We start from the raw sequence: 72089 nt of genomic DNA, 5'->3' as shown, positions 1-72089 counted from the left end.
ACAGTCAGAACGGACGATTCAGACATTGGAAGATATGCTGAGAGCTGTAGTGCTTGATTTTAGCACTAATTGGCAAGATGCATTGCCACTTTGTGAATTTTCGTACAACAACAGCTATCAAACGAGTATTGAGATGGCACCATTCGAAGCGTTGTACGGAAAGAAATGTCGATCCCCTCTTTATTGGGATGATATCTCTGAAGTTCCTGAGACTGGACCTGATATGATCAGAGATATGACAGAAAAAGTGAAGTTGATCCAGAAGAAAATGAAGGCAGACAGGACAGACAAGCCAAATATGCCAACCTTCGACGACGACCATTGGTATTTGAGGCAGGAGACCGAGTGTTCCTGAAGATTTCTCCTTTCAGGGTTATTGTCCGATTATGGAAGAAAGGGAAGTTGTCTCCACGATATGTCGGTCCTTATGAGATTCTTGAAAAGATAGGAGATCGTGCCTATCGACTAGCATTGCCGCCTTCATTATCTGGAATACATGATGTCTTTCATGTATCAATGCTGCGGAAGTATCTCCCTGATGATTCACATGTTATTCAACCCGACGAGACCGAGCTGGATGAGACATTGAGTTATGTTGAGAAACCGATCCGGATTATCGATCGTAAGGAAAAACAGCTCGGAACGAAGATGATTCCGTTGGTGAAAGTACAATGGACTCGTCATGGCATTGAAGAAGCCACTTGGGAGACTGAATCAGATATGAGACAAGAATTCCCAGCATTATTTCACTAATGTAAATTTCTGTTCAGTTTTATTACATACCTTCTTATTGATATGATGGATTGCTTGTGATTTCGGGGACGAAATCATATCTTAGGGGGGGAGAAATGTAATGCCCGGAAATTTAATCCTAGTAATCTGTAATTATTGATTTATAATTTGATATGATTATGAAAGGATTAACCGAGACACGATTTGAAGTAACGTGTGAAAATGTATGTGCGAGGACAGTACCATCGGCGCACATGCGCGACATGAGACGCGCACATGCGCGAATTGGACAGAAGGTCTCGCGCATATGCGCGACAGGAAGGCGCGCATATGCGCGAGCTGTGTGAAGGTTCGATCACAACTCCAGAGAGTCTCGCGCATATGCACGGAAGGTGTCGCGCATATGCGCGAGCTGCCGAAAAGAAATGTGCGAAGACCAGAAGGTCTCGCGCATATGCGCCGATTTAGGTCGCGCATATGCGCAAGACGTGTTGCGCGTATAAGTCAATGTGGTATTGGGAGATCGACTTGAGTCGGTTTAGACTTGAGTTTCCTTAAATCACATACTTTACTTTATTGCATCGATATTTGCATTGGTTTGATTGAGGTACTTGTTCTCTTGATTTATAGATAACAGGTATTAAACGAGTAATCTTGTGACAGAAGTACCTGATAATGGCGGGATCGTCACGGGCACATTGCACGATGTCACAAGATAGTGTATTGGCGATAGTGCCAAAGTCTGTCACCGGGTGATTGGCTATCGATGTGGATAGAATTTGGATTTCTTCTATTACTGTTGATCGATGTCGTATCGGTGTTGATAGAATTGGAGCTTCTTCTATTACTGGTGATCGATATTATATCGGTGTGAATAGAATTAGAGTTCCTTCTATTACTGGTGATCGATACCATATCGGTGTGGATAGAATCAGACCTTTTTCTATTTCTGGTGATCGATACCTTATCGACGTGGATAGAACTGGAGTCTTTTCTATTACTGTTGGTCGATATAGGAATGCCAACTTCTAGAAACCGGGATCCCTAGACTAGGATTGAGTCTAGTCTGAATTGTGTAGCTACGAGTATTGTCGACAGTCTGATATTGATTATGTTTCAGATTTTGATACATATTGCTGTTATCTGTTCCTATGCTTTATATTGGTTTATATGATTGCATGTTTCGTTGATTTATACTGGGATTATATTCTCACGGGAATTATCCGGCTGTTGTCTATGTGTACATGACAACAGGTGGGACATGATCAGGGTCCAGGAGATGAGGAGAGATCGTGATAGAGTGGAGACTTCGGACTTTGATGTATATAGGGTTTTGGCACTTGATAATTAGATGTTGAACCTTAGTTTTTACTGATTTGTAGACGGTACAGGACTTGTACTTTATTTTATACTGAGTTGTATATTAGTTTGATTTCACTACATTCCGCATTAAAAAAAAAAGAAAAAAATTTTATGACCCTAATTACTTGATTAGTAAATTGATCCTGATGACGATTAAGAACTGATTAGCATCCGGGTCCCCACAAGATTAGTATTTAATTCTGAAGATTTTGATAATCTTCAAGATATATCATTTCCTGATCCAAATCAAAAACATTTATCTGTTTTAAGCGTGATTATATCTCAAAAATAGTATACTAATATTACTTTATTAATTGATAATTCTTATATGAAAATTTTTATTGTTATGATTGATAGTGGTGCAGATTTAAATGTTATACAAAAATGATTAATTCCTACTAAATATTTTCATAAAACTACTCATTATCTTTCTCATGCTGGAGGAAAACCTTTAGAAATACATTATAAATTACCAAAAACATATATTTATAAAGATAAAAACTGTATTTTAACAAGTTTTTTATTGACAAAAGATATTTCTAGTCAACTTATACTCGAACTTCCTTTTATTTATCAAATATATCCCTTAACATATGACGATCAAACATGTATTATATGAACTTTCAAGGTTATCCAATTTCTTTTAAGTTTATAAGTAAACATGTTCATTGAATTTTAAATGAATTACAAGAACAGATTAAAAGAAAAACTTTTCATATTAATTCTTTAAAAAAAATAAAATTTTAAACTATTGATAATATATTACAAAATCCTAAATTACAGGAAAAAAATTAAAGTTATTTATAATAAATTCTCTTTAGAAACATGTAATGACCTTCCAAATGTTTTTTAGGATCTAAAAAACATATTATTTCTCCTCCATATGAAGATAATTTTGAGGAAAGAAATATTTCTACTAAGGCTCGTCCTTTTCAAATGAATTCTGAATATTTAGAATTATGTAAAAAAAATCATTCTTTATTGAATAAAGGATTAATAACACCTTCTCAATCTCCTTGTTCATGTACTGTTTTTTATGTTAATAAACATTCTGAACAAGAAAGATGTGTTCCCAGATTAAGTATAAATTATAAACCTCTTAATAAGGTTTTAAAATGGAAAAGACATCATATTCCTAATAAAAAGATTTATTAGATAGACTTGTCCATGCAATTATATTTTCAAAATTTGCTTTAAAATCAGGATTTTGACATTTTCAAATAAAAAAATATGATATATATAAAATTGTTTTCAATTTACTAATAGATCATCATTATGAATGGACAATTATACCGCTTGGATTAAAGAATACTCATTCTGAACTTCAATAAATTATGAATAATTTTTTTTATTCTTATAGTAATTTTATCATTGTTAATATTCATGATATTTTAGTATTTTCAAATGATATTGAAACACATTTTAAACAGTTTAGATATATTTAGAAAAATTGTTAGTCAAAATGGTTTTATTATATCAAAATCTAAAATGACTTTATTTCAAATTAATATTAGATTTCTTGGTCATATGATTGAAAAGGGAAAAATAATTCCTATTCAAATAAGTATTGAATTTAGTTCAGATTTTTCTTATATTATAATTGATAAAACTCAACTACAAAGATTTTTGAGAAGTTTAAATTATATATCTTATTATATAAAAAAATCTTACTAAAGATTCTGCTATCTTATGTGATATACTTAAAAAAAAATCCGTTACCATGGACTGATAAACATACCGAAGCTATTAAAAAAATCAATGATAAAGTTAAAAATCTTCATTGTCTTATGCTTACTAATCATCAATGGGATAAGGTTGTTGAAACATATGCTTCTGATATAGGTTTTGGAGGAATTCTAAAACTAGTAGATTCTGAAAAAAAAAAAACAAGAATATCTTATTAGATTTTATTCTGAAAAATGGAATAATTCTTAGAAAAATTATTCTACAATAACAAAACGAATTTTAACTATTGTTAGATATTTTTTAAAATTCAAGATGATTTATATAATTAAACTTTATTATAAAAAATGATTGCAAATCTGCAAAATTTATGTTTATGAAAGATTTTAAACACGATGTATCCAAACAAATGTTTGCAAGATGGCAAGCATATTTAGCTATTTTTGATTTTGAAATTATTTACAAAAAAGGTTAAGATAATCATCTACCTGATTTTTTAACTCGCGAATACTTATCATGATTTCAGGTATGAATCAAAGGGGTAGAGGTGGTAGGGGAAAAACTCCTAATGTTATTGCTCAACATGAGAAACAAATACTTATAGCTCAAAACATTTCTAGCTCATCAGCTAGTAATATTATTGATCAAAATGATCCATTATATAATGGAAAAATAATTTTATTCCCAAAATCATCAAATAAATTTTAAATTCAATTTTTGGGATTATATTGAGAGTTTAAATAAAACCTTATTTTATGTAAGACAATTTTTTTTGAAATCTAACTGATACCAAGATCTCCCGAACTGATAGCTGAATACCAGCTAGGCTAAAAGATAGTTGAGTAAATATTCAAGCTTTCAATAGCACAACAACTTTCAAGATTTCTTAGTACGTACTTAAGTATTATATTAGATCAATGAGGATTAAATTGTGCTTAGTATTTTCATTTTGAAATACTTGTAAATTGACAGTTAGTGTACTGTTCAGTTTTGTTTAAGTAAGTAAACTACACTAGGAGTTTCAATTAAACAGTGATAAAAGCCCTATAGAATCATATCGTTGCAAAAATTGTAATCTCCAAAAACCTTCTAATGAACATCATTCCCACAATAGAGAAGGGGTGACGTATGAATTATTCAAATATCTGAACATCCAGAAACATCTTTTTGTTGTTTACATTTCAGTTGATTTACCATTGATAACCGAACTTTTTTTCTTACTAAGTATTTTTTAGTGTTCGATGTGTCATTTTAGCTTCTTTCCACGTATAACTATTCAATTCAAAATTGTTAACCTAACCAAATTGTTGGACAAACTAGTGTAATAATTTATTCAACCCCGTTCTAGCCAATCATCGGATCCTAACAACATAATTATGTCTAACGTTAGATGAGCATATAAAAAAATTAGATGAAGTCTAACGTTAAACAAAAAAATATTTAAAAAAATGTTGATGAATGATTATAATTTTTTTGGAACTTATAATTAGCTCCATGCATTTAAAAACATCATTAAAATATTTCTTTAATAATATTTAAATTATAAAATTATGGTATATACTTCAATAACTAGAAAATTGTGGATTTTTTCTTCACCGCGACCAAACCTATAATTTCTCGTCAAATCTATCGATGAAAAAAAAATTGAAACTGATTTGTATGAAAAACATTTTTGAGTTGCTTGCAATTTAGCAAAAATAAGTCATAATATATGTTCCAAAAATATTTATAATCATTTATTAACAATTTATTTATATTTGTTTGCTTAATATAATGTTCAACTCCATTCAAGAAAAAATCACACTTTTATTTATTTATAATAAGATATTTTCAAATTTTAATTGAAAATGTTAAATTTATAAAGTAATCTTAATTATAAAAAAACATTGGTTGCTCATATAATTTATTTATATTATTTTATGCTCATGTTATATATAATTTAAAAAAATTTAATAGATTAAATTGTTATTTTGCTTTAATGATTGAAATTGAATTTTATTTTTTTGAATAAATTAGAGTTTGAATTCATATTTGAAAATAAATAGTTTTTATCAGCTCAAATTTGAACTATCTATATAACATAAGATTTTTTTATAAATCATGAGAAATAATAATATTTTAATAAATTATTTTTACAAAAATACTGTAATCTAATTTAAAAAAACCAGCAAAAATGGCCGATAGGACTGACAAGAATTATTTTAGTCAGTGTTTGTTAAGTTAAATATGAAGCTATGATTGCGTCCTAGTTAATTATTACGAGGTTTCATTCAAAAAAAATAAAAATAAAATAAAATTGTTAAGGTCACCCACATTGGGTGTTAAAGGTTGTTATAAACACCCCTTTAACAACCACTCTCCAATGTGAGTGGACGTTATAACGCCCACTCACATGAGAGAGAGTATGAACGCCTCTGTGTCAGTTTATTTTTTAAAAAAAATTGCATACTTAGCGACGATTTTTGAAAAAACCGTCGCTATTAGCGACTGTTTTATAGAAACCGTCGCCGATTTGCTGACACGCGGACCCCACGTGTTTTGAATTATTTTAACGCCCAAAGAAATTGGACATTTAGCGACGGTTTTGAAAAAAACCGTCGCTAATTGCGACGGATTTTCAAAAACCGTCGCCAAACGTTGTTACTTATTTTATGTATTTGTTTAAAGTATCCGTTGGTTAATATAACCGTTGCAAAATAGCCGTTGCAAAGTAGCCGTTGGAATATAGCCGTTGCAAATTTTAATATAAATAGACACCTTGTACTATACAATTCTTTATTCTACAAACATACAATTTGGCAAACAGATACACTTGAATTTGTTTACTCCAAAATGTCTCAATATTCCAGTAGTTCAACCTCTAGCTCGACAAGTGAAAACGAAGTCCAAGTTGAAGTTGATGACGAAGATTATGATCCGGGGAAAGAGCTAATGTCATTGATACTTCAACAAAGTCGACAAATAGTTGAATCATGTCAAAGTAATAACGTGATGCGGCGAAGAAGAAGGTTCATCCAAAGAAATCGTGAAGCCGGGCACGCGAGGCTCTTCAACGATTATTTCTCCACAAACCCGGTGTATCCAAAGAGGAGGCTTTTTAAGGAAAGACAAGAGTCTGCAAGAAAAGATGTTGAACGAGCATTTGGGGTGCTCCAAGCTCGATGGGCAATTGTCAGAGGTCCAGCTCGTTATTGGTACAGAAAAAAGTTAAAATATATCATGTTAGCATGCATTATTTTACATAACATGATTGTCGAAGATGAGGGGGTTCACGTGACAAATTGGTACAACGATGAAGGTGACGAATCCGCACAACCCGTCCAGGGCTTAAACCGAGGATTTCATGAATATCTCCGAACAAATTCCGAAATACGTGACACTCATGTGCATCACCAACTTCGTGCCGACTTAGTTGAACATATTTGGTCACAATACAAAAACAATCCTTGAATTAGTATTTTGCATCTTCTGTTAAATTTAATTTATTTTCTTTTATTTTTATGCAAGTGTTATTTATTATTATATGTTGTACCGTTTTATTTTAGGTTTATAATAAATTTTTAATTTTAAGTAAATGACACTCATAAAATTAAATTATTTTACGTATTGAATATATAAAAACAAATTATTATTAATATAAAATAATAATAATTTAAATTTCTTAAAAAATTTGAAATTAAATTTATTTAATGTAAAATAAGAGTAAGATTAATGAGTGAACAGCGGGACCCACAAATAATGAGTGTGAATGTTAAAATGAATGTGGGAGAATAGATGTGTTAATGTAATGTGCATGTGGCATGTGGACCCTGCGATTTTTGATGAGGTGGTGGGTATTATAACACCCACCAATGCGGATGCTCTAAGGGGTAATAATTTAAATCACGAATTATATGTGTGAAAACGACAGCGTATAGTATATTCTTCGAAGTTATCCAAAAATTCAATTTAAATAAATAATATATGATATATATAATGTAGAGATACACACTACTACGTGGCCAACCAGCGTGCTAACTTGTAAAGTTGCATAATTTAAGGTATAAACCATGCCATTTACTAGTTTAACACAAACTTATTTATGATTAGTTTAATCATTATGAAAATTATTATGTTAAATTTTTTTGCTATATTTGACCACTAAGGACGATATTTTGTTGGTAAAAACTTATGTAAGATGGTTTCACAGGTCGTATTTTGTGAGACAGATCTCTTATTTGGGTCATCCATGAAAAAATATTACTTTTTATTGTGAATATCGGTAGGGTTGACCCGTCTTACAGATAAAGATTCGTGAGACCGTTTCACAAGAGACCTACTCTATTTTATTATAATTAGATCTCGAATATGAGATTTTATATAAAATTCGACACTTTAATATCAGATTGGTTATAGATCGTAGCTACAAAGACGTGTTTTCAGATAAAAAAATGGATATCATTTAGAGATAGATGGTAATTGTTATTTTTTTTATGGGATTCAAAACTGGACATGAAGGTGAGGAAGCAAGGTGGACGGATGTCGGCAAAAATTGTCTCTTAGGTTTCTCCAAAAGCCATTCAATCCTATTCTAAAAGTCAATTAAATATTGAATTTATTGGGTCTTTGGGTGACGAACTATATATGTATATATCCATATTGGATAATTTAATAGTCGGCGGCAGCCTGCGCGGCGGCTCGATGCCGCGCAGTATTTGACGCCGTAGTTTGAGATACCTACACTGGTCTGAACCTCCCTAGTAAGTAATTATATAAAATAATATTATACATTAAAAATAAGAATATTCAACATTAAAAAATCTTGAAATAATATTAAAATTAAGCATGTGGCATTGCACTGAGGTTTTTTAAGATATATTTTCACTTCATTTAGTTTTTTACATACCATCTAAAATGCATGCAGCTTGAGTTTATCTGATTTTTGCAGAAAAATTTATTCAAATTCAGTTCAATTATTTTAATTAAAAATTTGAACATGTGTTAGACTTAAATTTGTTGTGGAGATGCTAGTAAAAATCAGTAGATGCTGACTTAGTACAAAATCAGTAGATGTAAAATAGCAGAAAAACAGAAGCACTTGTAGCACTTGTCAAGTACTGTTTCTTAGCTAAAATCAGAACTAGAAGGAATACAAAATTCGAAATATATACTAACAGAATCTTGCGTATCTCAAAGTCTCTAAATATTACTGTTGATCTATTAACGTGACACCAACATTTATTGCTTCATTAAATGCCATTAAATACTATACAAGAACATTTAAGACGGTATACCATTTTTGGTATGAACTGCGACTGATTACTTTTGATGTATTCTGCAGGGTCCATTTTAAGCAATAAAGCTGAACCACCAAAAAGAAAAGAACCGTTCAGTTTTTGAACGGTGAATAGAGCCTATATATGGAGATGAAGGATTTCGTGAAGTAGTACGTAGCATTGAACAAAAATCTGAATTGAAAAACATCATTCGAGCATTGTTAGAACTTTCAGTTATCTAAAGAGCTCAAACACTGAAAAAGCAGCACACGCTTCATTGCATACTCTTGATCATTGATATCATATTGTGGTAGCTATTTTTCGTTATATCTTCTCAAGCTATTCACTTCACTATTTCATTGATAGAAGAATTTGTAACTGGAAAAGAGTCTTTTCCAGAACTTAAGATCATTCAAGAAATTGAGTTGTAAAGCTAAGAGTTTTAATAGGCGAAGGGTAAGTCCTGTTGAAGTGGGTGTGTACAATTGTTGTGCTGTATTCACCAAAGTCTTTTAGTGATACCTTCTGGAAACAGAAGAAGGGGAGACGTAGAAGATTCATCTTCGAACTTCCAGAAACAAACCTTGTGCTATCTACTGCTTTTCGGCTTTATTATTTTTCACCCACTAACCAACAGATCGTTTTTCCGCACATTATCTTGTGATCTGCTGGTCTTTATACTTGAACAAGAATCGTTAAAATTTCTAACAGGATTTTAGCACATCATTCGAAAGAATTTAATAAGTTGGCCATTGAGTTTATTCAACCCCCTTCTAAACTCAACCTGATCCTTAACAACATGTATTTTTGATTTATCTTATTACATTATTAAATTTTAGACAACAAATATTTTATATATAAGCGATAATGTCTGTGTTGTCAATAGTTGCATTCTCTATGTATGGTAGACAAGATCTTATCCATATACATATATATATATATGTTCAAAAAGAGGCAAATTCACACAAGTATGTTTAAGGTTCAAAAAATCACACTAAAAATCTGAATACACATGGTGTGTGTGATACTATTGTGAGACGATCTCGTATATTTTTATCCATGAGACGGGTTAAAATTGACTCATGAGATCGTATCACATATTTTTTCGTGATGATATTATAATGTATGATTAAATTACAATTAAGCAGTAAACAACAAATGAAAATTTTATTAAAATTAATTCGAATAGAGTTATTTTTTAATTAAGCTGAAAATTAATAATATTGGTAATCTTTTTGTTCAATTAATTATGGAAGAACATCCATAATAATCATTATTTTTTTCCTTTGAAACTCTATTTCATAATTCTTTTGTCAACGCTAATTGGTTCACCCCTCCTAGCTGGGGGAAGCTGTTTTTCTAATGGTCAAACATACAAGAATAGGTGGAACAAGAGGTTACATTTAAATTTAGGCAAAAACTTGTGTGAGACGGAACAAGAAGGTACATTTAAAGTTTGGCAAAAACTTGTGTGAGACGATCTCACAGGTCGTATTTTGTGAGACGGATCTCTTATTTGGGTCATTCATGAAAAATTATTACTTTTTATTGTGAATATCGGTAGAGTTGACCCGTCTCACAGATAAAGATTCGTGAGATCGTCTCACAAAAGACCTACTCTTAAAGTTATTGATTTTTATTACTAAAAGAGGCAAAAAGAGTAGTTAAATATATATACAAATAATTATTATGCAATAATAATATGTAAATTTTAATAATAATTTTCATTTGAGTTAATAATTTATTGACATTGAAAACGGTGAAGGGGGCCAAATTGTCCTCGTTGGCACTACGTTCTCTACGTGAATAATCACAAACAAACCTAAACCACCCAAGTCCATTATTAATGTGGACAACATGTATTATCAATGAGCTCCAACATGTGAGGGGCACCTGGCCGATTATTTGCGAAAGAAAATGTTGATGTCCAAATAATTTATAGATAGTGACATATATCTTACACACAAGCTGCTTGTATATAGTCTAATATTTCAAAAAAATTTCTCTAGTAACAACTCTAAATTGAGTTATTGTTGATTCTATGAAAATCTAAGAGAGATCCACAATTTTCATGTTCATCACTTTGCTTAGAAATCGACGAATCTAGAGTTATAATCAAGAGAAATGACATCCAACCGGACCGGCTAGACGCCATCCAACCTGACCAGCCAAACATTCAGCCGGACCAGCTAGCAGTGGCGGAGTCAGGAATACGACTCTACCAAAGCTAGAATTTTAAAATCTAAAATCTTTTAATATTTTAAATTGATTACCCGGGCTAATATCATATTTATTCAAAATTATACAAAAATTTACATACAAATTTTTTAAAAAAATTTGGGACCAACCGTGCTTAGGACTGTGGCTTTGCCACTGCCAGCTAGACACCATCCAGTCGCATCCAGCTTAAACCAGCTTGATCTCAGAAAATGGTTAGCAATGTGAGTATGACTGTTTTAACGTCAAAAATCATACAGAACATTTCCAAATAGTCATATTCTTATTTCTAACGTTCATATCATTTTTAAGGCCATAAATAAAACTCTTTGAAGAACATATCAAGGGAAAGCAGATCAGATTTAAGGGTTTGGAGCTTTGGGTATAATAGAAGAAAAAATACAAAGAAAAATAACCGACAAGAAGAGTTCTTTTCAAGAAGCAAAGTTTAAATAGATAGATTTGCGTAGTGAGAGCTTTTCCACTGTGTGTGAGGAAACATTTGAGAAACATACAATGCAAATGTTTAAATCCTCATACACAATCACTCACACATATACATAAGATATGAGTTTGGAATAACAGATGAGTGATAGTCTTTGCACAAAGACGTTAAAAATTGTGTTTATGGTCTTGATATAAGAGACATTAATAAATATTATGATAATTGTGATCAGGTTGCAGCCTATAATTGAAAGTATCATATGAGTTTAATTTAGGCAATGGATAAGTCCTAAATTGAAGTCAGTTTGTCAAATTGTTGTAAAACAAAAGTCTTCTAGTGTACCTTATGACAACAGAAGAAAGAAGTGACATAAAAGTACCAGTTAATTGTAGAGCCCAAATTCAGTACACGTAAAACCCATGCACTTATTTAATGGTTAAATTATTTATTTAAGTTTAAATGATTTTAGAGATGCATGATTTATTTAAATGTATTATTTTAAATTATTTATGTTTATGTGATGCATGTTAAAATGTTTCCTTGAGTTTCATCCTTCAGGTGATTATTCGATGCGGAATCGAGGAAAAGAGACCGACGATGATTTTGACAATTTTTAAAATAGGGTATTTTATTTTAAGTTAGGATTGAGGCATTTTAAATGATTTATTAAATTTTAAACATTTTAAAGCCTAAATTATTTATTTAGTGATTTTAGAATTTTAAAACTTTTAAAGTCAGCATTTGTGTGTTTTATTTTGTTAAGTAGGGGATTTTGTAAAAATAGGGAGGATTAACTTTTTAATTAACACTTTTAATTTTAATTAATTATTTTATTACCCCTAATTTAATCTAAACACACACACACACTTTAACACACACACACTTACATGAAAACACACAACACACACATACAAATTTTAGGGTTCTAAGAACCAAGAGCAGCCGCCCCTCTCCTCTGTATTTTCCAGCAATTTTCCTAGGGTTTTATTCAAGAAAAATCGTGTCACGTTCGTTCCGGATCAACCCTCGCATCTTTCCCGCTTCGATGTCGTTGTTAGATAACGTTAAAAATCAAAAGGCATATATAATCTTTTGTTTCTGCATTGATCTTGTTATATTATATGTTTTTATATTTATTATGCGTAAAAATCCATGTATGTTGTAAAAAGTTTGAGCAAAAATTTGTTGGATCGGTTTTGAAACGATTTTAGATCTGAAAACTCAAAATTTGCTGTCATTTTAAATACTGCGACTTTTCGGTCGATTTTCTAGAAACACTTTCAACATATAAAACGTAGAACTTTTCGATACCTTCGATTTGACAGTAAATTCAAAATATATAGATAAGAAATGAGTGTGCTATGATTGTTTTCGTGGGACTGCTCAAACTGCGATTGTCTGAAAATGCGTTCTTGATGTGTTCTTGAAGTTTTATTGTTGCAGGCTTCGTTGGGGATCGACGGGTGATCGCTGCTGCGTTTAAGTATATTGAGTATGATGTTGGGATGGTTTTTGGTGTGTCGGATCACATCGATAGGCACTTGTTTGCATTAGAAGTCGTAGGATACGTTTTGGTGTCAAATGTCGAGTTCACGGATTGGGCGTTTGTTTGAGTTTGAATAAGTGTCATAGCATCCTAGGATGGGCCTCGAGGCATTGGTTCACGGTCCGTATGATCAGTTAGGAGGAATAAGCCATAAGTGTAGTGTTTCTTCCTTGGTTTACAATTCCAGCACCTACACGGACCCTTAGCCGGACCCTGACACGGGGTCCGTGCCCTTTTTTCTTCAAAATACGAATTTCCAGCACCTACCCGGACCCCTGCCCAAACCATTACACGGGGTCCGTGTACCCATTTTAAAAAAATAATAATTAATTTTTTTTAAGGATTGTTTTGAGATTTTATGTAATGATTTAGTACGATGATTAAATGAGGTCAAGTTTCGAGAGATTTAGAACGTCATAAGGAAATTTGTCATTTTGGGTGTGAGCATGACCAATACGTAAGTTATGAAAGATAAGTGTTTGAACTGAGGTTAGTACGTGCAGCAGTGGTCCCAAGCGAGATCCATCGAATCCCTCAACGCCAAGTAAGTATGTTCCACGTGCAAAGGAAAATACTTTTAAGTTTTTGAGGTATGCTAAATGTCTTGTGACCAAATTATGAACGGATTTGGAAGTCGGGGAACGTGGCCGATGACCTCTCCACCCCGGTGAAGCATGACCGGGTTTAGATTAGGATTGGAAAGCGGTAAAGCATGACCAGGGACCAATCCACTCGGTAAAGCATGACCGGGGATCTCATGTATGTGGCAGTGGATTTTCTCTGTCAGTCCAGTACTGTGGTTTAGTCTGATCAGACACATTTATGTATGTGTCACTTGCTTTGAAACATATGTCTATGCAAAATGATGAATTTTATGTATGTTCAAGTATGTATGAAGCAAACATGTTTATGAAAAGTTTTATAATGATGACATGTCTATGTTTAAGCTACTACGTTCAAATTTCAAGTATGTTTATGTTATTACGTTCAAGTTTCAAGTATGTACGCTCTACTTTAAAGATGCATGTGGTTTTATTACGTATTACTTGTTATATCCAGTTTATACGTGTTGAGTCTTTAGAGTCACTAGACTTGATCGATGCAGGTGAGGATGAATTTGAGGAGACGAGGGGTGGGGACCAATGAGCCGGCTTGGACTGCGCAGGAGGCTAAACCCAATGACCGCCCATGTTTTAAGATTTTATGCATGACGATTTTTAATACTGTGATTTTCATGAAGTGGTTTATGATGTTTAAACAATTATTACTTTTGGCAAACTTGGTTTTGGTTGTTTTTATTGCAAATGTTTTTAGACGAGCAAGTTATTTTAATGCAAATTTGAAAGTTTATTTTGTATTTAAGAAAAATTTTATTTTTCCGCAAATTTTAAATAGTTTAAAAGTACGGTACGTTACATTAATATTCGAACATTCAAAGATTCATGATGCACTTATTTTATCTCATTTAATTATTGTTCTTGTTCTGTTAGGTATTGTTGAAGCATTCTATGTATTATTTTAAATACCAAAATGTTGAATACAAAGTGTTTGATAAAATTATTTAAACAATTTTTTTTTTTATTTCAACTTGCATTATTTAAAATCATTTGCAAAATGTTTAACCAGCTTTTAAAAAATTATGTTGAGTTTCTTCCGCTCGGTTTATAATCGAACTCAGTATAATATCTCGATGCTCAGTCATTTTTGAACATTTCAAGAACAAGCTATTATAGCTCTTTTAGAAGCAAAATATTTTAAAGTATATTTATTCACCCTCTCTAAACTCATTTCGGATCCTAACAATATTTGAAAAAGAATTTTACATTTGTTTTTATTACATTTTTTTTCTGTTCCTTGGGTTCTAATCCAAGCATTTTCCGCATTAAAAGATATATGTGACATATGCACCATAATGAGGTGACAAAAGAATTTTTGACATTTTTATTTGGCTCTGAGATGGCTTTGAGATTTTGACATTTAGATCGCAAAGTCAAGTGTGAAAATCACCCAAAACAATGCAAATGACTGACATCACAAGTCGATGACTTATAGTCTACCTGATATTAAAAATCTAAATTTATAATAAAGTATCTGATTCGAGATTGAATTTTAACAATCTCCCTAAAAAAGCTCTACAATTTGAGGTATCCATGCATGGGATAGAAGTGGCTCTTTAACATGTGTATACCAACGCTACTTTTGTTTCACTTGTTTCCTGTGAGGCAGCCTATTTAATTAGGTTTCAAGAATTTTTTCTATATATGTAAATAAGAAATTATTTATTTTTCATAAGTCTCTTCAATTTAAAATACAAATAAACTTTTGTATGGATGAACTTATTTAATGAACTTGGACGTGATTGGAAATTCATTGAAGCTAGACATTTTAGATAACTGATTTTTTTTTTATTATTATTTAAAAAGACATAATAACTTAGTGTTAGAAACTGTATGTTTTAAAGAGTTGAGACAACTATAGGTTTGACCATCTCAATAACATAAATCTTTCTTCTGAGATTTTATTTTATTTTTTTGAAAAAACTGAAATAGGATTATCAAACAACATACAATATAATAGGAAACTAAACACTTGTATTTATTCTACAATTCTATCTAGGTTCAATCCCATCTCTGAAAATTTATTGGTTTCATGAAATGTATGTGTAATCTTAATTCGCAAAAAAAAAAAAGTGTGTAATCTTAATTAGCAAAAAAAAAAAAATTTTGACTCTTCAAAAAAATAAAAATTTGACTCGGAATATATATGTTAGATGTTTTCAGTTGGTTTTATTTCTAGATATTGGATGATATTATCTTGAAAACTATAGAACAAGATTAGAAAAAATAATCTCTATTTTTGCATATGATAGGTTCTACTATATAAAGTTAGTAGGTCTCGTGTGAGACGGTCTCACGAATCTTTATCTGTGAGACGGGTCAATGCTACCGATATTCACAATAAAAAATAATACTCTTATCTTAAAAAGTAATACTTTTTCATGGATGACCCAAATAAGAGATTCGTCTCACAAAATACGACCCGTGAGATCGTCTCACACAAGTTTTTTCTTTTTATAAATATATATTCAATTTTTTTAATACTAATTCAAGTATATGATACATTAGTGAACCAAAAATTTATCATATATATATATATAAAATATTCCAAAGCTTTAAACTATTTTAAAAAATTACTCCAAGAAAAAATGGAATAATTCAAAACTAAATTAAACGAATTATAATGAATCCTACAGATTACAAGGACTACGGGAACCCTAATCCTAAAAAAAGTGTGGGCTAAGACAATATTATATGGTCATTTAACTATTGAATATACAAATTTAAGTGGCCCATAAACAACTATAGCTACAAAGGCTCCAAAACATAATGATCATTAACTAGCACATATTGTACACACGTTGAGTGCATCTTCCATCGAAATAAGATTTAAACTTCTCTGATTTTTAATAATTTTTTAAATTTTTTTTACATAAGTTAATTTACAGTTTTAAAATAATTATTCATATTTACTTATTTAAAATATAAATAAATAAGAAATTGAATAAATAAAATTCATTCATTTTTGCTTGTTAGAATGATTCAAATCCAAAAATATAATTAAATATATTTGTTGAGATCAGATTAAAGTTTAGAGTATGATGATTAAACTCTTTTAAAATTTTCGAAACTTTGAAGAGCTCATAAGATCTTTTATACTGTTAAGAAAATATTCTCGAAAAGCTAGTTTTTGCTGGACCACTGAAAAGTGAATAAGTCAAACGGCTATACAGTTCAAAGATATCACGTCTATTGTCAACCAGTGAATTAATCTCCTAGCAAGGCTATGCCACCTTTCAAAGTTTTTTCCCTTGGAACAAACCTTCCACATGCCCTGTGAGACCTTTTACATGCCTTACTGTTGGTGCTCCATTTGACCGGCTGTGGGTGCTTCGGCTGCCTATTGATGAAAACTTTTGTCCTTTCGTATGGATGCTATCAGCTTGTATAAATAAAAAATGTGCCAAGATTGAAAACACACGAGAAAACATCCACTTTCTCCCAAGTTCCTGCATGCAACCTCTTGTTTGCTCCATGCGCATACTGCTTGTGTTCCTGCGTGTTCTGCTAATAAGTTCAGGTACTCTTTCGTTCGTCAGTGTGATGATTTGTGCAACATCACTGCAAGTAAACCCGTTGTATCCTGAGAAACAATCATCCGGTTAAATCCTCGAAGCACATACCGGAGGGGACAAATCTTGTTTAAAGAAACTGTATATATTCCGTTTACTGCTTTGTCTTTACAAATTTGCTTCTATAATTCTCAAATTGCCTTATGATTTTTCGTATTTTTGTGATTTATGTGTTTCAATTTTGAGTTTACAGAATGAATAAAACTTGGAGAACATTGTGTTGGCTTTGATTTGGATGTGAAATCACTCAATTTCGTAAAGAAATTAATGAGATATATGAATTTTACAGAAACAGGTTCAGAGATGCGATTCAATATACTTTCAAGTCCAAGTTTTCTATTATTGGAATTCTGGTACCAATAGATCCATAGCCTGGATTTCAGATAAAAGTTATAGATAATCAAGTTATCGTCCATTTGGGTTAGTATAAAGTTAGTTGTGCAATTTTTTTTTACACACTGCACAATCTATCAAATACAGGATATGAGAAAATAACTCGTAATATCCAGATAGTTTTTGGGTCACTAAATAATTTATTTGACAAAATTGATGAATAAGAATTGCTGGGATTTGTTTATCTTGCATCTCCAACTAGTGATACTCGATTTGAATCAATATCAGTATGGAATCTTTATGCGAGTGTCATGTTCATGCCCGAGATTCATCTCTATCTTAGCTTATGTTACTTGACGAATTTGAAATATGTTCAACGTATGAAATGATCCAAATTGAGTTAGATTCCGTTTCCAACTAAAATCATGTCAATTTACTAAGTATTTTGTGAGTTTTGACCTTTAAACCAAACTTTGCTTAATTCGAAGTGGATTTTAACCATTGAATTGAATGAGCTATATATTATGCGAAAAAATGCATGTTTTTTTAAGAACTTTTATGATATTCTGAGATTAAAATAAGTGTTATTAAACATTTTCAGATTTTGGAGTATTTAATGTCATTTTACATCAGACACTCATTTTATTGAAAATGTATGAAAAGAAAATATGACTCGTGTGAGGTAATTAAATTATTGATTGTCTTGAGTTTGGCTATAGGACTGCTCGAGCTACTAGTGACACAAATATGTGATTTTGATTATGTAAGAATGCATATTATATGTTTATTTGAGATATTAATGTTGTTCGAGGCTTCTTCGATTGATTACTAAGGCCACATATTTCTGTATTGAGCATGTCATTGCATATTGAGCCTCTTCCTTCGAGATTTTTGACTGATTAGCATAATATTAGAGAACGTAATAAGCAATAGAGGGGTCACGTCACTGCTATTAGAGATTTGGTCACTATGGGTCGACATCCACTATAGGCGAACCATTTTTCGGGAGAGCTGTGTCACACAGAGCCACCCCAAGAGGAGGATGTCGATTAGACCTGTGATGAATCACGTACCTCCCTCGAGTTTGGGTACTCTATTATATACGGAGATATAGAGACTGATCTAGATTTATTTGATCACAATATTTTAAAATCGTGCATTTCATTTAATGTTCACTCAGTAGATATTTATATCATTTCATGTTTTCTTTTATTGTTTGTCATTCATACTGGGATTTTATACTCACCAGTTTTCTGGTTGTTGTCTTGTTTTGTACGTGGGCATGACATTAGGTGATACAAGATCAGAGTTACCAGAGAGAAACATGAAAGGATAAGAGAAATGTTGGGCCAATTAAAAAAAATAAGATTAAGACATAAATGTTTTAAAAAACAAGGACTCTGACTTTTTTTTTTTTAAAAAAAAGGAGTTGACTCTTGATTATTACATTACATTAAACCTTAATTAAACTTCTAACTTAATAAATTAATTGTTCTGTTCTCTTTCTTCTCATTCGACGCACATCTTTCCCAATTAAAAAAGGGATTGGGTTACCAGCTTCCTAAATTTAAAGAACTAATCTACCACATCTACTGCTTCCGCATTTCATTAAATCGAAATTGACCACCTGTTGTTGCTCACCTGTTGTTGCTCATTCCTCAGATCTAGATCTACTCCCACATATCTTGCCCGATTCTTCTGTATTTGAAGACCAATTCGTCTGTATTTGAAGAAAAATAACAGTAAGTTTTCTCCGTTTTCCTTGAACCCCCGTTCATTGTTTTCTTCGTGCAGCGATCGACCAAAATTAAGTCGCTTGATCAAGAATTTTTTTCGACCAAAATTAAGTCGGTCGATCAAAAAGAATTCTTCTTGGTCGACCAAACTCGGTCCTTATTGGTCGACCGTTTGGTCGACCAAGTTTGGTCGATCAAGAAGAATTCTTCTTGGTCGATCGAAATGAAGTCGGTCGATCGAGATGTATTTTTGGTCGACCGACTTAATTTCGGTCGACCAAAAATTTTTCTAGGTCGACCAACAAATTTTTGGTCGACCTTGTGTGGCCACGCTTTTTTTATTATTAAAAAATTTTGCCCATTCTAATTATCATATTTTTTATTTTTGGGTGAATTTTGTAGATATGCAAACAGTTATTATGGTTCATTTTGATAGAAAATGGGAAGTGATGGAGGAGCTGGTATATAAATGGAATCCAGGGCCCAATGCAAAGTTTGTTGCTATTCCAGTGGAGGATGATATTTGTTGTTTTGAAAATTTAAAAAGTGAACTATATAGAGCGGGGAAAGTAGAAGATACTGCCAAATTGAGGTTGAGTTATCTTCTAGATTTGCCATGCAACATTCAACCGTTTTACATAGAGAATGACCATGATTTGAAAGCATATTTCTATCTTGGTTGTCCGAGAAGTAGGCCAGTGCTTCAAGTTGAAATTGAACGTGTTGCTTCTTTTGATGTTTTTGATAATGTGCACGGATATGGTATTGATGAAAACAATTGCAATTATAATGAGCAGAGACATTTTGATGATTATTTTCACTTGAATATTGTTTCTGTGGATCGTAATAATAGCAGTTACTTTTTCGAGGAAGCACATAATGTGGATGCCATGCATGTGGATCGTAGCAACACAGACGAGTTATATGATGAAGAATGTAATGATGCAAATGAGGTCGAGGCAAATGTGGTTGCAAGTAATGACGCAAATTTGGTTGCGGATGTGGATATTGATAATGACACATTTTCATTCACGGATGGTTCAAACTTGTTTGTTGGTCAAGAGTTTCCAAACCGAGAAGCGGTTAAAAAAAAGCTAATTAGAATAAGTTTGGAAGCTTGCTTTGAATTTGAGACGGTTAAAAGTAGCCAAAAAGTGTACGCCGTTAAATGTTTAGTGTCTGATTGTAGGTGGAGAATCTGGACCTCAAAGATTAAGAATGACTCACGTGCATTCTCTGTTCGAACATATTGCAATACACACATGTGGTTTGACTGGAAGATCAAAGAGAATCCGTGGAGCGGGTTCTGCTGTTGTTCGTGATATGTTGGTGGATAATTTCCAAGGTCATCCAGTGTCAATTGTACCAAAAGCGGTGATGGCGATGATGCGCAATAGTATGAATGCTGATATATCATACTACAAGGCTTGGAAAGGGAAAGAACTCGTAAGTGATCCTATGAAGAGTTTTACTAAATTGACTTGTTATTTGCACATGGTTGAGCAGATGAATCGAGGAAGCATAACAGACATATTTGTCGACGAAGAAAATCGATTCAAGTAGATGTTTCTTGCCTTTGGTGCATACGCCAGAGGATATCGAAGTATGTGAAAAGTTGTATCAATTGATGGTACGTGGTTGAAGGGTAAGTATAATGGTGTTTTATTGGTGGCATCAGCACAAGATGGAAATTATCACCAATATGCTTGGCGTGGAGAATCGTAGATGTCGAGTGTACTTCTTCGTGGAGTTGGTTTTTAACGAAGTTGTTAGAAGTAGTACCAGACGAGGATGAACTGGTAATAATTTCATACATGCATCATGGAATCATTAATGCGGTTTCTACTGTCTATAGAAATGCGCATCATGGTCATTGTACATGACATTTATCCCAAAACATGAAAACTAGATGCAAAAAGAAGGGTGCAACCGAAATGTTTTTGTACATAGCAAAAATTTATAAGCCTTTCGAGTTTGATATTGCATACAATGATTTTAGGAATACATATCCTGAGGCAGCGCAATATTTGAACGAGAGAGACTCATTTGATAGATGGACTCGAGCATATTGTCCGAAGACCCGTTACAATATTATGACGAAAAACGGGGTTGAGTCGATCAATGCTAGACTACTTGAAGAGAGGAAGTTGCCAATCATTGCACTGTTAGATTCTTTGTAGAAACTGGCCTCATCTTGGTTTGCCCAATATCGCCACGCATCAATTGCAAGTAACACTAATCTGACCCCTACCATCGAGGGGATTCTTCATAGCAGGTTCACTGATGCCCAGGGAATGCAAGTTTTTGAATTAGGCCATCTGGAGTTTGATGTTAGGATCCGTTGACATTCGGCCATAGTGGATCAGCCAGTTGGTTAGCCAAGATTGATTTATATGATCTGTGTTCAGAGTACTATTCTACAATATCATGGTGCATGGCTTACTCAGAGACTGTGTATCCCGTTCCGGAAGAAAATGAATGGCCACGCAACATTAATTTTTCATTGGTGTTGTCTCCTTTGTTAGAGAAGAGAGTTGGCAGAAGAAAATAAAACATAATATCTTTAATCGATGAATTCAGCAAAAGATAGAATCATAGGCTGGAAGTTATGGTTGACTTGTAACTTCTGGGTCGACCTAAAGGTGGAACTGATGGTCGACCATTTGCTTGAGGGTCGACCAAAGTTCCAGCCTTTTGGGTCGACCCAAAAGTTACAAGCACGTTGGGTACATAAATTTTGTTTTTGGCCCAAATAGTTTGCTCAAGTTAAATATATGATTTTTTTATTTTTAAATTTATATTATTAATTGTCGAAAAAATGTAACATAATTGTGAAATTATAACGTATCATATTAATTAATGTGAAATTAGGATTCTGTGATTCAAATATTAAAACATATAACATAATTGTGAAATTACGATTCATATCTTTTAAAATGTAACATAATTGTGAGATTGTGATTCTATGATTCTTATGTCAGTTAAAACATATAACATAATTGTGAAATTACGATTCACACTTTTTAAAATGTAACATAATTGTGAGATTGTGATTCATATGTAAATTAAAACATATAACATAATTGTGAAATTACGATTCATATTTTTTAAAATGTAACATAATTGTGAGATTGTGATTCACATTTGAAACATATAACATAATTGTGAAATTACGATGCATATTTTTAAAAATATAACAAAATTGTGAGATTGCGATTCTGTGATTCATATGTTAATTAAAACATATAAAATAATCGTGAAATTGCGATTCATATTTTTAAAAATATAACAAAACTATGAGATTGTGATTATGTGATTTATATGTAAATTAAAACATATAACATAATTGTGAAATTACAATTCATATTTTTTAAAATGTAACATAATTGGGAGATTGTGAATCTTTGATTCACATGTTAAAACATATAACATAATTGTGAAATTACGATTCATATTTTTAAAAATATAACAAAATTGTGATATTATGATTATATGATTCACATGTTAAAACATATAACATAATTGTGAAATTACGATTCATATTTTTTAAAATGTAACATAATTATGAGATTGTGACACATGTCAATTAAAGCATATAAATTGTGAATTGACCCAGAAACCCTAAAATCTAAACCCTAAAACGTAAACCCCTAACCCCAAAGCAACATGGGTCGACCCAGAAACCCCAAAAGCACAGTGGTCGACCAAAATGCACAATGGTCGACCAAAAAGCACAGTGTTCGACCAAGAAGCACAGTGGTCGACCAAAAAGCAAAGTGGTCGACCAAAAAGTACAATGGTCGACCAAAAAGCTACTAGGGAATTACATAAAAAAACAATGTCCAATAATTACATAAAATTGTCCGATACATCACAACAATGACCAATCATTAAGGAACATATTACAAGCTAAAAAATATCTAAACTCAGGTACTATTCTATCATCTAAAGTTAGTACTAATTGCTCACTCTTCCTAGACAAAGCATATCCAGCAACAGCTAATACAAATGCTCCGGAACCTTCACTGTGAAAAAAGAAAAAAAAGAGAAGTTATTATTTAATGTACAATTAAAAAAAGAATAATGAAGTTATTATATTTTAAATAGAAAGATGACAACGTACTATTTAATCTTGACACTGAATTCATCATGTAGCTTTATATTCTATGGCCTCTCGGGGTGTGGGTTGTTCCCAACAATGGATAGCAGACAAGCAGCGTTTATAAGTATATGCTATATTTCCTCATTCATATCTTTGAAGTTGGGATCGTGCCTTCGCTGCAAGTCAAATATAATGCACTTATTCACTCCTGTAACGAGTTTTTAGCAAAAACCAGCGCCTATCTCTGTCGACATGGATGAAAATTCTTCGTACCTTTTCCCACGAGAGACACGACCATTCTGGATCACTACATTTCACTATCTCCAACAGATTTTTGTTGACAACTTTATCTTTATATTCGGCCAATACTGACATCGAAGTGTAGAAATATCTGTCCATCAACGACGCATCTGGCGACATCACTTCAGGATGTCGGATCTGCATCTCAAGCAATCTACGGAGAGCTTCGCCGATGTGCTAAATTCAACAGAAGAAAAGGTTTTCAATGTTTTAAAATAAGTTCTCTACAAATTTACACGCTTTGTAAATGCTTACAGAGATAGTGGCATGCAAATTTGCGATCGCCATGGGCCCGTAGAACGACTTTTCATATTCGACATAAAAACCTCGAATCCTACTTGGCGAACGGTTGAGCATCGATGCCCTAACTCGCGCCAGCTAGTTGTTTACCTTCAGTGTCACGGTCTCCGCAAGTGGCCTCACACCGTCATCTATAACTGCCCCAAACTGACGGTTCGCTGCGTAAATTGATAAATTATAATAATTTTAATGCAAATATGAATATATAAGGTGTAGTGTAATAACCTCTCGACGTGATCGCCTCGTCACCTGACATACGCGTATCCGGAGTCACTTGAATATCTAAAAACAAAAAATATATTGTTTAATATACTATACATAAATATAAAATCAAAAAAGTGCATTACCTCACAATCTGAGGACTCCTCTGTAATGACTGGAAGGTTAGGCTCAAATATCTGTTGTGTTTGGCTATTACTGCTAATTTTCCTAGCCAGATTATCATCCATACCGAACAACATACATTAAACAAATTAAAATAATAATGACAATTATACTAAATCAATCTATTACATAAACATAAATATAATTAATAAAATTAACTCACCAAAATCTGCTTCGGATGATTTCCTTTTTCGCCCTCTGCTATAGGCTATGCTATAATCTTTGTCCTGATGCACTGGCATGTTAGACCTCATCTCAGCTAAACCAGCTCCAATCTGTTCAGTCAAACTCGATTTCAACTCACCGAGACCAATATTAAAACTCGATTTCAAGTCTTCTAAAGCTAGATTTATATTCCTGATACAAGCCCTGGTCTCAATAAATCCTGCTGTCATGTTAACATGCATAGACGTAACGGAATCCTCCAAAGCATTCAACCGCCTCTCGAAACGATGCTCCAAGGGTGACGGGTGGCGGGAAGGATTGAGTCCAAAGTGGACTCTATGACCCGTACGCATAGGAGAACTGGTGCTAGAGCTGGATCTATTGAGATCACCAGAACGGGTGCCGGAAACATCCGGAGATGCACGTGCAGAAAGCATGTGTTGGACTGATCTACTGATATCACCATAAACAGTGCCGGAAACATCCGGAGTTGAATGTGCAGAAGGCGTGTGCTGGACTGAGGGAGACTCCAGAGGGTGCTCGCTACATATGACTGTTTTACCTTGCCTCCAGAGCTCGAGTACCCGAGTGATGACCGCATCGGGTGCAGAATCAACATAAAGCTCGGTCGTATAATACGGTGAAACTAGCTCCTCAGGAGTAGGAGTCAAAAATCCAAGACAATCCTGCATATAATTAATAACAGGTCATATTAATTAAAATTAATGTACACAATTATTATATCAAATCAATTCATATTACTTACATCTATAGCACAATCACCAAAGGATGCAGTGATATCAACAGCAGTTGGGTCACGGTTTGACGGCCACGTGTTAGTCACCAACTGAAACATCCTGGGCAACATCAAACTGTCCACATCTCTTCTCCTTGCAAAATTTGTGCCACGCTCGGATAACATTCATAATCGAGGATCTGTAATATAAATTTCAAACAATGTTACTAGTAGAAATAAAGATAACAAATTCACTTTAAAATTCAAAAAATAATATACCTGCAGAGGCAGAACAAAACCATCGACAAGGAAGCTGCCGTCAACTTCTTTTCGACCCTGTGCCTCGGTGAGGTAATTATATTGCCCTAAAAGGTCCTTCTTCAAACATCGGACCGCATCCCGATAGGTTACACTACCCCAGGGATAATTGTTGAACCTATTCAAATCATCTACAAGCCTCAAGTATTTAGGGTAGATCATCGTCATCTTTTTCCTAGTCGCCTCACCGAATACGGCACAACAGAAGTATAGAATTGCCATCTTTATCTTCTCCACATCTATAACAGTCTCATTCTGCTTTTGGATAATAATATTTCACTCCAAATCACTCAAAACAATCTCAGACTTACCAGCAAAGTGTGTGGTGCCAAAAAAACCTCTATCTGGTAAATCTTCGGGCTCTATAGCGCAATCAAGACCCGTTATTAAACAATACTCTAACAAAACAATATAACCGGTCTCTTGCGTACCATCCACAAATCATCATTACTACTATCAACTATCTGATTACTCATTAAATACCATAGAATTTGACTGAAAATGTTAAAATCTCTATAATACCTAACCAAATTACCGAAAGACGATTGCTCGAAAAAATGGTTCTCTAATCGTTGTTCAAATAACGATGAATCTTCTCAGCAATCTCTTTATATCTCGATTGAATTGTCAATTTGCATCGAAAAATTGCATCTCTGCCTAGTTTTCTCGGCAAATAGACATGTGATAAAAAATAAATACATTAGAAAAGTTAGGAAAATCAATGGAGATTTCGATGATTGAGTTCAGTCAACCAAAAAAGGTGGTCGACCAAAAAGATTGACCAAAACCAAAAAAGTTGGTCGACCACAAAAGTTGGCCGACCATGCTTCCACTAGGTCGACCATAACGTTGGTCGATCTAGCTTCTGTCGATCTTCAACACGACGCACACCACACGCAGCAAACATAAATGGACAAAAATGTAGAAGCAACAAATCGAAATAAACGTGAAAATTACCACATTTTTGTTTGTCATTCTTTCGATTGAGTTTGCGTCGCCTCGAGGGAAGGATATTTCCGGGAACGGAGGGTTTAGGGTTCCAAGGTTCTCTGTTGACAATTTTGCAAAGATTTAAGTTCTATGTTGATTTAATCGTGTGTTTAAAGAGTTTAAACTTAAAACATAGGGACATAAAGGTAAATTTACCTCTGGATCCTTTTTTTAAAAAAATCACAGTAGAGTCCCTTTTCCCTAAATTTCTCGAGAAATGTTATAGTGGGATGTACGGATCCTAGGCTTTTGTCATGCTTCCTATAATGATCATCTTTTGCAGATTATGAGCATGTTTAGGATTTACTCATGTATTTTGATACAAGCTATGACGCCAGAGATTTATCTTATTATGTGATTACCTTTTGGTTATCGTATTGAGATTTTTGTGTTATGGTTTTGTTTTCCAGTGTTTTTGATTTTAGTGATGGAATTTATGTTTTTCTATTAATGTCTATTTTTTATATGAAATGCTGCTGATTTTCTTACAAAATAAAAATGGACATGAATTTATAAGAATTAATAAAATTTTAAATTTATCCTCTTTATCTTGATTATATTGGCGGTGTTGGATCCAGATGCGAGGCCACACAATTTGCGACAACGATGTTGGTTGGATTTCGTCAAAGATTATGCTTACAACATCAATTACCATCCTTGTAAAGTTAACGTGGTTGCTGATGATTTGAGAAGAAAGTCAACGGTTTGGTCAGATACCTTTATTAACCGAGATGCAATAGTTTGATTAAGAAGTTATTACCAGAGAGGTCTACACAAGGCTGGCAGCAATGACCGTTTAGCCTACTTTTAGAGACATGATTCGAGAAGGGCAGTTTTCTGAATGCAGTTAACAAAATGGAGGCAGGGAGATGAGGAAAAATGAAAGAATTTGTATTCAATTGAATATGGAATCATTCGGTACCAAGGCCGACTTTTGGTTCCAGCTGTCAATACTCTTCGACGAGATATTGTGACAGAAGCTCATACATCTCCATACTTTGTGTATCAGGCGAGCACGAAGATATATAAATGAAACGAGAGATCGTGAGATTTTTTTTGAGTGCCTCACATGTCAAAAGGCAAAGAATGAATATCAGAGAGCTGGGATGTTGAAGCAACTCCATGAACCTGAGTGTAAGTAGGAAAATATCACAATGGACTTTGTGGTGGGTTTACCGAGGATTTTGCATGTGATTAATGCCATATGGGTGATAGTTGATCATCTAAAAAAGTTAGCTCACTTTCTGCCAAGGAAAACGACTTACAACATCAATAAGTATGCCGAGCTTTACATCAAGGAGATAGTTCGACTACATGATGTTCCGATTTCCATTGTGTTTGACAGGGATGCCTAGTTTACATCAGCATTTTGGAGGAGTTTGCATCAAGCGAAGGGAACAAATTTGGCTTTTAGCACGACTTTTCTCCCCTAGATAGATGAGCAGTCCGAGAGAGCGATACAGGCCTTGGAGGATCTATCGCGAGATTGTGATATAGATTTTTCTAAGAGTTGGGATGCGAAGTTGCCACGTGTCGAGTTCACCTATAATAAATATCAGGCTTTGATAAAAATGGCCCCCTACGAGGCATCGTATGTGCGAAAGTGCAGAAGGCCCATCCATTGGGACTATGTAGGCGAACGAACAAAGTTAGGCACCAAGATTGTGAGACAAACCATGAAGGTTATTAATAAGATTCAAGATAGAATCGTCGAAATCTAGAATTCGTAGTTAGGGACCAAGTGTTCCTAAAAATGGCATCGATTAATGGTGTGATGATATTTGGAAGGAAAGAGAAATTGATTCCAAGATTTATTGGATCTTTCGAGATTCTAGAGAGAATGGGGACAATAGCTTACTGAGTAGCATTGCCACCTCACTTATGAGTAGTGCTTGTTGTATTCCATGTTTCTATGCTCCTGATGTACATGTCGAACCTCTCACATATACTGAACTATGAACCTTGACAGTAGGCACCAGATTTGACCTTCATGGATAGGTCGGTGTGAATCCTCGAGAGGCAAGAAAGGAGGTTGCGGAGCAAGACCATTCCTATGGTGAAAGTCCAATGGAGAATCCAGACTAAGGAGGAAGCGACATAGGAGACCGAGTCAGACATGCACAATCAATACCCAAAGTTATTTGGTAAGACAAATTTCGAGGACGAAAGTTATTTTTAAAAGGGTACGATTGTAATGCCGAAATATTTAAGGAAAAATTCGCCTAGACCACATGAAAATTTGTAAACGCTAGATATTAGTTATCTAATTAAATGGACTGATAAATTAATATTTTAAATTATACTTTTGAAATATTCATGATTTTCAGATGTGAAGGATTCGAGATAAATTCACGGAGAAAGATGCATGAGTACGGTAAAAAAAATTATGTTTTAGTTATGAGAAAAATTTGAGATAAAATAACTTTTTAAATATTTAGGAATAAATGAAAATATTAGATTTTATTGTTTCGTGGGTTAAAGTTTTAGTGTATATAATTTATTTAAAAACGCAATTTTACGAGGATCTTTGCAGTTTTAAATATTTTTTTATAAAACTTTAGTAACTTTAATTGAAATTTTTCAGCGACACACGGAATAAAATTCCAGAACTTTTAAAAACTTAGTAGCACTTTTAAGTTTAATTAGCATTTTTTTAAGTCTGGAAAAAAAGAAAAAAAAATACTCTTCCCCGACCCCATACTGAACGCACCAAAATTCGAGGAAAAAAAAGGGAGGTAGGCTAGGGTTTGGGGCAAGCAGAGGGCCGAGAGTTTCCAGTCGTACATCTACGTTGATCGTGATCTGGGTATCTTCCAACTGCTGGGATTACCTTCGAACCGTTTACACTCATTTATAACTATAAGGCAAGTAAAATTCGATTTACTGACGCATGGATGAAATTTTAATGTGTATTTGATGTTATAATTCTCGAGAATCTGGTGTTTTTTATGTTGTTTGTGGTATTCAAATATGAGAGGAAAAGCAAGAATAAAATAAATGAATGGCTTTGTAGAGGCAAGTGTTGAACATTTTCTCCTTAAGAAGAATTTGCCCCTCACAATGTGCTAGAGGTTTGTGGCAATCTTCTCCTAAGATACAACTACAACTCTTGAATAATGATCACTCAAATATTCAAGTTCTATAACAAAAAAATGAAAGAACTCTCTCTTGTTGAAGAAGGAAGAAGACAATATGCAAAATGATGTTATGTTTTGTATGTATTTTGATTTTCAATATATCAATCATTTAATGTTTTTCATGTGAAAAGACACGATATTTCATTCATAGTGGTGTCCCTTGGCCATTGTAACTGACCACAATCATCAAACAATGCCAAAAAAATGAAAAAATTCAAGAAAAATTCGCAAGGACACAAAAACCTGCAGGGGCGCCTGCTCGCGCGCGCGCGTTGCCGAGCGCTGCTGCCTGCCGAGAGCGCTCGCCCGCTCGCGGGTGCGCGCATGCTAGTACTGCGCACAGACCCATGCGCAGGTGAGCGCCCGCTACTGTTCTTGCCGAATATATATATATATATATTTCTCGTTTTCGTTCCCTTACATGTTCCGACTACTCGTTTTAAGTTCTTTCAACATTTGATGAACTCGTTTCGAGTTTAATTCAGAACCACCAATCTTAATATTCGATCATTAAGCTTCATTCTTCGTTTCGAATTTTTCCAATCAAACACATTAATTTATTTGCTTAATTTTCATTCATTAAGCATCAAAATTCCAACAATCCTCCACATGAGTGAAATTAATGCATGAATGCTCGTGATGCATAAGAAAGAGTATATACGAAAAATTATCACATCATGAGAGGTAGCTTTTGGCTTTGAACCTTCCCTAGTGGAATACAATCGGATTTACTAGGCCACGAAGTGAACTTGATGTCTTGAACTTCTTGGCGGTTCATGTAAAACCAGAGAACTCTACCCACATGATAACCTTCCTTCTATTTCCATTTTGTTTTATCGGTTGTGTCTGTTTTGGCCATGGAACACATCTTGGCTTCATACGTGTTTCATTGAGGCGGCCCGTCCTCACACGTACATAGGTGATCTTCTTGTAAAAGAGTATCCTACTTACCCCGCTTTTGTAAGCTACGGAATCATTAAAAGTACAATACTTAACCTCACTATCTTTGTAGGTAACTTAACTCATCGTCTTAAGAATCAGGAGTGATTCCTCAAGTTCTCATAATTTAGTTGTCCCATTGAACCAAGATCTTGGGATCTCCAATCAACAAGGTTGGGTTGCCACTATGAAAACTTTATTTGGTAGGTTTTAAACCCATTCCTTTTGACAGACAGTACATTTGATCTCTATTTAATGCTTTTGTAAGCGGATCCGCTAAGTTATCCTTTGATTTGATATAATCAACAGATATAACTCCATTAGAGATCAATTGTCGCACAGTATTATGTCTTCGACGAATGTGTCGAGACTTGCCATTGTACATACTGTTTTGTGCCCTTGCAATTGCCGACTGACTGTCGCAATGTATCAAGATTGCTGGCACTGGACTTGTCCAACATGAAATGTCCTCTAGAAAGTTGCGAAGCCATTCAGCTTCTTCTGCAGCTTTATCTAGCGCTATGAACTCCGATTCCATAGTAGATCTAGTAATGAAAGTTTGTTTCGATGACCTCCAAGAGACTGCTCTTCCACCAATGCTAAACACATAGCCACTGGTGGATTTGGAGTCATTGATGTCAGAAATCCAATTTGCATCACAATATCCTTCAAGTACTGCCGGATACCTGGTGTAATTTAGTCCATATTCTGAGGTGTGCTTTAAATATCTAAGCACCCTTGTCAACGCCTTCCAGTGTGCATCACTAGGATTACTTGTAAACCGACTTAACTTGTTAACCGCACAAGCGATGTTAGGTCTAGTACAATTAGTGATGTACATAAGGCTTCCAATAATTCTGGAGTATTCCAGTTGGGAAACTGGTTCTCCACGATTCTTCGCCAAATGGACATTTACGTCTAAAGGCGTTTTTACTGGGATAGAGTCATAAGCGTTAAACTTCTTCAACACTGTTTCTACATAATGAGACTGAGATATGACTATTGCTTCTGGAGTTCTAAAGATTTTAATCCCTAGAATTACATCAGCAATACCCATATCTTTCATATCAAAATGTTTTGTCAACATTTTCTTTGTACTCTTAATCAACTCTTGGCTATTCCCCATTATTAGCATGTCATCCACATATAGACATACTATCACATAAGATTCTCGAGTGCTTTTAATATAAACACATTTGTCACACTCATTAATCTTAAATCCATTTGACAATACTACATTGTCAAATTTTTTCGTGCCACTGCTTGGGCGCTTGTTTAAGTCCGTATAGTGACTTAATTAAACGACAGACCTTTCTTTCTTGTCCTTTAACTACGAAGCCTTCAGGTTGCTCCATATATATTTCTTCTTCAAGTTCACCATTCAAGAATGATGTTTTAACATACATTTGACGTATCTCAAGATTATGCAAAGCTGCAATAGCAATGAGTACACGAATGGATGTTATTCTTGAAACTGGTGAATACGTGTCGAAGAAATCATGACCTTCTCTTTTTCTATAGCTTTTGGCCACAAGCCTGGCTTTGTATTTTTCAATACTTCCATCAACTCTCATTTTATTTTTCAATATCCATTTGCATCCCAATGGCTTGGTACCTAGTGGAAGATCCACTAGTTCCCAAGTATGGTTTTGCAAAATAGAATCCATTTCAGAGTTGATGACTTCTTTCCAATAGGGAGCTTCAGGGCTAGCCAGAGCATCTTGTATGTCCTTTGGTTCATTTTCCAATATAAAAGTATGGAAGTTTGGACCAAAGAACTTTGAGATTCTAGCCTTTTTGCTTCTTCTTGGCTCTTGCTCCTTTGAAGAGCCTTCTAATGGTATAACATTTTCATTTAGAGTTGGCTCACGTGTAGGTACTTGACCTGCATGCTCCGACTCAAGTTTTCGCTTGCTAGAACCATTTTCTTTCCTTTCTTTACAAGGAAATATATTTTCAAAGAATACTGCATTTCTTGACTCAATTGTCATGCCCGTATTCATTTCTGTATTTTTAGATTTATGCACTATAAAACTATAGGCACTACTATTATGTGCATATCCGATGAATATGCAGTCGACCGTCTTTGGTCCAATTCGCTCTTGTTTAGGCTTTGGTATTTCAACCTTAGCTAGACACCCCCATACTTTGAGATACTTGTAGGATGGTTTGTGACATTTCCACAATTCATAAGGTGACTTGTCATTTTTCTTGTGGGGTATCTTGTTCAGGATGTGATTAGCCGATAGTAATTGCTCCCCCCCACAAGTTTTGGAGTAGCCCTGAACTTATTAACATAGCATTCATCATATCTTTCAGAGTTCGATTCTTTCTTTCGGCAATGCCATTCGATTGTGGTGAATAAGGAGCAGTCGTTTCATGACTTATACCCACAGATGTGCAGAATTCATCAAACGGTGCTCCGTATTCGCCCTCTCTATCGCTTCGAACCTTCTTTATTTGTTTGCCTAGTTGATTCTCAACTTCGGTCTTATAACATTTGAATGCTTCAAGAGCTTCATCTTTCGACCTCAAAATATATACGTAACAGTACCTTGTATTATCATCAATGAATGTCACGTAGTATCTTTTTCCTCCTCTAGTTTGTACAAACTTTAAATCACCAAGATCGGTGTGTATTAGTTCTAGAGGATTTGTACATCTTTCAATCGAGTGGTAAGGCACTTTGGTCATTTTTGCTTCAACACATATCTCGCATTTGTGTGTTGGATTCCGTTGTTTTTAGGCAATAATTCAAGTTTCATTAAACGTTGCAAGGTATTAAAATTTACGTATTCTAAACGAACATGCCATAAATGAGAACACTCAAGCAAGTAAATAGAACTTTTATCTTTATTACTTTCAACAACATTTTGGCGTATAGTCATTACATTAAAAGTTTCTCATCGAGATATCTTTTTCCAATAAAATGACCATTCTTGGTCAATACAACCTTGTTAGACTCAAATACTAGTCTAAACCCATGTTTGACCAATAGAGACCCCGACACGAGGTTCTTTCTTATGTCTTGTGAGGCCCAGGGCCGAAGAGGGCGGGGGGTGATCGCCGATGCCATCAGTTGCACGGACAATGAGCGGCTTCTGGCAGGCTTCTAGGTGGAGGGAACATAAATGAACCGACCCACACGGGAATGAGAGGGATTCCGAGACTGTTCAATGTAATGGACTGTACAATTGAAGAGGGCTTAAAAGATTTGATTTGTACTACTCATATCACGAAGGTGCATCTTCTTTTCGGTAGCTCATCACATAAAAACTCCAAAATTAAGCGTGCTTGGCTTGGGGCAATTTTAGGATGTGTGACCTTCCTGGGAAGTTTCCCAGGGTGCGTGTGAGTGAGGACATAAGCACGCTGGAAAGACTCGTCTTGATACAGTGAGGACAGTCATCAAATCTGGGGCGTCACATGTTTGGTACATGAAGCGCATCAATAAGGGTTACTTCCAAACCCGATGTCATCTTCAGTACTACATTTCCGGTCATCTTCAGTACTACATTTCCGGTGCCCACCACCTCAGATGTAGCGGAGTTCCCAATGTAAAGTTTTCTCCCGGTCGATGAAGTGTATGTGGAGAACAATATCTTGTTGGAGCATATGTGTCGAGTTGCTCCATTATCAACCCACTACTCATTGGGGTTTTCCACCAAATTGGCTTCCAAAATAACTGCAGATAAATCAAGTTCAGAAAAATCAAATGGTACCGACCTTTCTTGAATTACGTTTGCTTGAGGATTTCCCTTCTTTGGCTTCCTACAATTCTTAGCCATGTGATTCGGTTTTTCCGCAGTTATAACAAGTGCCTTTGAACTTCTTCTTGTTTGGTGGTTGTTGGCCTTGTTGTGGTTGCTTCTCAAACTTCATTTCTTCCTTTTGTAACTTGATTCAACAATGTTCACCCTTGCTGCCATTTCACTTGCCTTGGCCTCGGTGCTCTTGTTGTCCTCTTATATCCTCAATCTCACAGTGAGATCCTCCAATCACATCTCCTTCCTTTTATGCTTCAAATAATTCTTGAAATCCTTCCACAACGGAAGGAGTTTCTCGATCAAGGCAGCAACTTGGAAGGACTCGCTTAGACTCATTCCTTCCGCATGAATCTCGTGTAAGATAAGTTGTAGTTCTTGCACTTGACTCATCACGGATTTTGAGTCCATCATCTTGTAGTCCAGAAATCTCCCAACAATGAACTTCTTCAAACCCGCATCCTCCGCCCTGTATTTCTTATCAAGCATATCCCAAAGTTCCTTGGCGGTCTTGACTTGACAATACACATTGTACAATGCATTCTCAAGTCTATTTAGGATGTAGTTCTTGCACAAGAAGTCACTTTGATTCCATGCATCCAAAGCGGCCCTCATGTTGGTGTCTGTCTCGTTTTCAGCAACGGTGGGAGGATCCTCCTTCAAGAACCTTGACAAACTCAAGGTTGTGAGATAGAAGAGCATCTTTTGTTGCCATCTTTTAAAATCTGCACCAGAAAACCTCTCCGGTTTCTCTCCTGGTGCAACGGTTGCATGTGGTGTTGTAGATGATGATGCCATTGATATTCTTCTTGCAAATGATCAAAAATCAAGAAATTCTTCTTAAAATTGTTGTTTGTGGTATTCAAATATGAGAGGAGAAGCAAGAAGAAAATAAATGAATGGCTTTGTAAAGGCAAGTGTTGAGCACTTTCTCATTAAGAAGAATTTGCCCCTCACAATGTGCTAGAGATTTGTGGCAATCTTCTCCCAAGATATAACTACAACTCTTGAATAATGAGCACTCAAATATTCAAGTTCTATAACAAATAAATGAAGGAACTCTCTCTTATTGAAGAAGGAAGAAGACAATATGCAAAATGATGTTATGTTTTGTATGTGTTTTGATTTTCAATATATCAATCATTTAATTTTTTTCATGTGAAAATACATGATCTTTCATTCATAGTGGTGTCCCTTGGTCATTGTAACTGACCACAATCATCAAACAATGCCAAGAAAATGAAAAAATTCAAGAAAAATTCGAAGGGACACAAAGACCTGCAGGGGCGCCCGCTCGCGCGTGCGCAGACCCGCGCGCAGGTGCCCGCCCGCTACTGTTCATGCTGAATATATATGTATATATATTTTTTTTCGTTTTCGTCCCTTACATGTTCCGACTACTCGTTTTAAGTTCTTTCAACATTTGATGAACTCGTTTCGAGTTTAATTCAAAAACACCGAACTTAATATTCGTTCATTAAGCTTCGTTGTTCGTTTCGAATTTTTCCAATCAAACACATTGATTTATTTGCTTAATTTTCATTCATTAATCATCAAAATTCCAACATTTCATGGAAGGAGGCTCCACATCTTGACATTTTTGGTTGATGATGAAGAAATTTGTTCATGCTTTTATATATATATATATATATGTGTGTGTGTGTGTGTACGTGAAAGTGTGTATATGTTTAAATAATTTCTTTGTTGTGCTTGTAAAGATGGGTCGTGCGTTGCAGGGATGTTGGTGGTGTGCACGCAGTGTGTACTGGTCGGGGTCAAGGAGGCTGAGTCGCGAGACGTCGAGGTGGCTTGTGGCTTGGGGCTCATGACCAGGACGGGCAGCGTGAGGGTGATCGCAGGTGTTGCGTGCCCTTCGCGCAGATAAGGCTCAGTCGTAATCTGAGCAATCCAACTCCGATCAGGGAATTTGTTTCTTCGCTCCAGCACGCCAAAAATTTAATTTCGAAGAAAAAGGGGAGGTGCTAGATCTCCATGTATAGTGGGTGTGCGTGGGGTTTTCAAAAAAGAAAAAGAAAAAAAATAGTCGTGGATGATGAAAATTTTAATAATGTTTTGTTGTGATTTGTGGGGAAATGATATTCTGTCAAACTTATGGACATCAGACGTTGGAATTCAGGTTAATGCTGTTGTGCGAAACCTACAGCTTCGGGCGTTGGCTTTCATGTCATCGGTTTTTCGTCAAATCTAGATCTTTGTATGTTCGATAGAACGATTGTCGATGATGTAAATTTTTTATTCACGTTTCATGAAATAGTTGAGGATTTTATTTGAGGAAAAAGTTGATTGCAAAGTGTCTTTTTTATTTGATGGGTTATTTTAAAAAAAATATTGAGATGAGAGGAAAGAGTATTTTATTATTAAAATTTTGGGGAAAAATTATATTGTACTTCTTGATTACATTTAATACTAGTGCTCATTGGATTTCATCAACGCAGGTGATGATAAATGATGCGGTGCTAACTGACGAGGATGAGCGATTTATGTTGGTGAACACTTATGCGAGCCATTCTATTTTCCAGCATTAACATTTTGAGGCTGACAATTTAATTGACGAGATATTGGTTGCTTTTTTCAAAAAATAAAATTTAAGGTTTCATGTCGTTTTTTGAATGATAAAAAAAAATATTATAATTTTCAATGAACTTTTTTTAAAACTACAAAATTCAATATACAGAAATTCTAACTTCAAAGAAATCTTATCGATTGCTGAAATTTTTTTGCCTCGCAATATATAATCATTGACTGTTTATTATTTTAAGATGTGGTTTTGAACAATATGTTGATCATATTCATTTATTAATATGTTATATCATAATTATAATATATCCTGAACATAATTTTACATCTAAAACTCGACTCATATATATCTCATTGATATAATAATTATAAGTAGAAATGTATAAAGAGAGGGATAAAGTTATGAGTATGTCTCTTGTGACACGGTCTTACGAATTTTTATCTGTGATACGGGTAAATCTTACCAATATTCACAATAAAAAGTAATACTCTTAGCATAAAAAGTAATAATTTTTCATGGAATGACCCAAATAAGATATTCGTCTCACAAAATAAGACATGTGAGACTGTCTCACACAAGTTTTTGCCTAAAGTTATAAACAAGGGTTAACTTATTTTAATTTTATTTCGAAAAAAGAGAATGGAGATTAAAGAGTAGAAAAAGGAGAAACGGAAATAGGAAGCAAAACCTCATCACAAAACTAGATATAGATATAGAAGTGTGCTTCCTGCCACGAACAACATGCAATCTTCCAGGAAGATCAAAGGAGGAGAAATATTACGGGAAAATCCATGGAAGGTAAATGGATGAAATCATCCGTGATTAAAGGCTGAAAAATTATTCATTTATTGATACATTATTTTGTTAAGTTAGAGAAACATTTGATCGTTGTGCGATCATCAACCACCATTAGTCCATTGCAACATATATCAAGATCTGTCATGGATAAGCCTCTATGACAGATGCAACAGCTCGAATGCGTTTCACTGTAAACTTTGTAAACCCAGCCTCATTCACCAAGTATTCCCATTCTTTAGAAGTCCTCTCTCTGCCTTTTTCCGTGCGAATCATCATCATCATGTCAAGTGCAAGATGAATCTCGGTATACTTGTCGTCCCCTTCGCCTTCTGATCTAATCACCGCCTCCACTATGATCAGCTTCCCCTTATCCTTAGGAATCGCGGCCATACAGTTTCTCAGTATTCGGATGCAGTCTTCATCACTCCAACCGTGTAACACTCTCTACATTATGAAGAATATAAGAGTTATATATAGACTTGTAGTGCTTAAAATGCGCTATCCATACGTACTTGGTCATGATGAATAATTATAATGTTTCTAAAACTATAAATAGATGTAAAAAAAGGTCTTACCATAAGAAAAATGGCATCACCCTTTGGAACCATTTCAAACATGTCGCCACCAATATGCTCAACACCTTCACCATGATTAGGCGCGACGGACACGACATGAGGGAGATCATAGTTAACCCCTCGAATCCATGGACAAGCCTTCACCAAGGTGTTAAGAGCCGACCCGTCACCACCACCAACATCCACTAGGGAACGGATCCCCTCGAACACCTCAGCATACTGGTCAATGATGGATGAGACGAGCAACCCCGCATGGCATGCCATTGCATCATTGAACAACTTACTATCTTCCGGATTCGCCGTCTCATATTCCCAAAAACTTACCCCACCAAACGCAGTCTCAAATGCAGAATCGCCATCAACCGAAGCGCGTTTGCTTAGGTTATGCCAAGGCGCGAGCATCACGGGGCTACTCTCCAGCAGGAGGATAGATGACATGCCATCTCTCAACAGTGATCGAGAACGTGACGTTTGGGTGTAGCTGACTGATGATTCTTGGTCTCCAATTATCCGAGTTTGCTTGAAGTAACCGAGGTGAATCAAGTATCTCATGATACGGTGGAGGACAGAGGGGGAACACTGTAAAGCGACGGATAGCTCAGGGAGCGTGATGGATCCGCCGTGCCGTTCCACGGTCTCAGCTATTTGGAGTTGTATGACACATTTTAGTACCGCCAGTGGAGCGAAACCAAACACATACTTCCATATATCCACTAGGGCAGCCTGTGCTTCTTTTTCTTCTTTCTTTAGTTCTTGCGTTTCCAGTTTTGCTTCCATCGTTTTTGTCTTAATTGTTGCCAAGTGCTAGAAAGAATATGCAACAAGGCTCCAATAAATAGATGGGAAGTCTATAATTAAAAAAATAATAATGACCAAAGCAGCTTAAATTTTTTCATTCTTATAAAAAATCTCAAATAATTTATTTTTAAATAACCTGTTTCCCTTTCATTTAAATTTCTTCATATATTCACTGCTTACTTAAATGACCTAATTCATTTACTTTAGTCCATTTAATTATATTCTAATGATTTAAATTTTTTCTGTAAAAGTTTTTATATCCTAAAAATTTTCCTTATGACATGATATTTAGAGTCAAAATATACATAATATAAGGTACAGTTATTTACATTCCAACTTTAAGAAATTTTGGTAAATCGAAATCTTGTAAACCCCATTAATTTTTATGTATTTTATAAATAATTTGACTGACATTTTGTGTTCCCTATAAATTATTTCAGATAAAAAAGGAAAAAAAATAAAATTTAAGATTAACAAAAGAGTTTTTATTTTAATTTATCATCTACAGTAATTACAGAAGTAACCAAAAAATTATCACATTCCCCAATAGATCTTCTCAAAATATTGATTTGCAAAACATATTTTTGAAAACATAACAAACTAAAGTTTAATTTTAGTGTGGAAAATAAAAGATTTGGTGCAGATTTGTAAAATAAAAAACTTTCACCGTTCAAGCTCAATGTGAATAAAATAAAATTAGGTAGAAATCCTATAATAATAATTGGGCAGGTGGTTTACCCAATTTCAATAGGGTAGGCGCGAGCTATCCAGGGCAAAGTTAATCTTAATTTAACAGGGTAGGCGGCGCATTAATAGGAAAGTTTTTCGTGTGTAATAATTTAAGTAGTTATTTATTTATTTATTTATCTAGAAATAGTAAAAATATAAAATTATATTTTGAAATATCTATTGTATATGTCGTGGGTTGTTGGTTATTTTTATACTTCACTAAATAAATTAAGAATATGTGAACTGTCGTGGCCCGTGATGTTTAAGATTTGCATCAAAATAAAAAAGAAATAGGGTTGGGCTCGAATTAAAATTAAGAGGAGACACTGCAAGAATAATTGCTTGTGGTGACATTCATAAATGTCATCATATTCAATATTTAGTGACATTTAAGTTTTAATGACACCTCCAACAAATGTCAGCTATTCCAATGTCGTCTTAAAATTACTGACATTTTTTAATGTCATTATAAGATGTTAATGACAACTTCATACGTGTTACTAATTATTCATATAATGACAATTTTAAATGTCAGGAAAACTCATGTTTAAATACATTTATAGATGTCTTGTTATTATAGTAATAATGACAAATTTATATGTCAGTTAAAATCATTTATAATGACAACTAAAAGTGTCGTGTATATTATTTATAGTGACAATAACAAATGTGGGAATATTTGGGTTGGATAAATATAGGAGGAGGGAAAATTAGATAAAATAAATGTGAGAATAAAAAAAACATATTAGATTAGTTATCCTGACATTTTTAATTGATGTCATTTTTTATATGGAGGGAGACAATTATTTTCCCTCCTCCAATATTTATCTAACCCAAATATTCTCACACTTATTTATAGTGAAATTTTTTAGTTTTTAATGATTTTTTACGATGTGGGAAAAGTAATTGTTTCCTTCCATATAAAAGATGACATCAATTAAAAATGTCATGATAACTAATCTAATATATTTTTTTATTTTACACATTATTAATTTTTTACAAGTGTCATTATTAAGTATTTGTAATAACATTTAATTAAAAGTGTCTAAAAAAAGTGTCACAATAGCCATTTATTGTTGTAGTGAGATAAATAAATATTTTAAAAAACTTTGATAAATATTATGTCTTTAAAAGCTTTTAGACTATTAAGATTAATTTTTGAGCGGTTAGTTTTGTTAGACCAATGAAAATAAATAAATACGAAAATGGTTGGACTTGACTAGTGATAAAATATATATGAGATAACAATGTATAATAAGAAATGACTAGATATACAAACATGTAGTGTAAAGTGCGTAATGTAAAAGAAACTTGTCATTGCTTAGGTTGAAACTTTTACTTTACACTCAACAAATTTTGGATGTTTAAGAACTCTCAGTTCACCAGAAAAATCAATATAATCCAATGGTCAGCTTAAACGGCTTGAGTTGGTAGGATATGATAATCGAAATATGATAGATTATTATATGTGTGTGCTTACTTGAGAAACTTGAAGTATGATCGTTAAGTGTGCTCAAAGATCTTGAAATATTGTAGACTTGAAAGATGTAAGCTTGTAAAGTTAAGATCAGATAGTTGTTCGCTTTTTTCCTTCTGTCTTGAGTATGCAATTTAATAGTTGAAAACTCCAACATTCGGATTTTGTTTTTCAATGATCATTTGTGTTATCTCGTCACAGAATGGTCTTATCACTTTCAATATCGTACACTTCATTAAATGTTCCTTAGCTTTTTTTGGTTTTAGACCATGTCGATTCTAAAATTTGATTGACATTAGACACTTTATGAAACAATCTATCAATCAGGAGTTAGTATGATATTGTGCAATAATTCTTAAACTGAAACAGTTGAGTTCAATGTATCCACCTCGATTTTCTCATATCTGATTCGTCATAATGGGGTTGGAGTTTAACGGTTAGACCATGTCCATGCACCGTCACTCATAGAATATCCCACCCCTGGAAAGTGGTTTCTTTTGCCTCTCCTAACACTTGAACCCATGACCTCCTCACTTAAGTACCTAGATTTTTAAAGTGTTCGTACCAGTTGAGCTACTTCTAATGACCATGACCCGTAGTGGTGCATGGATATGGGCTAAGGTTTATGTTGGTTCAGCCTATGGCCTATGATCATTACACTTGTATTATCACATAAGATCGTAGATTCAGCGGCTTGAACCAAGAGATCAGTAGTCTCCTAAGAATTGACACAAACCACATGTGCTCTTCATATCGATCTTGAAACATATGCATAATCTACCGCCCGAGAGCGAGTGTCGCACTTCCCAAGCAAGATTACAGAGAGTGTGCGCTCGAGCGGTAATATTCTACCGTCCGAGCGCCACCTAAAAATGGAAAGATTTCTCTAGCCGATTTCTTCCCTTATTTCTGAAAGGGAGAGAATATGGAATGGATTTGGACGTTTTTCGGGGGGATTTTCAGACATTATTGACAGCACCACAAGCATTGGAGAGGATTTCACGCTTGGATTGAAGATTCGAAGATTTCCGGGCATCATCTTTGCGTTTTTCGTCAAATCTAGTATTTCTAATTTAGTTTTTATCTTTTAAACATTGTTGTGTTTATGTTTATTATGAATTCGAGTAGCTAAACTTAAATATCTGTTGGGATTTAAGGGGATCCTACCCCGAACTCTGATTTAGTTAATTCATATTTCAATTGTTGGTTTATTCTTGATTGTGTTACTGTTTTTCATTGTGTTGTTAGAACGTAGCTAAGTTTAACAACGTTTTATATTGCGAGTGAGTTCGAGAGAATAGCTTGTGATAAGAAGAGTAGCATTGTCCGTGGATCTACAATTTACATTGACATATGAAATTGGATACACGCCGATAATCATAGTCTGGTAGGACGAAAACTAGGGGATTTCATAGATCGACATGCGATTCACTCTTGATAAATAATTAAAGATATTTAATTACTTCATTGAGTAGAATTAGTTTGGCATAGCTCGAGAGGGCGTGTTCAATCGAATAGGAAATCCCGTCGAAAGCGTAAATCACTATCGAACGAATTAATTAATGAACGAGGGGTAGGTGAACTGAAATTCCCAACAAATTCACTTCCCATTGAATTTTAATTAACTATTCTAGATATTATATCTTATTATATAATTCCTGAATCTTCTCATTTGCATTTTTATTTGAGCATAGTAGTAATAAACAACCCTTCAAATTTCTTTGCTAAAGATTTGATAACTGAAAATAATAATTGTAAAATATAGTCTTCAGTGGAACGATACTCGTACTCACGTACATTATACTATTACTTGACATCGTGCACTTGGGATTAATTTTCGAGCATACAAAACCATATTTTTATTGAGGATTCTACAGTGCAAGTTTTGCTCGATCAAGTTTTTGGCGCCGTTGCCAGGGACAGTTAATTCACAATTTTAGTTGTAGTTATTTTCTTTAGCATTGTTTTATTTTTCTTGAGCTAACACTCCATATTCTATTACAGATATCTCTTCCAGTGCATGCCAAAGTCACTTGACGTGGAGCTTGAGCAGTTCGACCACCCTGAAATTGAAAGAACTTTCCGCAGGAGAAGACATCAGCAGAGACTGAAAGAACTGATGGAGAGGCACGAGCACGAGGAAGAACACCATGATGATAGACATGTTGAGATGCCACGCCGCATACCGATGCTAGAGTATGCCCAGCCTTCTTTGGATGGAGCACGCCCCAGCATTGTGAGGCTTATTGTGCGAGCAAACCACTTTGAAATCAAGCCAGCTATAATTCAGATGATTCAGAATACAGTCCAGTTTGGGGGATCTGCAGTAGATGACCCAAACACGCACATCGAAGATTTTCTTGAAATTTGCGATACTTTTAAATTTAATGGAGTTTCTGATGATGCTGTTAGGTTGCGTTTATTTCTTTTCTCCTTACGTGAAAAAGCTAAAGCATGGTTAAATTGTTTGCCTGTAGGTTCGATCACCACATGGGAGAACATGGCAAAAGCGTTTCTCATTAAATACTTTCCTCCGTCTAAGACCATGAAGCTACGGGCAGACATCACCACATTTGCTCAATTCGAGCAGGAGCCTTTATATGAGGCATGGGAGCGCTTCAAAGATCTATTACGAAGATATCCTCATCACGAACTACCACTTGGGTTAGTCGTTCAAACCTTTTGTTATGGCTTGCTTACTCCCAATCGTACTATGATAGATGATACTGCTTGTGGAAACTTATTGAAAAAAACTGCTAAAGAAATATATGAGTTATTGGAGGAGATGACTGCTAGCAACTATCATCCTCAATCTGAAAGGAACAACCAGTGGAGAAGTGCAGGAGTACAGCAGGTAACTGACTTTTCTGCAATTACTGCACAACTTGATGTCTTGAACATGAAATTGGATGGTTTGAATATGGGTGGCACGGCTATGCGTCTGCAAGAGATATTTTGTGAAAAATGGGGAGGAGAACACTATATTAAGGACTGTCAAGACAGTGGTCCTTTTTATGTGCAATAAGGGGCACCAGTGAATCAAGTAGGAGTCCAAAACCGTCCAAGTAATGACCAGTATTCGAACACATATAATCCTGGATGGAGGCAACATCCCAACTTCTCATGGGGTGGCCAAAACAGTCAGAATCGACCACAGGAAGGACAACCATATGGGAAACAACCAATGTACAGATCTGACCCTCCGAGAGAAGAAAAGTCCAATTTGGAGCAGACGATGTCTAAGTTCATCTCATCTACCGAAACTAGAATCCGAAATCAAGATGCGTCAATAAAGAGGCTAGAGAATCAGATTGGACAGTTAGCTAAGATGATAGCAAGTAGAGAGCCGAGCACCTTGCCAAGTAACACAGAGACCAATCCAAAAGAGCAAGTGAAGGCCATCGAGTTGAAGAGTGGAAAAATTTTAGAACTTAGAGGGACAGAAAAAAGTCAGATCCCGGATGAACAGACTGAGACATCCAAAGGTAAATCTTCTAACTCTACACCAGCACCCACTGCACAATCAAAAATTGTCATACCTCCTCCTTTCCCTGCAGCATTGAAAAAAGTAAAACTTGATGCGCAATTCGGTAAGTTCCTTGAGGTGTTTAAAAAATTGCATATCAATATTCCTTTTGCTAATGCTTTGATGCAAATGCCTAGTCATGCTAAATTGTTGAAGGATATCTTAGCAAACAAGAGAAAATTGGAGGATCACATGACGGTAAATCTAACTGAAAATTGTTCCACTTTGGTGCAAAACAAAATCCCACCGAAACTTAAGGACCCATGGAGTTTTTCTATTCCTTGCATGATTGGTGATGTTGTTTTTTGTAAAGCTTTGTGTGATCTTGGTGCGAGTATTAATCTTATGCCTTTTTCTGTGTTTAGGAAACTTGGATTGGGAGAACCTAAGCCAACGAGGATGTCTTTACAGCTAGCATACAGATCTGTCAAGTATCCACGGGGAGTTATTGAGGATGTGCTAGTGAAAGTGGACAAATTTATTTTTCCTGCAGATTTCGTGGTGCTCGACATGGATGAGGATATGGAGATGCCTTTGATTTTGGGGAGACCGTTCCTTGCAACTGGCAAGGCTCTAATTGATGTGCGGGAGGGGAAGTTGAGATTGAGAGTGGGAGAAGAAGAGATTACTTTTGACGTTTTTAATGCACTTAAGCACACACTGCATTCTAATAGTTGTTATAGAATTGATGCTTTTGTTTCTCTTGTGTTTAACTATGTGCATGATGCTCTTAGGGACCCTTTGAAAGCCACTCTCACTACTGAATCACGAGAAGACGAATTGGATGCAGAGAAAGCCGAGATAGTGGCATACCTCAATGCCAACCAGCAATGGAAGAAGCCAATAAGGATGAGATTAGAGGACTTGGGGGATCGAAGAGACTCGATCCCTCAGAAGTCAAGCCTAGAGGAGCCACCAACTCTGGAGCTCAAGCCATTACCTCCACATCTGAAATACGTCTATCTGGGTGAGAATAATAAACTTCTTGTTAATATTTATTCTTATTTGACAGATGTGATGGAGGACAAACTGCTGAAAGTCTTGAAAGCGCAAAAGAGTGCATTTGCATGGAAAGTGGCGGATATCAAAGGGATCAATCCATCTGTCTGCATGCACAAGATATTGATGGAAGAAAAGTACTCACCTTTTGTGCAACCTCAGAGAAGATTGAATCCAAAGATGCAAGAGGTAGTAAAAGCAGAAACTATCAAACTCCTTGATGAAAGTATTATCTATCCCATATCTGATAGTGCATGGGTAAGTCATGTTCAATGTGTGCCAAAAAAGGGTGGGATTACTGTTATCACAAATGAACAAAATGAATTAATACCCACTAGGACAGTTACGGGATGGCGTGTGTGCATTGATTATAGGAAATTAAATGATGCTACCCGTAAAGATCACTTTCCACTGCCCTTTATTGATCAGATGTTAGAGAGACTAGCGGGACATGAGTTTTACTGTTTTCTAGATGGGTATTTGGGGTATAATCAAATCACTATTGCACCTGAGGACCAAGAGAAGACCACTTTCACTTGTTCTTATGGAACTTTTGCTTTTCGCCGTATGCCTTTTGGTCTTTGTAATGCCCCAGCTATATTTCAGCGCTGCATGACTGCTATATTCCATGATATGATTGAAACCTTTCTCGAAATATTTATGGATGATTTTTTTATATTTTTTGCAATATTTGATGACTGTTTACAGAATCTGAAGGTAGTGTTGATGAGATGTGAGGAGAGGAATTCGGTACTGAATTGGGAAAAGTGCCATTTTATGGTAAAAGAAGGCATAGTGTTGGGGCACAAGATATCACCGCATGGAATAGAGGTGGATAAGCCAAAAGTGGAAGTTATCAAGAACTTACCACCTCCGATATCCATAAAGGGAGTTGGAAGTTTTCTAGGCCACGTCGATTTTTATCGGCGTTTTATCAAAGATTTTTCTAAAATTGAAAAACCTCTATCTTCCTTACTTATGAAATATGCACCTTTTGATTTTAATTCTGACTGTTTACAGGCATATGAGGATTTGAAGGAGCGCTTGGTGACGGCTCCTGTCTTGGTGGCACCAGATTGGGATCTACCCTTCGAGGTCATGTGTGATACCAGTGATACTGCAGTGGGGGCTGTGCTTGGCCAGCGGCAAAATAAGGTATTTCATACAATTTACTACGCAAGTAAGACCATAGATGAGGCTCAATTGAATTATGGAACAACTGAAAAGGAATTACTTGCAGTAGTATTTGCGCTTGACAAATTTCATTCATATCTTGTTTTGTCCAAAGTCATTATTTACACAGACCACTCCGCCCTTAAATATTTACTCGCCAAGAAAGATGCAAAGCCATGCCTACTTCGGTGGATTTTATTTTTACAATAATTTGATTTAGAAATAAAAGATAAGAAGGGTGTTGAGAATGTGGTGGCAGATCACTTATCTATATTAGAATTTATTAGTAATGACTGTGTTGATCCTGCTATTAATAATTGGTTTCCTGATGAGCAGCTATTTGAGGTGAGACACTATCCTTGGTATGCAAATTTCGCTAAATTTCTTGTCACAGGCACACCACCACCAAATCTATCGTTTCACCAACGAAAGAAATTCTTTTCGGACTTGAAATATTATTTTTGGGAGGAACCCTTCTTGTTCAAAATATGTGCAGATTCTATGATCAGAAGGTGTGTTGCAGAGGAAGAGTTTGGTCAAATTCTCCACCATTGCCATGACCGTGAGATAGGTGGTCATTTCGGACCAACAAGGACGGCATCTAAGGTACTTGAATGTGGCTTCTATTGGCCAACCCTCTTTAAAGATGCTCGTTCTTATGTGCTAGCATGTGATAAATGCCAGCGGACAAGTAACATCTCTAACCGTCATGAAATTCCATTAAATAATATTATTGAGTGTGAGGTTTTTGATGTATGGGGGATAGACTTCATGGGACCGTTTCCCAGTTCGTTCACGAAAAAGTATATTTTGGTGGCGGTTGACTATGTGTCTAAGTGGGTAGAGGCAGAAGCATATGCCACTAACGATGCTCAAGTAGTCCTGAAATTTCTAAAGAAAAATATTTTTAACAGGTTTGGGACACCACGAGCAATCATTAGTGATGGTGGCACCCATTTTTGCAACAAACTCTTTGAAAAACTTTTGAGCAAATACGATGTCACACATAAGATCTCTACCTCCTATCACCCCCAGACGAGTGGTCAAGTGGAAATGTCAAACCGAGAGATCAAACGGATTTTGGAAAAAGTGGTAGGTGTCAATCAGAAAGACTGGTCAATGAGGTTAGAAGATGCTCTTTGGGCATATAGGACTGCGTTCAAAACACCTATAGGCACTACACCATATAGGTTATTGTTTGGTAAAGCATGTCATTTACCTGTAGAGTTAGAGCATCGGGGATATTGGGCAACGAAAGCACTAAACTTTAACTTTACTGATGAAGGTGAATGACGTTTGCTTCAACTGGATCAGTTGGAGGAATTCCGGAATCTGGCGTATGATCTTGCACTGTCATACAAAGAAAAGACAAAGAAGACTCATGATAGGCAGATCATCGAAAGAGAATTCAAAGAAGGTGAAATTGTCCTGCTCTACAACTCCTGGTTGCGATTGTTTCTTGGAAAATTGAAGTCGCGATGGCCTGGTCCATTCGTGATTTCCAAAGTATACCCATCGGGAGCTGTAGAACTGCATGATGGAAAGGATGGGAAGTTTACGGTCAATGCCCAGCGACTGAAGCACTACATGGGTGGCACAATTGCGCCACAACTTGGAATCACCCGGTTCCAGGACAATCTGAACTGAAACTGACCGACAGTCAAGCTCTCGACTATAAATTGAGAACGACCTCTTTTCCCTACTTAATTCGATTTTATTATTTTAGTTTATATGTTTATTTATTTATTAAAAAAAATTTTGGGCGAAGGTTCGCGACCGAGCGGTAAAAAATTACCGCTCGAGCGCGAACTCCTCTGACATGATGAAATCTCCAGAGAGATTGGCGCTCGAGCGGTAATTTTTTACCGCTCGAGTGCGCCTGCACATAAACTCGACCGCTCCCTTCCCCTTTCTCATTCTGAATTTTTTTTTTCTTTTTCTCAATCCTTACTCCTCACTTGCACTCACTCTCACTCTCATTTTTTGCAGCACAATTCACTCCAAACATCAAGAATCACGGACCGTGGCTCACCCTCATCCGTAAGAATCAAGCATCTCTCGCTTCTCCGGTCATCTCCTTCCCTCAGGTCACCATCTCCATCATCTACCACCATGGCACCCAAGAAACAAAAAGGTACTCCCGGCTCTTCATCCTCATCTTCTTCATTTGATAGACATCGTTTTGTGAGTGAGGCAGCTAGGGCTAGATATGAACACGCTAAGATTCATCGAAACCCAATTGCCAAGAGGGGATTCCTTAGGCAAATGGAAGATAGATATTTAGTTCCCCTTGTGGAGTTGGGGAGACTTGGATGGGAACAATTTGGAAATCAACCTACGGCGGCAGTGGTCTCAATGGTTCGGGAATTCTATGCAAATGCTGCGGAAGGGAAGGATGGTAAGGTTTTTGTTAGAGGTCAACTTGTTCCATGTGACTCGGTTACAATTAACGCACTATTAGAGACACCTGAAGTTGATGACTCTTGATTTGAAGCATTGGTAGCCGACCCCAATTATGATACGATACTCGCAGCGCTGTGCCTTCCGGGCGCGATGTGGATACCGTTGGGCGGATCACCGAGCTGTTTTGACGAGAAGTATTTGAAAGCCGGAATTGCCCTATGGTATCTATTTGTGGCCCGAAGGATGATGCCGGTCTCACATAAGAGAGAGGTGCAAAAAGAGCGGGCGGTGCTACTATTTGCCTTCACCGAAGGGTACGACATCAATGTGGGCAAACTTATAAATTCTCAGATCATAATGAGTGCTCACAACAGTCATGTCAGTCTCTTCTTCCCCACCATCATCTCGGAGTTATGTGCAAGAGCAGGGGTTTTTTCCCGGGATGACGAGGAATGGCTACAACCGGTGAAACTGATTTGTGTGGAAGACTTATAGCGGAAGAACGCTAAACGACAGATAGACTTCCCCACTCGCGAGAGAGATGTGGGTGGATCGAGCAGAGCCGCCTCACGTAGCCGGCCGCCACAACCCCGCAAGCGAACCCAAAATGACAAAATGGATGAAGCCCTCGCCTTCATGATGCATCAGGATCAGGTCAACTCGAACGTCAATGACCATATTGCATACGTTGAATCCATGATGAGCACTATGCTCGTGCACGGGGGCATTGACCCAGGGAACATACCACCACCCCCATCATTTATTCCCCCGTTCCATTTTCAGTATGACTATCAGCAGTAGGGGGATGCTCCGGGAGTGCCACCTCCAGAGCATGACGAGGATGAGACGTGATCAGGGGAGTTCACTGTTTCTCTTTTCTTATATTTTTTTGTTAATTTTCTATTGCATTCTGTTTTTGGTTCTTATTGTTGTTTCATTCTGTCATCGTTTTTCATTTGTGCCTATGTTTGCATTCTTATGTCGTTTATATGTTTCAATTTCTTTTTGTGCAATGGGGACATTGCACACTCTTAGTATGAGGGGGTCATTTAATTTGTGTCTTGCACGTGGGTCAGTTGATGGTGAAACAAGTAAGTTGGTAGCTGATGATGATGTTGGGTTAAATAAACTACATGTTTCTTAGTCTTATCACTCATTATGAATCCCCCGGTGAATTGTGAATTTGTTTATGCACACATAGTGGGTGTTGGTACTAGTGTACATGATAGTGGAGTTTAAAAATCTGGGGGAAACTAGAAAAACATGAGATACAAGTAGAACTTGAATGAATTTCTGTTGATAGTCGTGACTGACAAGTGGCATGCACTCGAATAGAAAACTTTAATCCACCTGGAATAATCTTCGTCCCAATCATGCATCGAACCTCAAAAGTCGCCCCTAGGCCATATAAATGAAAATACCGCATAGTCAAAGCCCAAGGAGTATACATGAAAAAATTATGCACTAAAAATTTGAAGAAAAAGGGGATGTAAGGTGTAGGGGAGCCAAAAAGGGATGAAATCCTATCTCGAGGCTAAAAAGATGGAGATGTAAGGTGTTGAGGAATGTCAGCTAAAAATGCTGACAATTGCATAATGAAAATGATCAGTATACTCCCCATCTTTTTGAACTGTCTGAAACATCTATGGATATTGACCCCTTAATCCTTGTTGGACAACTATGCAATCATGCCGCTTTGTGTTTACTTGTTGGTCACGAATAGAAACAGAACTCAGGATAGCGAAACTTGCGTTGAATTGTTGATTTGGTGACTTGCATGATTTGCAAATGAAACTATCTGAAGCACGAGCTGGTGAACCCACAGCAGACACACACGACCACATCTTCTGGTCAAATCAAAATGCTATAAAATGCTTTAAAAAAAGGGTGGTAATAAATGCTGTGAGTTGACTAATTGGGTGTAGTTCAAAAACCCGCTGAGGCATGAGATGTCAGTTTGCTGTTTCGCCATAAGTTTAGTTGTTTTTAACACTTTAAATTTGTGGTTTGGTTCACGTTTTGGTTGTGGTCTGTAACCTATCTTGTTTGAGGGCAAGAAAGAGGTTAGTATAAGAGGGTTGATATGTGTAGTTTTTAAGTGTTTTTTTGCATTAATTTTGTGTGTGTTTGCATTGTGTATACGTATATTTCATTTACATTTTGTTTGTTTTAGAGTAAGCCATGAATATGATCATGTCTCACTTGTGCATGACGAATTTGCAGGAAAAATGACCGGAAAACTGAGATCGGACAAAAGGTGCAAGCCAAGAAGATAACGAGCAGAAAAGCTGGCGCCCGAGTGGTAATTTTTTACCGCTCGGGCGCGAGAAGCGAATAGAGAAACTGAAGTCCAGAGAGCATGGCGCTCGGGCGGTAAAATTCTACCGCCCCGACGCGAGAAATGCCTTCCGAAGAGTTGATGTACAGAAGACTCGGCGCTCGGGCAGTGAAATTCTACCGCCCGAGCGCGACTGTCGTACTTCCCAAGCAAGAATACAGAGGGTGTGGCACTCGAGCGGTAATATTCTACCGCCCGAGCGCCACCTAAAAATGGAAATATTTCTTTAGCCGATTTCTTCCTTTATTTCTGAAGGGGAGAGAATATGGAAGGGATTTGGACGTTTTTGGGGGGGATTTTCAGACATTATTGACAGCACCACAAGCCTTGGAGAGGATTTCACCCTTGGATTGAAGATTCGAAGATTTCCGGGCATCATCTTTGCGTTTTTCGTCAAATCTAGTATTTCTAATTTAGTTTTTATCTTTTAAACATTGTTGTGTTTATGTTTATTATGAATTCGAGTAGCTAAACTTAAATATCTGTTGGGATTTAAGGGGATCCTACCCCGAACTCTGATTTAGTTAATTCATATTTCAATTGTTGGTTTATTCTTGATTGTGTTACTGTTTTTCATTGTGTTGTTAGAGCGTAGCTAAGTTTAACAACGTTTTATATTGCGAGTGAGTTCGAGAGAATAGCTTGTGATAAGAACGAGTAGCATTGTCCGTGGATCTACAATTTACATTGACATATGAAATTGGATACACGCCGATAATCATAGTCTGGTAGGACGAAAACTAGGGGATTTCATAGATCGACATGCGATTCACTCTTGATAAATAATTAAAGATATTTAATTACTTCATTGAGTAGAATTAGTTTGGCATAGCTCGAGAGGGAGTGTTTAATCGAATAGGAAATCCCGTCGAAAGCGTAAATCACTATCGAACGAATTAATTAATGAACGAGGGGTAGGTGAACTGAAATTCCCAACAAATTCACTTCCCATGGAATTTTAATTAACCATTCTAGATATTATATCTCATTATCTAATTCCTGAATCTTTTCATTTGCATTTTTATTTGAGCATAGTAGTAATAATCAACCCTTCAAATTTCGTTGCTAAAGATTTGATAACTGAAAATAATAATTGTAAAATACAGTCTTCAGTGGAACGATACTCGTACTCACGTATATTATACTATTACTTGACATCGTGCACTTGCGATTAATTTTAGAGCATACAAAATCATATTTTTATTGATAATTCTACAGTGCAAGTTTTTTGCTCGATCACAGATCATCATCGACAATCTCAAGCTCAACATTTTTTGTCTTCGTCTCAACATCTACCATGAGACACTCGATCTTCTCATCATCAGTTTCTCTTGTTGAGGTCTCTGAGCTCGATTGATGTGAATCTGAATTATCTCATTTACTCTTGTTTTTTCTCAGCAACTAACACCTTCTGATCCATCTTTTTCTTGTAGGTTCTTTCTCCTCTTTGAACCATCATTTTCAAAGGGCTTTTTATAATTTTTTTAGGCCTGTTACAGTCTGTAATAAAATGATATTTCTTTCCACAGTTAAAAAAACTTTGATTATCATCAGCTTGATCTTTTTGCGATAAGAATTGAATTTAGATTGGTTCTTTCTCATAAATTTTCTAATTTTTATAACAAATAAATAAATTTTTCATTGCTTATCTCTTCAGAAGTTTTTTTGCTTGAAGCTTATTCATTGGCGGTCTGAGTTGAAGTTGTGGCGGCTAGAGTTTTGGTAGGTTGAGGAGTGGATGACTCTTCTTCTATCCAGGTTCTCGAACTCATAGGCTTTAAGATCTACAAATAGGTCATGCAACTCGAGTTTATTGAGATCTTTGGACTCTCGCATTGCTATGATTTTTACATCTCACTCTCTTGGAAGAACTCACATTGATTTAAGTGCAGTATCTCTGTTGTTTTACCCATTCCCAAGAGTGTCTAGCTAGATCAAGATGCTGTTAAATCTCTCATTGAATTCACTCATCATCTTTGCAACCTTCATTTCTATGCTTCTGAATGGCTACAGTCAACATGTTCTCTTTACTCTGATCATTACCTTCATAAAGTTGGGTTATTTTTTTTCCTAAATTTCTTTGGTAGTCGAAAAGTTTTAATCTTACTAAACATTTTTTATCAAGCGACTTATAAAGGATATCTTTGGCTACATTATCGAGATTATCCTACTTTTTGTCTTATGCAGTCCACTCCGATTGATGTTTTTCCACCATTTGTGGAGCACACTTAGACACTGATATGACTTCTTGCTTTTAGAATTTTCATTGGAATGTCACTAATGACATACCACATGTCATCATTTAGTGCACCCAAATGTGCCTTAATTCGAATATTCCAACTGATGACATACCACAAGTCATCATTTAGTGCACCCAAATGTGCATGCATTTGAATATTCCAATTATCATATTCTTCTTTTGAAAACATCGGAATCTTGTTCAAAGATGTCATTATAAATATATAGTTATCAAAGTTCAAGAAAAACCCGCTTTTATACTGCTTGTTGGGATCGAATTAGAGTTTAGAAGAGGAGATAAATAAACTCTTTTAAAAACTTTGAACTTGAGTTGTCCTTAAAAATTTTTAGGTTGTTAAGACTAATTCTTGAATTGCTAGCTTTGCTAGTCCACTGAAAATAAATAACTGCGAAAATGTCTGATTTACTAGTTTATCGAGCTTATTTGTTAACTACTAGAGTGGTCCCGAAGTTAAATTCGTGAAACAAAATGAATACTAAAAATAAAATATGAAGTAAATTTGTTGGAAATTTCGGCTCACGTACTCCGATACCATTTGTTGGGATATCATAAAAATAAAGGAGGTAACATCGCAGTGGAATATTGTAAGTAATATCAACAAGAAATAATATGAACACCAATATTTATAGTGGTTCACCCAAAATTTGGGCTACGTCCACTTTAAACCTCTCAAGGAAATCACTTTTTTATTAATAACAAATAAGACCAGAGAATTGAGAATACAAAGTATAAACGCTCCTAAAGAAATCTCACATTAAATCATTTATCTCACTTCTACACTTATGATTGTAGATGAGATGATTTTGTGTTTTTCGTGTATTTTGAAATGAACAATAGATGTATATTTATATGTGAAATTTAGGGAAGAAAACAAAAAAAATAAACATAATTGCTTACATAATTAAACCAACCATTTTTTACTAACACAAAACATGTCTTAATTATTTGTCAAAAATAATGTGCCTTGAATTCAAATTTGTTGGCTTGAATATTAGCACAACTTTGGTTCTTGATTTGAAGCGTTGAGATGCCACTTTTACCGCATGATCCAATTATGCATATAAAGATGGACATTTATCTAAGGTTCAATAAAACATGTATGAGCCTCATATGTGATAATAAATATTCATCCTAATGTTCATAGTCTACGACAAGGAAAGTGGAACTGAATGTTGGAATTTTTCCTAAACCAAACCTCCACCTATCACAGGTCATGTATTTGTCACCCCTAAACTAATTTTGTTAAGGTTATGTAAAAAACTGTTACACTCTTCCATCGTTTTGTTCCTGCAATGATTAAACTATTTTTTCATTCATCTTTTCAATCATAAGAAGCTGTGTGTATATATAGAAGCAATTTATGCCAACTACTTTGCAAGAAAAAAAAGTTTCTGTAAGCATTTTGAAGTTATCTGCCATTGATCGAAAGAGTAATGGGAAGTGAAGAGATGAAACCATGCCTGAAGAGTGCCAGTCCCGAAAAAGCGGTGATTCTAGCCATTGGCAAAGCCTTTCCTCACCAGCTTGTGATGCAAGAGTTTCTGGTTGATGGCTATTTCAAAAACACCAACTGCGACGACCCCGACCTAAAGCAGAAGCTCACTCGGCTCTGTAAGCTTTCTTTCTTTTCATATTTTGTAGCTTTTCTTTTTCATCTTCCCTTCTTGTTGGCTTGAAAAAATCAGGGACTAGTTTAGGTCTAAGATTATGATTTTGTTCGTCTTACTCCATCAATCCCAGTTCAATCTGGGCCCGTTAAAAGTAGTGATCCTCGGTAAATCCCGAGTACTTTTTATCAGTCAGAACAATAAGATGATTTCTTTATCGGTTACACCAGATTGATAATGATTTATTGTAAAGTGTTATATTTTTCTAGTTAAATTAAATTAAATATTACTATGTGGTGATTACTTCTTTACACTGTCATTGACTCGACAGGCAAGACAACCACTGTTAAGACCAGATATGTAGTAATGTCAGAAGAAATCCTTAAAAAGTATCCTGAACTAGCCATTGAAGGGGTTCCAACAGTCAAGCAAAGGCTGGACATTTGCAACTCAGCTGTCACGAAAATGGCTATCGAGGCCTCACAATCTTGCATCAAGAAATGGGGCAGGCCAGTTTCAGACATTACCCACTTAGTATACGTCTCCTCCAGCGAAGCCCGAATGCCTGGTGGCGATATCTACCTTGCAAAAGGGCTGGGCCTCAGACCAAAAACTCGCAGGGTCATGCTCTACTTCTCAGGATGCTCGGGTGGAGTGGCTGGTCTTCGAGTAGCCAAAGACATTGCTGAGAACAATCCTGGAAGTCGCGTCTTGCTTGCAACCTCAGAAACTACCATTATTGGATACAAGCCGCCAAGTGCTGAAAGGCCATATGATTTGGTTGGAGTTGCTTTGTTTGGTGATGGGGCCGGAGCCATGATCATTGGCTCGAACCCGACTCTAAATCTCGAAAAGCCACTTTTTGAACTTCACACATCCTTGCAACATTTCTTACCAGATACAGAAAAGGTTATTGAAGGGAGACTCACCGAAGAAGGCATAAGTTTCATGCTGGAAAGGGAGCTCCCACAGATAATTCAAGATAATATCCAAGATTTCTGTATCGAACTGATGGGATTTGCTGGATTTTCTGAAAAAGACTATAACAAATTATTTTGGGCTGTTCATCCAGGAGGACCGGCAATTTTAAACCAGTTGGAGAAGAAGTTGGAGCTTTTTCCAGACAAACTGAATGCCAGTAGAAGGGCTCTGGCAGATTATGGAAATGCAAGTAGTAATACAATTGTGTATGTGCTGGAGTATATGTTAGAAGAGGTCAAAAATGTCAAGAAAGAAGAAGAAAAGGTGGATAACAAATGGGGATTGATCTTGGCTTTTGGCCCTGGAATCACATTTGAGGGGATTCTTACAAAAAATCTCACAGTGTGAGTCTGTTTAAAAGATTAAAATTTGCTGTCAGGAAAGCAAGAAATGGGGTGATATGTATGTAGTTGACATACTTATTATGTTTCTATTATGAAATTTATTAGCAAGTGTTCTGTTTTAGCTCTTTGTAAACCAGCTACTTTGTATGCTATTTCAAGATACTTACATGTCGGTATATTTTTAATTTTAATCAGGTCTCTAATAGAGTAGAATCTTGTCCATCCCAAATAAAAATTTTATATGAAGTTTGTTCATAATTCTTTCTAAATAAACTTTGTTTTCTTCTCGTCACACCATATTTCTCCTTAACTTATTTTTTATTTTTTATCAGTACAAGAACCATTAGAACGTGAAAATAAGAACAAGGCAGAGAATTAATATTGTACCAAACAGTATTTTAAGTGCCATACATATTTGAAGAAAACAAAGTCAGAACAAAGAGAGCTCAGCACAAGACTACTTGTACAAATCTTTAGGACACACTGTTATTCAAGAATCCATCTAAGCCTGATAAATGGACTCTGCTGGGAGAAAGAAAGAAAGAAATAAACAGATTCCTATAATAATTTATGGGCATTTGCGTTTGTTGTTCCGAGTAGTGAGACTAGCGTAGCAAGGGCAGGCTGCAGAGTTTCCATAAGTCCCCGGTGGCACGCAGTTGCACCGGAAACAGCACGTCCCACAGATTCTTTGACACAGATTTGGCCTTTTCGATAGTCGGCACCGAGCTGCACAAGCTCCACCACAATCTACACACATAACATAGTTAATTATATGAATATAACAAAGCAGATTAATGTTATGATCAGGGGCTGCCGACTCAGTGTGGCGATTAATGCTCCTGTACAAGCTAAGGATTTTAAATTCATTTCAAATGCTCAACTAATTATTCTGGATTTCAAATCCATCCATATGGGTAAATTCAAATACATTCTTCAATCTACATGCAACCTGTCTCAAGCTCCACATGCACTCGATTTGACAAATATGAATGTCAAATTGAACTGTAGCTTAGCATCTCGAATCACTTGCAGCGCTAGCCCATTATTCCGGCCATGGCCAAGAAATCGTATCCCAAATTTGGCGGAAAGTAAACCGAGTCGATCATTACTTGGGCTCGACTATAAAACTTTGAACCTTAAAATTTCAGAAAATTAATGGAAAATTGTCTACATAAGTCCAAAACCTAGAAACTGAATGAACCTACTTAGTGAAGGGCGATAGGTAATAAAGCAAAGTATGATATATTACTTATTCTTGGGATGTTGGAACTTGCTACACCTCCACTGCTAGTCTGCAAGAAGATTGCAACATTAATATTATTACCTACAAGTAAAAGACTTTTAACTTATCAAGAAACTGGCTCATATAAAAAAAAACATCACGAATTACCAAATGTGAATGAACTTGATGGACAAGAAGAAGGCATAAAACGATTGAGGCCAAAAGAGCTTTGGAAATGGCCATTGAAACCAGAAAGTCGACTACTCAACTATTGAGTTTTAGTTCTTGAAATTTGATTGTTGAATAAGATACAAGAAATAAACCTATTTATAGAAGATACATATGAGGATGAAATAATAAATTGTAACGTGGTTTATTAATTTAAATTCTCTGAAAAATATATATTTATGTTGGTTGAAAAAGCAATAAGAGACGAGACCGAGGGCTTGGCCCAATTGTCTCACTGGAATTCTCCGTCTATTGATTCCAGCTCGAGTCTTCCACATCTCCTAGATTAGGATATCAAAAAAAAAAAAAAAGGCGCAAAGCAATAAGAGAGAGAGTGCATGCATGCAACCGAACAAATTCTGTAGGCACCAATGCAGGCTGGCATTGTGGCCTACTCACCCACAAATATCAATAATAGCTTTAAATTGATCGATGAGACATCAACGTAAAAAGAAGAAGCAAATAGCAAATTTTGGAAACCCGATTGTTTTGGGGTCCCTTGGACACAATCCACTCACCAAAAAAGTACATAATAGTTGTAGATGGACCGCACACACAAGCGATCATTTGTACGTGTTGCATGCATACATGTTAAAAATTTAGATAAAAGATTAAATAAATGTTTAAGTAGTTTTTAAATTTTTGAAAAATAGATATATATGATAATGATATAGAGGATTACATAAATTTACTAAAATATATTTTTATAATATTTTTTATTAAATAAAAATAGACTATTTTTATAGTTTTAAATGAGTATTATTGGTATGTTAAAAATTTATCATGACATCAAAAGTAGTTATTCTAAATATTTGAAATTTGATAATATTATATATATATTATATTATATACTAAAAAAAGGTTTCAATTTTAAATTATTTTTTAAATAATAAGTTTAATTTATTCAATTGACCATTCACACTCCATTTTTCAAGAGAAGCACGTTTCACAAAATGAAAAAATTAATAATATAATAATCTCTTTACAAATACACTTAATATATTTTATCTATGTTATGTAATTTCAAAAACAACCTTAATTTTGTACTTATGTGTATAGAGTGTCAACTTTAATTTTTTTTTTATATCATTGTTTTGATTTTATTAGACTAACTGATCGATATTTTCGTAAACACTTTACATTTCTCATAAAAAAAACCAAAAAAAAAAAACCAAAAAAAATGCCAAAAAAAAAAATCAGTTTCCTTTCAGAAAAATATATAATTTTCAAATAAAGAACAAAGTCAATTAAATTAAACATCAGTAAACAAGAATAAGGTATATCCCTGAAATTTTCAAGGGTCCCCTCTTCAAAATCTTTTTTTTTTCCAGATAAAAAAGATATATAAATATGATAAAATTTAACAAGAGAATAAATCTGGTTGGTGGCCTCACAGCTGTATTCTTTCTGGAACTCTCGAGAGAACAACATTACCATGTACGTGTATGGTTTGCGTTACTCTCGTTGCAACTATTGCGCTTTAAAGTTTTGTGGCAAATACCCCTAGCCCCATTTTAATTAGGCCCTATCCAGCTGGGGGCCCTGTGCGGTGGCCCCATATTGATCACCTCAGGGCTGCCTCTGAGAAATAACATTTAATGTATGAGTAGGATCTCTTGTGAGACGGTCTCACGAATCTTTATGTATGAGACAGGTCAACCCTAACGATATTCACAATAAAAAGTAATACTATTAGCATAAAAAGTAAAACTTTTTCATGGATGACCCAAATAAGATATCCGTCTCACAAAATACAACCCGTGAGACCGTCTCACATAAGTTTTTTTCATGCAAAATGTAAATTTTAGAGTAAAATATTTGTTTTTGGGTATCTTATATGGTCAAAATCTTGTACAAATAATACAAATATATATTACTCGATTTCATACATTGTTTTAGGGTAAAATATTGTACTCGATTTCAAATATATAATATTAATATTTCAAAATTCACCAACTGATAATCATACATAAATCATTATAAATAATATAAATATTTACAAATTCATCAATCATATATATAAATCATCATGAATAATATAAATCTTGAAAAATTAATCAAATATAATAAATAATTATAAATAATACAATTTATTCCAAACTCATCAACTATGCATAAAAATTTCGAAACTTATCAACCATACCTAAATCATTGAAATATTACAATTAAAAAAAAAAAATTTAAAAATTTGTGGAGCCGGTCCGCCCCAACCTGTAACCAAACGGGCTAGCCCGTTTTGACGGCTTTAATTTATGTAGTAAATAAAAATATAATATAAAGAAAAAAATCAAGACGACGACTCTCTATTGGGTATTTATAAGTTGTTTCGATATGTTACATATCGTAAAAATACAAAAATGTTATAATTCAGCAAACTATATTTCGGAGATCCTTCGCACATATTACAGAAGACCTCCTCTTAATTTTTATGGGTCTATTGAATTCAAATAAAAGAAGTATTTACTAATTAATATAATATCTCCACTGAATCGTAACGTCGGGTAGTCTTTTATATGTTCCTTAATTGGTGAAAGATCATAAATTGAAAATTAGATCATCATAGAATGTCTTGGGAATAGAGAAAAAAACATTGTGGTGGTTTAATGTCACGACATTGTAGTCTTTTAAATCTAATCGTGGGAATCTCTATATACAAAGTTTTCTCAAGATTCAGAAAATGCTCTACACTCTACAATCAGCTGCATCTATTATATGAGATTTTAGAGAAAATTCAAGCTATGCTGATATTTACAAGCAATCGCATAAAGTTCTATGTAACCTAATTTGAAGATCATCTACTCTAAAGTGTAACAAATATTTATTATTTCAAGTGTAATTTGTTACTAATAAGAAAGAGTCTTTCTTTTTAGATTCATTTAAGTTGTGTAAAAGTTGATATTAATAGTTTCAGTTAGACTGTGATAAGTCCTACTGTAGTGGGTAGTCGCAATATTTGTAACTATCAAATTATTTTAGTGAAATCCTTCTAGAAACAGAAGAAGTGAAGATATAGGAAAACTTGTCTTCCGAACTTCCATAAACAAAATCTTGTGTCATTTATTTTCAAATGCACTTTCATTTCATAGTTGTTCACTGAATTCAGTCTATTGATTTTGATAAATATTTGTTCACTAAATTCAGCTGGAATTTTTCCAACTGATTATTCAAATAGTCTGTTGAACCTAGAAGAGCGAGATTTGATCTTGCCTATTAACACCAGTCGAGATTCCTTTAGCTCCAAGAAGAAGTAAAATGTTTCGAGGTGTTTATTCATGCTCTCTTCCAAACACCTTCGTTGATCCTAACAAATGTTATCATAGAGGGTTTTTGTTAGGATCGAGAAAGAGTTTAGAGGATGAGAGATGTGAATAAACTCTTTAAGAAATTGACGTTTTTAAATTTTCTTACAATTGTTTTTAGGCGGTTGAAACTTTTCTCGAATTGTTAGAAATATGAACCACTTGAAAAGTACAAAAAACGGTTCCGAATTTCTAATGATAGCTTCAACTTGTTGGCTAGCTTGTTTTCAAAATGTAAGAAATTGCAGAAAGTAAAGACACATGATTTCGTGGATGTTCAGAGATAAAACTCCTACGTCACCCCCCTTCTTCCATTTCAGGAAGGATTCCACTAAAAAAATTTGGCTTTACAAACTGTTGCAACAACCCACTAATCAGAACTTATCACATTGCATGTTGTAAAGCCCCGAAAATTTAAGAGTCCACGCGAACCACATGCATGCAATTATTAAATTCATTTTGTATTTTAATTAAATGTTTTAAATTGCATGAATTAAATATGTTGTGCATATTTATATGTTTAAATTATATTTTTCTACATGATTGCATTAAAATATACTTTTAAAGGTTATTCGAGTTGCGATCGAGGAACGAAGACCGAGGGCTGAAAAATAGAAAATATTTTTATTAAAAAATTGTTTTTAATTATTTAAATTAAGGGTGATGCTTTTTTTTCTTATTTTTGAAAATATAGAGTTTTGAGATGATTTTATACACCGGAACGTAAATTTTATCGGTGTTGGTTTTTCAACAAAAATACGAACGTTTTGGCAACCCGGCTAATAAATTCACAAACTTTATTAAACAAAACTATTTCAATATTTTAATTAAATTCTAATTAAGCATTAGTGGGCCTAATTTGTATGCTTATTGGGCATAAGCTTAATTAAGAACTATTTAAAGTGTTAAACCCACCCCTTAACCCACACAATTCACACGCCACTTCAGATTTGCACACAACACAACTCCTCAAATTTTACACTGCACACACAAGTGAGAGTTGAAGGAAAAAGCATCAATAGTTGCAAGGATTTTCAAGCCGTCGTTTCCTCGTTGTCGTTCCTCAATCGTCAACGAAAAATCGTGCGTTAAAAACGTAAAGGCACGCCATATTCTTTCCTTCAACATCATCACACCATATTATGATTTATTGCATGTTTTGAATGAAAAATCAAGGGCCATGACAATTATTTTCGAAATTTCATGCACATGGGTTCTAAACTTGAGTTTTTATTTACCGAAATCATGTGTTTGTATTGTGTAAGGGGCTGCCATGATATAGGGTATGATCAAACAACGTTTTACATGATTTAAGAGCCTTAGAATATCACTAACAATGCTGCAAACGAAAACACACAAGCTGGTATGAAATCCTGTCACGTGAGCATAAGGGTTCAGCTTTGGGTCATGATGTCTTGGCTTGGTCTTGGCTTGGTTCCAGGGCTAGCCACGGCCGTGGGGGAGTCAAGGGTAAGGTCCTAATCATGCTAGGGTTCGAAATAAGTGGGCTGAGAGGAGTCCTATCCATCAAGGACTCAGAAGTGCAGCATGTATCGTGCAGGGTTCAGCGCTTGTCCAGGGTTAAGTGGCTCGGTCTGGGGGCTTTGGGCTGGGCTGGGCTAGGTCCTTAGGGTCCTAGGAGGGTACACAAGGGCTGGGATAGGGGCTGGTATGGTTTGGTTCAAGTAGAGCCGAGCAAGAACATGAAACCATCAAGTGCGCAGGTTCCTGTCATCTGGTTCAGAGCTTCGCTGCTTGTGTTCAGGGCTTGGGCTAGTTTGGGTAGGGTCTTGCCATAGTCCAGGGTTGGTTATGGTCAGGTGGGATCGGTGGTGGCTTGGCTGTGAGAGTCCTAGTTGGGTTAGTAGTACAAGACACACAAGGAGACTCACACACCCACATGCAATCGGGTTCAATGACAGCAGGCTTTCCGAGGGTTTAAGGGGCTGGTCAGTGGCTTGGGCTTGATCAAGAGGATCCCTAGATGGGTTGGCTCGGGTTTGGCTCGAGGTGGCTCGGGCGTGGCTCGAGTAAATTAGGAGATGGCTCGGTGTGTTCGATAAAGGGTCAAAAACAAAATTAATAAAGCTAAAATTGAATCCATGGGTCCACGAGTATGGCTCATGACTTGAAAGGGTAGAATAAATAATAAAAATGCTGTGTTTAAAGTTTGGGACCAAAATAACGAGTTTTGGATTTATCCGGGATTTAATCGTCGCACGAAACGCTAATTAACGAATTAATTGAAACGCCTCGTTTTAAGCTTTATAAAATTATGGAAAATTACGTTTAAGCTCAAATAATTATTAAAAGTCTAAGTTTTGAATTTGGAAATTTTATATTAAAGTTTGGTTTAATTCGGGATTAAAAAGCATTAATATGTCACATTTAAAGATTAATTTAAAAGTCCTCGATTTAAGTTAAATAAAAATATGAGAAAATTCTTGTAAGCTTAAATAATTATTTGGGACATGTTAGAGTCAATATAATTAAGAAAAAGTCAAAAACGTGAAAGTTTACGTCTAGGGGTAAAACGGTCTTTTTACACATAGAAATTAGTAAACGTCATGACAATGTCCTGAATGCTGTTTTATGTGCTAATATGATTATTTTCAATGGTTATGGATGTTTATAGAATTTTTATATGTTAATATGTCAATTTTAAATGTTTATGGATTTTTAAGATGTTAATATGTTTAAATGTTTTATGATTTAATATGTTAAAACGTTTATTTTAAATGTTTATGATTTAAATATTTATTTTAAACGTTTATGATGTTAAAATGTTTATTTTGAAACGTTTATGGTTTTTTATGATTTTTATACGTTAAAACATTTATTTAAATGTTTACGAATTTTAATCTGTTAAAAATGTTTATTTTAAAATGTTTATGGATACTTATGATTTTAATATGTTAAATTATGATTTTTTTAAAATGTTCATGAATTTTATGATTTAATTTGGACATTTAAAAGATATGTTGCATGCTTGGTTTAAAAGAAAAATGATATTATATGCATGTTTTTATTAAGTGATGGAAATAAGAAATGTTGAAGGACGTGAAGGGATTGTGACTAAATATGTTGGAAATATCGTGAGGATTGTGGTCCCAGTGGGAGCCCGACGATCGTGTTTCTATTGATACGAATACGAATAGATGGTTCCATCGCCCAATACGTTTAAGAATACGAGTCACAATCACGATCTGAATTCAACAAACACGAATATGAATATGAATATGTTAATATGTTGATACGAATATGTTGATATGAATATGGATACGAATATGAATATGTTTAAGGTTATATGAAAATGTGTATGAAAATGTTTATGCATAAGATTATGAAAACGTTTTTATTTAAAGTTTTATGCATCATGAAAATGTTTATGAAAATTTTATGTTTTAAGTTTATGCATCTTCATGAAAACGATATTTTAAAGTACAAGTATTTTTCAGTGTCGTATGTGATCTGTATATGTAGTACTTGTTATCAAGAATATGATGTGTTGAGTCTTTAGACTCACTAGGTGTGATTGATACATGTGATTATGATAATAATGTTAATGGAGGTCTTGATGGTTGACTTTGCTGGACTGAAGATGCACATAACCCGAGGACCTACGCTAGTTTTCCGCACTAGTTTACGATTCATGATTTTAAGTGATGTTAAAGATATTTTTTTTACGACATTTTATTTATGAGTGGTTTTTGAGAGGTTATAGTATGTGTTATACTTTTCAAATGTTATTTTTAGATTTGGTAAAATAGTTGGTTGTTTTACTTTTAAAATGGTTCCAAAATATTTTATGATTTGGCCGAATGCTATATGAGGTTTTAAAAAAAAAATTCTAGTACTTTTTAAGAAAACGAATAGTAGACGTTTCACATCTATTGGAACTCTTAGTGATCACTTTATATTTCTGGATATTTAAGAACCCTCGGTTCACCAAACTACTCAGTTAATCAAATAATCCAACGGTTACTGATATAAAGAAACAGTATGCTTGAATAGCACGAGGTTGATCCTTGATTGATCAGATAGATTTCTGATAAGTGTGCACTTGGATGAGCTATAAAGAATGAAACTTTAAGTGCGCTCAATATCTTCTGATATGCAAGCTTGGTGATGTGGCAATATAGCGGTTGCAATTCTTTTATTAGGTATAGTGCAAAAGTCAGCGATTGTCTCCTTGCATTCTTCAACTCTTCATTTATATAGGCCATCAGTCCAACGGTTGGCAAAGGATATGTAAAATGATGTGTCACTATCAGCTGTGAAAACATTTAATGTTCTCTTTGCTTGTGCAGCTTTGAATCTCGTTCCTCTAAAGAGTTATTGTTAGATATCCTCTTTATAGTAACTGTCATCTCCATCAGAACTTGTAGGATAATTGAATAATCTTTCCATTTTGGGATAGTAACATAAATGAAAATCTTTATCGGGACTGGAACAAGACATGATTGACTTGTAGCGATTCAAAACCATTGAATGTCCTGAGCCGGTCAGAGAATGTTCTTCATTAAGAGTTCAATAGATAGCTCCTTAAATGAAGTGGTTGAAGTCTTTAAGTATCCGGTTGGAAAACTTTGAATGGTTGAAAACTACTTAAGCTGCTGACATGCTGCAAGCGGTTGAAGCGTTCTTATTGTTCAAGATAGATTTCGGTTGTTTCCTGAAAACAATTAGGTGTTGTTTTGATTTTTTCAATCACAAAAACTTAGGGGTAATAAGCAATAGAAGAAATGGGAATTGCTTTGCTGGGGACTTCTTGTGCCACAAGACCGGTCGATGGATCCTCAGGAATAAAAGACTATAGGCAAGCAAGCAAGAGTTTCAGTATCATCCTTAGGTACAGCAGGTGAAGATACTGACGATTCTTGGGGAATGCCTTGAGCGGGATCAACAGCAGATTCAGACTTTGGAGGAGAAGAGATCTCCATGTGGGTTGTTCCCTGATCAAAGTCAGAAAGAGATTGCACAACTTCTTCGACAGAAATCAAAGATACTTCAGATAGATCGATATGCGCTGAGAGAGGAGTCAGACTGATTCAGACTATTAAATGGGTGTGTCTTCCACGTGAATCTCTTGTTGAGAGGCCGAGTGTATCGGGATATGATGTGGCCCAAGAGTGCCACTCTGTCTAGCCAAAACTCGCACTTACTGAACTTGGCATATAGCCTTCTGTCCAATAAAGTCTGCAGTACGGTCCTCAGATTCTGAATGTGCTTCTCTCTGCTCTTCGAATAAATCAGTATGTCATCTATGAAAACTATGACGAACTGATCCAAATACGGCTGAAACACGTGATTCATGAGATCCATGAAGATCGTTGGCACGTTCGTCACTCCGAAGGGCATCGCCATAAACTCATAGTGCCCATAACGCGTCCTGAAAGTCGTCTTATGCACGTCAGACTCTCTCACCATCAGCTGGTGGTATCTTGATCAGAAATCTATCTTCGAGAATATTGATGCTCCCAGAAAATGATCAAATAGATCCTCGATCCTGGGCAGTGGATACTTACTCTTGATTGTGACTCGGTTTAGCTCCCTGTAATCGATGCATAGCCGCATGATGCCATCCTTCTTCTTAACAAACAATACCTGTGCACCCCATTGAGAAAAGCTCGGGCGAATGAAACCCTTACCTAGCGAATCATGTATCTGATCCTTCAGCTCTTTCATCTCTATAGGTTCTAGACAATAGGTTCCTTATAGATCGGCACTGTACCTGGAATCAGCTCTATAGAGAAATCAGCCTCCCTGTCTGGCGGAACGCCTGAAACATCGTCAAAGAAAACTCTGGGAAAATCGCTAACCACCTCGACTTCCTCTAGCCTCTGGCTAACTGGCTCAGTCTCTGTCACAATACTCGCCAAAAATGCTTGGCAGCTTCTCCTCATAAGCTTCCTCGCACAGATGCAAGAAATGATGTACGACATCTGCTGGTGTCTGGCTACCTCAAAAATAAATGGATGACCGCCGGTTTGTCGGATAGATACTGACCTCTGACAAAAATCTATAGCAGCCCTGTTCAAAGAAAGCCAGTCCATACCAAGAATAATATCGAACTCTGGTAACGGTAGCACAATCAAATCTGCCTGCATCGTATTTTTCTGCAACCGAAGCTCCAATCTCCTCACTATATGCGAGGTAAACATCTGATCCCCGGACGTAATCGAAACTCTGAATCCCAAATTCATAGCCTCCAGTATGATTCCTAGTTACTTAACAAATGACTCGGATATAAATGAATGTGTAGTTTCGGAATCTAGCAATGCATACGTGGCTACACATGAAATATATATCCTTCATGCGACAAAATATACCGTCAAATCTGATCATGTTGAAATTTAAGAGATTTTCTATCAGTAATTAACCCAAAATCCTCAAATAATCACTGACTAATTTTAGTGTCCCGTAAAAATTTTCGAAACTTATCTAGAAATTTTCGAAAATTGCAATTTGTCCCTTAAAGTTTCGAAATTGCATCTTAGTCCTCATGAAATTTCGAATTTAGTCAATTTAAATATTAAAAATTCTTGAAAATTCAAATTTGGTCCCAAAATTTTCGAAAAAGAGAAAACAACCTCTAATTTATGATTTGTTTGCAATTTGGTCCCTGAGATTTCGGTTATTGCAATTTTGGTCCTTAAAGCTCTTTATTACCACAATTCAATCCTTAGGTCCACCTATTAGAACATGCAGCCTAATTTATTCTAGGTTCTCAATCTCAAAAAAAATTTGCCACAACAAACACAATAATCTATGCAATCGAAGTTGTAATAAAAATTCTTAAACATAAAGGTTACCGGTGATCAGTGTAGAGTCTGGCTCCGCCTCGGCCTCCTCTGCGTGCATCACATACGCTCTGCCAGTAGTGGAGCCCTTGTTCCTAGGTCAATCAAATGCCTTGTGGCGCTCTGCCTGGCATATGAAGCATTTGAAGGTTCCCCACATACACTTGCTGAAGTGGAACCGGTTGCACTGCTTGCATGGCTGCCTCTCTGCCGGCTGAGGAGCCCCTGGTGCCTGAGGTGGCCTCTGCAGTCCGGGCCTCTGAAACTGTCCATGGGTCTTCTACTGCCCCTGATGCCTCGGTGGCCTGGTAAACTGCCTCTTCTGCAGCTGTGAACTAGGCTGGGCCTGATGCCTGTTCCGTTGTACCTCGGCATCGATATCCCGAAGGGCCTACTCCGCCTGAAAATCACAAGATGTGGCCTCATCATAACTCGCCGGTCTCATCAGCATCACATCCCGGTGCAAAGTGGGTCTAAGGCCATCCATGAAGTGCCTCAGCTTCTGGGCGGCATCTCTCGCAATAAGGGGCACAAAGTGATGGCCCCTGTCGAACTTCCTGATGAACTCTGCCACAGACAAGTTCCCCTGTCAGAGACTCATAAACTCCCTCATCAGGCGTCCCCTGACCTCTGCTGGAAAGTACTTGTCGCAGAATACCTCCTTGAACTAATCCCACGTGAGGGTAGCCAAGTTCACCCCGTGCGCTGCTCCTTCCCACCAGAGGGATGCATCGTCTCTCAGCATATATACGGTGCATCTGACCCGATCTCTATCTCTCATGTCTAGATACTGAAATTGCATTTCTAGAGACCGGATCCAACCCTCTGCTAAGAACGGATCAGTAGTAACCCCAAACTCCTTCGGGTTGAGCCTTCTGAACTGCTCATAGACGTCTATCTGGGGCCTTAGAGCCTGTTGTGCCTGCTCCATCAGTCTAGCAATACCCTCAAGGACTCGGGTAACTACATCTCCTGGAAATGGTTGTGGTGGAAGCCCTCTACCGCCTCCAAAAGTATCATCTTGACGATCAGTGTTGGGAGCGCGTCTGGAGACATGTTATCTGAATACAACCCAAATTTTAAATGTAACCCATCATGCAATTTAATCTAGTTTTCAAAACATATAATCCTTAATTCGTGTAAACAGCTAAAAATACTGTAAATCGTTGAAAAACATGTATCATATAAACATTCAGGTGATAACATTAATACATTTAAAACATTTAAACTTACAGACTTGAGGCTTGAAGACTGAGCTGCAGAAGCTGACGGTGACACAACCCTATACATGACCCTTGCTCTTATATCAACTGAAATGACTACTAATTTTTTAAAAGCTAAATTTTGAAATAAACATTTTTATGCATGCATGCGATAAAAACTGAAATTTACACATTCATAAAATAAAAGTATTCAACTATCATTAAAAATGCTGCAGTAAAAGAATACGACCAAACGTCAAACTCTAGACGGTCGAGCATCGTGATTCAAAAGTCAAACATGCAAAACTCCTGACAACCATCAACATATAAAAATGACAGAGTATGAAAACATACATGATCTCTCCTAACTCATAAACATGATGTGCGGAAAAATAAGGTCATAGGTTTAGCGTGCGTACATCCAGCTCCGCCTACTCAATCTTTGGCGCCTCCAGTCTCCTCATCGATATGCTCACTTACATCGTTCAAACTTAGCGAGTCTAAAGACTCAACACATCATAAACGTTATAACAATTACATATACATAACATGCAACAGTGAAAAATACTGTAATCAACATATATTTCATGATCTTAAAATTGTGAACGTAAACGTATCATAACAAAGCATAACGCATCAAAACATGTCTCAACATATCATCATATACATGTTCAATTTCTTTATTTGAATTCCGTTCATTAGTTGTGACTTTTGTATCAGCTCTATCGTATCAACCTATCGATGGATCCATCTACGTATAACTGTGGTACCCGACGGCAGGGACATCAGCGACAATATTACCCATACACTGAGCATTGGCCTTAAATGTCATCATAATCGTATTCATATTAGTCACAATCAACTCTCATCCTTCAAAACATGTCATCATATTCATTACTTATAAAAATCTTGCATATACGTAAACTTTTTCTTAAAAGCAAGCATGCGACATATTTTTCATAATACTAAAAAAATCATATACGTTGCAACATAAACATTTAACACATGTCAAATTGTGATCAGGTCGTTGCCAGGACTGCTAACTCGACCCGGGTGCAAAATGACCATTTTGCCCTTGGAAACCCTACTTGACTATTTTACGTCTGGACCTCAAATTTTCGACCCGAAGGCAACCGAACCACTTAAAACACCTCAAAACATATTCATAACCATTTTCTAGACGTAAACTCGGGCCCAAGCATTAATTTCTATAATTCATTTTAAAACTTGGACCGGGGTCCTGGTTTTAATCCGAATTAATCTGAAACTCGACCAAACTTTTCCAAATTAAACCATGACTCGAACCTACGTGACCAGCCCTTAAACCACTTATTTCAAACCACCTAAGACCTTCAAAAGACCTCTACCAGCTGCTGAAATTTTCTGCACCCTAGAGGACCGAACCATAGTTGCCAAACCAAGCTAAAAACTCGACTCTACACCTAACCAACTTGGACCAGCCTCGAACCACCCATTCCTAGATGACCTCTTGACTCTCTTGGATGGACCTAACCATGGAATCTAACCCCATGCACACGGTAGTACACAATACAACCGAGACTCCCTCGCTGAACCCTAAATCTAGACTAGCTTCATCGATTTCTTCCTAACCCGAGACCAGCTGTGCACGAGCTGCTTCCAGGCCGTGACCGTAGACCCACCAGGGTCCACTCCACATCCATGGCACGTCCCCTGCACCGCAGCCCTCCCCATTTACCTGATCTAGTGATCACTCGACCTTAGAACCAAGCACACTCATTCAGCCCTACCTTCCTCGATCCAAAGCTGATATACCCACTAGAGTTCCTCGAAAAATTGGTGTAACATGATCCTTAAACGTCAAAAATCTAGTAACCCTTCAATCATAACAAAATCGTGAGATTACATGAAGAAAGGTGGAGGTTTTTAATGAAATTTTCGGACCAAATGCAAAAAATGATAAGGCTTATGCTATTCACGTAAATACACATAATTAAACATAAAATGATGTGAATGACGAGAAAAAACGTTTTAGGGCATGCATTTACGATTAAACACTCGAAAACTTTGATACTACGCGTAGGACGAACACCGGAGAGACGGGAAGGGAACCTTCTTGAAAAACCTTGAAGAATTCGATGGCTGCTGGAAAAATTTTGAATGGGAGGTTGCT

General features: G+C 35.6%; 3 protein-coding genes, 1 long non-coding RNA gene and 1 other non-coding gene across 5 annotated transcripts; 1 reads left to right on the top strand and 4 right to left on the bottom strand.

Moving 5' to 3' along the window:
• Nucleotides 1-23365: 23365 nt before the first annotated feature.
• LOC142528069 (uncharacterized) lies at nucleotides 23366-24652 on the bottom strand. The gene is made up of 5 exons (XR_012815597.1): nucleotides 24553-24652; nucleotides 24426-24482; nucleotides 24156-24358; nucleotides 23622-24077; nucleotides 23366-23523 (listed from the first exon to the last, which is right to left on the bottom strand). It is a non-coding gene; the product is annotated as an uncharacterized LOC142528069 (long non-coding RNA).
• A 13312-nt stretch (nucleotides 24653-37964) lies between these two features.
• Nucleotides 37965-39344, bottom strand: LOC142526980 (acetylserotonin O-methyltransferase-like). The gene is made up of 2 exons (XM_075631678.1): nucleotides 38546-39344; nucleotides 37965-38414 (listed from the first exon to the last, which is right to left on the bottom strand). The coding sequence occupies exons 1-2, from the start codon at nucleotides 39320-39322 to the stop codon at nucleotides 38112-38114; spliced, it is 1080 nt and encodes a 359-aa protein (XP_075487793.1). The 5' UTR covers nucleotides 39323-39344; the 3' UTR covers nucleotides 37965-38111.
• Nucleotides 39345-44098: 4754 nt separating this feature from the next.
• LOC142528165 (small nucleolar RNA R71) lies at nucleotides 44099-44204 on the bottom strand. Its single transcript, XR_012815646.1, has one exon. It is a non-coding gene; the product is annotated as a small nucleolar RNA R71 (small nucleolar RNA).
• A 10919-nt stretch (nucleotides 44205-55123) lies between these two features.
• Nucleotides 55124-57301, top strand: LOC142527665 (type III polyketide synthase B). Its single transcript, XM_075632545.1, has 2 exons — nucleotides 55124-55859; nucleotides 56187-57301. Exons 1-2 carry the CDS (start codon nucleotides 55682-55684, stop codon nucleotides 57182-57184), a joined length of 1176 nt encoding a protein of 391 aa, XP_075488660.1. The 5' UTR covers nucleotides 55124-55681; the 3' UTR covers nucleotides 57185-57301.
• Nucleotides 57302-57626: 325 nt separating this feature from the next.
• On the bottom strand, nucleotides 57627-58739 carry LOC142527666 (snakin-2-like). The gene is made up of 3 exons (XM_075632546.1): nucleotides 58574-58739; nucleotides 58433-58475; nucleotides 57627-57930 (listed from the first exon to the last, which is right to left on the bottom strand). The coding sequence occupies exons 1-3, from the start codon at nucleotides 58646-58648 to the stop codon at nucleotides 57749-57751; spliced, it is 300 nt and encodes a 99-aa protein (XP_075488661.1). The 5' UTR covers nucleotides 58649-58739; the 3' UTR covers nucleotides 57627-57748.
• Nucleotides 58740-72089: the final 13350 nt, after the last annotated feature.

Source organism: Primulina tabacum, chromosome 15, assembly GCF_025594145.1.
Source record: "Primulina tabacum isolate GXHZ01 chromosome 15, ASM2559414v2, whole genome shotgun sequence".
NCBI classification, from domain to species: Eukaryota; Viridiplantae; Streptophyta; class Magnoliopsida; order Lamiales; family Gesneriaceae; genus Primulina; species Primulina tabacum.
Note: the sequence above shows the minus strand (reverse complement) of the source record. Positions and strands in the feature narration are given on the sequence as shown.

Bases quoted from the DNA above. Each gene is read 5' to 3' on its own strand.
- LOC142527666 (XM_075632546.1), bottom strand. From the start codon at position 58,648: ATGGCCATTTCCAAAGCTCTTTTGGCCTCAATCGTTTTATGCCTTCTT. The intron at 58,476-58,573 runs GTAATTCGTGAT...ATCTTCTTGCAG, and splicing joins ATCAAGTTCATTCACATTTG to ACTAGCAGTGGAGGTGTAGC. The intron at 57,931-58,432 runs GTAATATATCAT...TTATGTGTGTAG, and splicing joins TTCCAACATCCCAAGAATAA to ATTGTGGTGGAGCTTGTGCA.
- LOC142526980 (XM_075631678.1), bottom strand. From the start codon at position 39,322: ATGGAAGCAAAACTGGAAACGCAAGAACTAAAGAAAGAAGAAAAAGAA. The intron at 38,415-38,545 runs GTAAGACCTTTT...TTCATAATGTAG, and splicing joins GTGATGCCATTTTTCTTATG to AGAGTGTTACACGGTTGGAG.
- LOC142527665 (XM_075632545.1), top strand. From the start codon at position 55,682: ATGGGAAGTGAAGAGATGAAACCATGCCTGAAGAGTGCCAGTCCCGAA. The intron at 55,860-56,186 runs GTAAGCTTTCTT...TTGACTCGACAG, and splicing joins GCAGAAGCTCACTCGGCTCT to GCAAGACAACCACTGTTAAG.